Below are 72089 nucleotides of genomic sequence, written 5' to 3'. Positions count from 1 at the left end.
GCACAGCGTGACTGGGCTTCCTGCTCAGATACACATGGGAACATGTGGGTTCCCTCCTGAGAGTGTTAAAGCACGTGAAATTTAAGTGTAAGATATTGAGCCCCAAACGTTGGATGTTCACCATAGTTTGTGTGGGCCACAGAGCTGAAATCAAGATGTCAGTCTGGCTGTGTTAGCGTCCAGAGGCTCTGGGAAAGAATGCCTACAGGCTTCTTCCGGCTTGTTGGCATAATTCAGATTCTGCAGTTGCAGGACAGAGGGCCCCATTTCCTTGCTGGCTGTCAGTCGGGGGAGAGTTTCAGCTCCTAGAGGCCTCTCGCTTGCCTTCCCTGCCGCAGCATTGGACCTCTTCAGAGCCAGCAATGGAGAGTCTCCCTCTTGTCCCTTTTGTACTTCAATTCAGGAAGAGTTCAGGTCCTTTTCATGGGGTGCCTGAGTAGGCCACATCCACCTAAAATAATCTCCCTATCTTAAAAGATCAACTGATGTTGAACCTTAATTCCATGTGCAAAATCCCTTCACTACAGCACCTACATTTAGAGTTTGATTGGATAAGTGGAAGGTTTGTGTACTTCAGTAAGTGGTCATCTTGGGGGCTCTGTCAGAATTCTGCCTATTGCAAGCAGTGTCCCCACTTCCAGGACCGAAGTGTCTTAGTTCCTAAAACTCCTAAGATAGTTTATCAGTGTTCATTTTATTTCAGTGACCTTGGTGAAGGGAAGACTACCACCTCCGTGAGCAGGAATGGCAGCCAGCTTCCTGAGTCCACAGTGTGGCTCTGCTACTTAGTGGTGTGACCTCGGCTGTGCTGCTCTACTTACTCTACTTCTCTGCCTCTGTTTCCCTCATCTGTAAAATAACATGGAGTTAGTGATCGTTCTTTCCTCGTAGGGTTGTTTGTTTTATAAATTTATTTTTGGCCGCATTGGGTCTTCGTTGCTGCTCGCCAGCTTTCTCCAATTGCGTCGAGCGGGGGGCTACTCTTCGTTGCGGTGCGGTGGCTTCTCTTATTGCGGAGCACAGGCTCTAGGCGCGCAGGCTTCAGGAGTTGTGGCACGTGGGTTCTAGAGCGTAGGCTCAGTAGTCGTGACGCACAGGCTTAGTTGCTCTGCGGCATGTGGGTTCTTCCTGGACTAGGGCTCGAACCCGTGTCCCCTGCACTGGCAGGCGGATTCTTAACCACTGTGCCAGTAGGGAAGCCCCCTCTTAGGGTTTTGATGATTCGATTATTTAATACCCAGGGAACTCCAGGAACAGTGCTTGACTGTAAATTGCTTTAAAAGTGGTTACTTTTTTAAAACATGCTTTTGAATCTGCAATTATGCAATTCAGGTATGCTAAGCAGGTTCGTTAATAGGACTTCCTGCTATAAAGAGACCCACAAATAAAAATAGAATTTTTCTTTCTTGGTCGTAACTTCTTATTTCTGACTTACTATGTTATATGCATATGCCTTTTATGGTGGGCTGCCACAAATTTATGTTGGAAAGAGTGGAATTTAAATAAATCTTTGCAAATTTGATAGATTTTGATCATTCATTTCACTGGCATGGTATGATATGACCAGTAGCAGACTAAAATCTGAGTTCACTTCTGGCTCTGCCCCTAAATCCTGATGAGACCAATAGCTGGAAAGGCTTTTGGATATTATACTATGAATTAGTTATAATATTGACTCTGTTTGCTTAGGAAACCCTGGAGCAGTGCCTAAAGCAGTTAAAGGAGGAAAGAGTAATAAGACTGAAGGCTGATAGACGAGTCAGTGAGGTAAACACGTTTCATCTGCTTTTGAGAGTGTTTTGGTTTTATTTCGATTTGATTTTAAGCCATATACACATATTTTGTAAGCTTTAGAACTGTAATATGTTGCAAATTGGTGGTATCATATGGACTTTTGCATGTACTGGTATTTAGTGATCATATGATCTATATTCCAGAAAGCATGTTTTTAAAGATGTGAAAATCTGGTTTTGTGTATGTGTGTGTGTTTGTGTGTGCTTTTATATGACATTAGCTTCTTTCCTGTTCATGATTCTTTGATTCAAGAAGGCACCTTCTGTGCATGTATTGTATATACAGTAACATAAAAGACATGATGAGACTCTCCTGGCAATGAATTAGGAAAGTGAATCATTGAAATAAATTTAAGATATTGGAAAACTTCTAAGAATGCAATGAAAGATAAAAATATATACTATGAGAATTACATTAGGTAATGTGCATGAAAGCAGGGCATAATCTAAAAAGTTCTATCTAAATATCATTTATCACAGGGTGAGTGTAGGGAGGAATTTTTGAAAGTGCATCCATTGGATTGGCAGACACTCATTCAATAAATGTTGAGCACCTGCTCATGTAAGGCAAAAGGGGCATCATGAACATTAACGGCCTTTCTGAGAAATACGAGAGTTGAGCTTACAGGGGGTTTTAAGTGCGTAGATGATGAGCAGAAGGGGAAGAGTGCACGGGGGTGAATATGTTGAAGAAGCCAAAGAAAATATTGGTGATCGTACATTTAATAAATCGGGTTGGGTATGATTTAGGACTTTTAAACGTAAGCATTAGATATTTTACTCACTAAAGTTAATTCTTAACATTCAGCAGAGTTGTAATATGTTTTGTTCAAATCAGATTCTATAACTCACTTTCTAATTTAAGGGAAACTTAAAGCAGGTCATTTTCTAATGTGGAATGAGGCTCCATTATGAATTGAACCAGTTAGAAATGTGATCTTTTGTGAAAGATCATTAATAAAACGGTAGCTTGGGTTTATTTATATACCACCTAAGTGTTATATAGGAAACTTTGTTGGGTGCCTGTGAGTTTTGGTTATTATGTGATAAGGTCTCTGTCTTTACTGGCGGAGGGTTACATTAATTATAAATTAATTACATTTTGAGTGTTTTAGTTTTGTTCCTTGAAACTAGGCAAGACTACTTTTTGTTTGTTTGTTTGTTGTTTTTGGGGGGTTTTTTTTGCGGTATGTGAGCCTCTCACTGTTGTGGCCTCTCCCGTTGCGGAGCACAGACTCCGGATGCACAGGCTCAGCGGCCATGGCTCACGGGCCCAGCCACTACGCAGCATGTGGGATCTTCCCGGACTGGGGCACGAACCCGTGTCCCCTGCATCCGCAGGCGGACTCGCAACCACTGCGCCACCATGGAAGCCCAAGGCAAGACTACTTTTGATGACAATGAGAAAAAATCATGTCAGACGTTTTCAGTCTTCTTGTATAGCTGGAACATGAAAATGCCCAGTTAAGAAACACAACTTTCTCTTTGTCTGAAGCCCTTCATGCCCACTCATTGACAAGCATGATCCTGGATGATGAAGGTGTTTTGGGCAGCACTGAGAATTCTCTTCAGAAGTTCCATGCTTTCCTGGTTCTCCTTAAAGATGCTGGGTTAGTTCATTTCTCTTCCTGGCATTCTTCTCTTTGCGACTCTAATGGTAGTTTGCTGAGGAACTGGAGCAATTTTCATCACTTACGTGGCTATATTTAGCCAAATTTAGTGTAATTATAGGTAATATAGTTGACGTTTTAAAATGAGGAATTAAATTTTTTAAGAAATGCAAATAGGGAAGCCTGCTTTGGTAGAGTGGGGAGCCCATTATAAAAGAGTAACCTGTAGACAGAGTAATTAGTAGGTATAGTTGTTTTGTAAAGACTAAATTAAAGGCAGTTTTCATTGAAAATAGTCGGGAATGCATAAGAATTTTCCTATCTTTCACTTCTTTTGCTTGTTTGATAAGTTTGAATTAAAGTTATCTTTGCCTTAGACATAAAAGTGATTATTAATCTGCAGGGGAGATATAGGTCAGTGGTTCTCAACCGGGAGCAATTTTGCTGAAAGAGGGAAGTGGAGATTGATAGTTGATGGAGCGGTGTTTTGTCAGTGAATGAATTGGTGTTGGTGTTGGGAAGGAAGGAACAAACACATTCTTGGAAACTGGAGGAAAGGTGGTAAAGAAGTGTGGGAATGGAGGTGTGACAGGCAGTGGACAGGGTGCACGGTACATATTGAAGCTGCTAGTGAGACAGTGGGATGTCTCCTAGAGGATGAATCTGGAAAGGGCTGAGGATTTGGGGGAGAGAGAGGCTTGTAGTCTGGAGTAGGATGTTGGCTTTTAAGATTTTAGAAGTAAGGCTTCCCTGGTGGCGGGGTGGTTGAGAGTCCGCCTGCCGATGCAGGGGCTAAGGGTTCGTGCCCCGGTCTGGGAGGATCCCGCATGGCGCGGAGCGGCTGGGCCCGTGAGCCATGGCCGCTGAGCCTGCGCGTCCGGAGGCTGTGCTCCGCAACGGGAGAGGCCACAGGAGTGAGAGGCCCGCGTACCGCAAAAAAAAAAAAAAAAAAAGATTTTAGAAGTATTTCATGATTGTAGGTCTGGGGAAATCTAAACTGCTCTTCTGTGATTATAATAACCTTTGTCTTTTCTCCTTTCCTCCTCTCGTCTAGGCTTGGGCAGTTGGCCAAAATGGCTGGTATAGATCAGTCAGATTTTCATTTACTAGGTCGTCCCCAGGTGAATTCTACTGTTAGTAGTCTACCTAAAGAAGAAAAGAAGGCACTTGAAGAAGGAAAATCAGAATCAAAACAGAGTGCCCCATAACAAATGCAAAATAGCCAAGTAAATGGACAGAACAGCACTTAATGATTCTAAGAGTGATTAGCAAAAAGGAAATGACCAAGTCAGAGAGAAAACAATAATGATCAGTCTCGAATAGTTCACATGCTCGGGAGCTAGAAGACTCTGGAGTCCTTTCCAAATCTGAGATTAGTAAATGTGTGCCCATTTCATGATACTGTACTTTTGTAAATAAGGAGACTGGAAGTTCTTGAGAAAATTTATGAGTTAAAGCAAACTATCCTTAATGAAGAAAGAAGACATTAGAGAAAATATTCCAGATTTTAAATTGTATAAATGTCTGTTCTGTTCATATTTTATCTAGGTTTCTATTTGTATTCAGTCAGCTTACAATGAAGGAACACTAATGAAGGTACACATACTGATATAATTTTTAAAATAAGTAATCCAGACATAGCTAATAGGTAACATATTAGAGTGAATCACCTGGTTATGGGAATGGGAGGGGAAAACCTGTCAGCTTTTCCTCTAGCCTTACTTGGAGCCCCCATCAGCCAATCTCAGAGTGGCCTTGGGAACTGACAGCTTGAGAACACAGTCTGGTCACAAACTATATACGGTTTACATGTGCCTGGAGGATAGCAAAGAAATTAATTATCTTACAGAATAGGGTTTTACTTTTAGTGAGGGAAAGGAAATGGGTAATAACTACCCCAATCACCAAAGTCTGAAAACGTAGCGGACATAGCCTTGGATATAGCTAGGTTAAGCTGAGAATCACTTGGCAAGATATAATTACAAAAAAAACTGGCTCTGAAATCTTCTGATTAATCAATTGACTGTGTTAATAATAAGATTACAGAGTAACATTGAAGTTTTGAACTCTACTTTTTAATGGTTGGCTTTGTTCATCACTGAATTTTTGTCTTGTCTTTTGTCTTCCCCTCCACTTTCCGAAAATTACAGGTGATGCTAGGATTCCTTTGCCTCTCGACTCCTTCCGTGTCCCAGCGTCTACTCAGGAGGCCTTAGAAACTTCCAAAGACAACCTGGGGGTGCCAGTCACAGAGCAGCGGCAGGAGTCTTTTGAAGATTTCATTGCTAGAACATGTTCTCCTTCAGCAGATGTCATTTCTGGAACTGGAAGTCAAAGAAAAGAAGAGGAATTATCTAGAAATAGCAGGTCTTCTTCAGAGAAAATGAGCAAAGCAGGTGAATAGACCAAAAACTACTCTGCTAAGAAACAACCTGGGAAGGACCTGCATTCCTGCTCTGACTCACCTGTAAAGCAGAAAGGCAAAGGAATTGGGCAAAATAATTCTTTGGCTAATAAACCAATTAAAAGTGAGTCTTCGAAAAAACACATTTCTGTTAAGAAAGAGAGTAGAATAGTGACTGTTTCATCAAAGACAACTAAAAGTAAACTCAGTCTACTAGAACAGTCTGAAAGTGATACTCTTGGATCTGATTGTGAATTTCAAGAAAGCATCCATACTCTATCACGCCTAACATAGGTCTAAATCTTTTAAAATTATGTTTTTGCCTTCAAATTTTCATAAATTACTTATGTTTTTATTATAGCATATGGTGTTTTCAGTTACTTGACGAAGCCATTAGAGAAAGATTTTTTTATCTACACTTTTTTATTATAATGAAAGTTTTGGTGTACTTTTCCTTGTAACACTTTGCACCAGTCATTCAGCTAGTGTTTTCTGAGGGCTTCATATGTACAGTACTTTTCTGGGTGCTGTTGCTTTCAGCAGTGAACAAAATAAAGCCTTTACTCTCCTGGAACTAGCACTCTGTGGTGGGAGAAAACATAAACAACAAAGCAGGCTAAGGGTTAAAAAGAGATGGGAATAATAAATGGAATAGTTTTACCATTTGGTTAAACATCAAACTATTATAAATCACACGGCCAGAAGCCATTGACATATTTTAATTCATAATAACCAGAGAGCCTCAAACATTTACCAAGGCACTTAACCGTGTTTATGGATTACAGCAACGCTCTGAGGTAGGGAACTCTTACCATCCCCATTTTATAGATGAACAGTCTGAGGAGACATTATGTGAGTTGCCCAGAATTACACAGCTATAAGTAAGTGGGAAGTTGCAATGTGACCCGAACCCATGCTCTTTTTTTTTTTTTAATGTATGGACTTTATTATCTTTCATTTGTTTCTGATTTATGTGAATTTTTTCTTTAAAGATTTTTTCTGATGTCAACCATTTTTAAAGTGTTTATTGCATTTGTTACAGTATTGCTTCTGTTTTATATTTTGGTTTTTTGGCCTCAAGGCATGTGGGATCTTAGCTCCCCAACCAGGGATTGAACCCTCACCCCCTCCATTGGAAGGCGAAGTCTTAACCACTGGACCACCAGGGAAGTTCCCCTTATGTGACCATTTTTCTGGCATTTTTTTTTAATTTTATTTTTTATTGACATACACTTGAATTACAGTGTTGTGTTAATTACTGCTGTACAGGAAAGTGACTCAGTTACACATTGATGTACATTCTTTATTTTCATATTCTTTTCCATTACGGTTTATCACAGGATATAGAATATAGTTCCCTGTGCTCTACAGTAGGACCTTTTTGGGTTTTTTTTAAATACATGCACTTTTTAAAAATAAATGTATGTATGTATGTATGTATTTATTTATTTTTGGCTGTGTTTGGCCTTTGTTGCTTCACGCGGGCTTCCTCTAGTTGAGGGGCACATGCTTCTCATTGTGGTGGCTTCTCTTGTTGCAGAGCACGGGCTCTAGGTGCCTGGACTTCAGTAGTTGTGACATCTGGCTTAGTTGCTCTCTGGCATGTGGGATCTTCCCGGACCAGGGCTTGAACCCATGTCCCCTGCATTGGCAGGCATATGCTTAACCACTGCGCCACCAGGGAAGTCGCATGTAGGACCTTTTTGTTTATCCATCCTGTATATACACCAGTTTGCATCTGCTGATCCCAAACTCCCAATCCAACCCTCTCCCACCCCCTCCTCCTTGGCAACCGCCAGTCTATTCTCTATGTCCTTGGTTATGTTTCTGTTCACACACAGGCTGTAACCAGGCTCTTAATTACTTTGTTATCCTGTTTCCTTGTTAAGAGAAGAAGGGTTTAAGGAAGGCACTGAGAGAAGCCAGTGACCAGTAGAAGTGCAAAAACAGTGGGGCTGTCAGAAAGCACACCTGTCTCCTTCCCCCATCTGAGCAGAACTTTTAAATGGCAGAGTATGTAAGAGTATGTGATGACACATCTCTGGATTAAATGATGTCTCCCTGGTAAAACATGTACAGATAAGTCTTTAGTTGAATCAGAGTGAAAGGTGAGATCAGAGAAAAGCTGGAGTGTCAGATTTCTTGTAGAAGGTCCTGCCTGATTGTTACTAAGAGGGCTACTACAGTACTAGTTAGTTCCTTAGTCATGGGTTGAGTGTTCGAGGAGTGAAACAACGAGCAAGATGTAGTGTTGGCCCTTTAGCAGTGGAGTGAGAGGGGAAGACGCACAGCAGATGTCTCATCCTGCACGTGACCTGCTGTGACGGGCATATTCAGGGCGTTTAGTCAGTGTTTGTGGAAGAAGAGGGGGAGCCGTGAGGCAAAGAAAAGTCATCAAAAGAGGCAGTCCCTAAGCTAAGTCTTAAAGGACTCGTGAGAAACTGGTGAGTCAGCCGGTGAAAGGCAAGGATACTCAAGGCAGAGTGGACAGCGGAAGTCCAGAGCCGTGAGTGTGCGAGGGGTGTGTCACAGAGCCACAGGCACAGGCTCTGGAGGATCAGTGCAGTGTCCCCAGGCAGCGGCAAGTGCCCCTAAAGGAGGCAGCGAGGAGGAGGAGAGCAGGTCTTAACCATCCATGTGTGGGGAGCTGGTTTCCTCAGAAAATAGCTAAGAATGGAAAGGACAAGTTCAGGTGGCATTTTAGACCACTGACGTCAGTATGGATGAGGACTCTGAAGAAGCCTGGAGATAATTATGCCCCACTCTTCTGAGGAGCAGTGCTTTATATTTTCAAGTGGGATTTTCACGCTGCCACCTCCTCTCCTGTCCCTACTGAAAGGTTTATAGGCCGGCAGAAGGGAGAACCTGGCTTAAGTAAAGTTAATCAGGTTCCTTTACTGTACAGCTTCTCGGGGCTGCTGTAGGCTAATGTTCATTCTGGATCGTCACAGCAGGCGTATGGTACACAGCCATCCTCAAAGCTATTTGACCCTAGAGTCCTTTTTTAATAGAATGTCTAACAACTGGTTCCACCAAACAGCAATTTCGTAACTTCTAGACCAGGTAATAGCAAGAAGAAAGGGGTCTGAAATAAGGTATAGATGAAGGGAGGAAATAAGTTCTAATTGTATTTAGGAAATTACCAGCAAGACTTGACCTTGGGAAGTAAGGAAGAAGTAGGAGGCGGAGGCTGAACCCCCATCTGTGTGACTAAGGTTGGGTGGTGGTATCATTGAGTTTGGAAATAGGGGATAAAGAACTGAAGTGGGGAAAAGACTTTAGTTCTGGACATGTAGAATTTGAAAGCACCTGTAGAATTCCGAAGACAAACTGGTAGATAACTGGACATGCACGTGAAGACATGGAAAGATAAAAATTTGAATGTCACCAGCACATAGCAGTCATTAAAATCATGAAAATGGATGAGATTTCAGAGAATTGTGAGTACTGACAACGTTTAAGTAATAAGCAGAGAAAGAATTCTGGGAAGGAGAGAGGTGATAGAGTTTCAAGAAGGAGGAAGTAGATGACAGTGTCATCCTTCAGAGAATGTGAATGTCCATTGGATTTGGGCAGTTAGGTCCCCAGTGACCTTAGAGCAGTTCAGTGAAGTGGTGGACAAAAAGCCAGATGGCAATAAACTGAGGGTGTAGGGCTGCCTGTCGGGGCCAGGCGGGGCTAGTGAGGACAGTGGGAATAGGCTACTCTCAAGGAGTTTGGATGAAAAGAGAAAATAATTAGCAAAAAAGAATTTTTTAGAATGAGGACTTCTATTTTATATGTTGAAATGAAGGAACCAATAAAGGAGATCCTGAAGATGTAGATAATAATTTAGAGAATTGGGGAAACATGGACATATGAATAAGAAAAAAAACCCTTGCACAGTATATAAAAATCACTTGTATCCTTCGAGCTGGATGGATACTGGTAAGTTTGGGAGGAAATAAAGGTAAGAAGAGATAGAAGTTAAAGAAGTTTATACTGATAGCCTCAGTTTTCTTTGACACAGATTTTTCAGAGACACATATATACACATACATAATTACCGTTTGAAAATTCTTTCACAGTTACATGTTTTATTAATCACGTCTGAGAAAAGTCACTGATTTTCATTTTGTACAGCATTATCTTGTAAGGACAAGATACAGTGACAACTTCCATGCTTTTTGCATATCAGAGCTGACACTGAAAGTATCTGCATAATTGAATTTTCACTTCTTATTTGTAATAAGTTTATCCTTAGGAGGATACTTTCATAGTGTTTGATCACAGATGAGTTTGGGCATTGCTATCACTCAATCATGTTAAGCATCTGTCAGGTTCTCTCCTATACTATATATTAATTTTTTGTCCGTTAAGCAAATATTTATTTGCGGTCTGTGGGAATAAGATACACCTAGGTCCTCTTTCCTTGGTATATTCACAAAAGCCTCTGAAACTAAATTTCCAAGTCAGGCCATACTAAGGCCTGGCATAATAAGTTTTCATTGTTAACAGTTTTTTTGTGTTTGTGGGGGTTTTTTGTTTTTATTTTTTTGAAGCAAGGATAAGACACTGTCTTAACTCAGTAGTTGTCCATTCATTAATAAGTCAAAGAAGACATTGATGAAGCATGGTATTTTGAATATCCTTTCCACAGAATAGGTAATGGGCCATCCTGAAACTCAGGTGAGATGCTTATCATTTTCAGATTTTGGAGTGGCTGAGAAAACCCTATTACACCTTGAATTATCACTAGAAACATGAATTCAGCCAAATAAAAACAGTGCCTCTGCCTACTGAGGTGGTCAATTTCCAGCTCAACAAAAGTGACCATTTCTCCTTTAGATTAAAATCAAGAAAATCCCCTCTGTCCAGGATGCAATAATGGGGTGCACGAAAGAGGAAAACTGAAGCTATTCCCTCTTTACACCTGAACAGTGAATTCATTCTGATATCAAATATTTGTTATGATTCTGTTATGACCAGGTGCTTTATTGTTTAGAGATCAAGTTACTGTTCATTCTTGGTAAGTAAGAAAAATCCATGTTTTAGGACTCTGAATAGTAACTTTATATATATATTATATATATATATATAAAATAAATATGTATATTATATGTAATATATATTCCACCTATTCAACAAAATTGTAACTTTCATCATCTCTTACGAGTGATGAACTGTATTCACTCTTTGGAAAGGGCTTATAGGGAATTAAAGTCTCCATATACTTTTTATATAAGACTGTGGAAACCAAATTCTCAACTGGGAGCAAACTTAGGTTTTGCTCTGAAGGTTTATGCTTGCCTGGCCTTAGAGTGGTAGGCCAGGAACTCAAGTTTTTTTCCTCTAAGTTACTTTCATTGATGCCACCCTGAAAAAATTTGGAGGGAGTATTTTTGAAATAGCTTTATCTCAGTAACCCTTTCAGGGTATGGGGAACATAACTGTCAAAATGTTCAAGCAACTCTTGTTGATGTAAGTGTAATGGATCAGGAGCAATACAGGAAGGAGCTGGGTACAAACGATAAAAGGCGTGAGGCTATTTCATGTATTGTTTTTGGCTTATTGTCCAAAACAGAGAAAGTCTCATACACTGGCGCAGCCAAGGTCCCCTACTGTTCTCTCCTTTTAGTAGAAATAAAAGAGAGCTCGTTTCTCAATAGCAGCATTCTATCCTTAAGTGGGTACACAGTGATATTCTGATGGTCTCTGGAGCAGAGAATAATTCCGTGGCAGCTCTGACCTCCAGTCACCGGGTTCTCTGTAACTTAGTCTTTCATGGCCAAGGACTATAATCACTATTTCGATTTATATTTAGCATCTCAAAATGGAAAGGATTCCATGGACAACAAAACAGGAAGTGATTTCATGAAGTGTTTTAGTATGGATAAAACAATAAACTATAAAAATACAAATCATCAGTGAAGCTTTTTCTTTCCGGAGAACTATATTCAGAAATTAATGTAAGCCTCTAAGGTGCGCATGTGTGTTTTTTCACCCATGATCATGTTTGTATGTGTGTGCATTCCACTGCTACAGGAGACATGCAAAATGATATCAGATTTGTACTGGTTTCTCCCAAGAACTGTGCGCTCGCAGGGTTCGTTCAGGAAGGTGAGTGCCCTACCACCACATCACAGTCATATCTCATCACCTTCGGCGGGAATAGTTGACACTTTAACCTCACATGCAGGCTTATTAAATTAGTATTACTCATCAGAACTTGCTTACTAATAAAACAAGCTGAATTAGCCACTGCAGAATCATATTTGGAAATTCAATGAAAATTTTACCTTTTTAATAAAGGCCCAGAAATATTATTTCAGAGCAGGTGGTACAGAAAACTGTGGTCAAATTTGACATTCATTCATCATTGAAGTGTGGAACGTGACAGGTGAAAATTGATATTGATTTCTTTCCTCTAATATTTGGAAGAGTTCTAACAGGTAAATCAAATGAGATGACAAGACATATCAAGTCTCACTCATTTCTATGATCACATCCTCTCCACATATCACTCCTTCGCCTGCCATGTCTTGAATAATTCAATGCCCATAGTCTTTCCAGTCCAGTGTATTATAAGACACACTCAAGCTGGGTTTCAATCATATTAGACTGAAAGCTGAACATTTTAGGAAGGATTATTTAAAACCAAATGCGTCTTGAGCCCAACAGCCTTTGAAACCAAACAATCCTGGGAGTTCAGTTGGATTCAGAAAATTTAGTAATCCTATTTGATGTATGTTAACTGTATCAATATTAACAACCTTCTGCTGGATTTCAGCACTGATTTGAGAGCTGAGTTACTACTGGTCTTGTATTTTACCTAGTTGTGAAAGCACTAAGAGAGTTGTTCTTGGGTTGAACTTGACCCGCCTCTGGGAATGCTCTCTGTTCTATCCATCTTGAAAAGCTTTATTCAAGTGCATTTCTCTGCCTGCCTTCTCTTCACTTGCACCCCTTGGGAGAACGAAAGATGCTCAAATATAGATGTGAACACGGCAGGTGCTCTGCTTGGCAATGGTGTCTTTCAGCTTCCCAATAAAAAATTATATTGCTGACCACCCATTTGACTGAAAAGTGACTCATTTTACTGACAGATATCTGGATTGAGATGCCAAAAGAAATAGGTCATTTCAAATTTCCTTTTTAAGTCATAGCTTTGTGTTGCCACACTACTTGTTCAAAACTTAGATCATGAAGGTTCCTTCCTATGACCTGCAAATAATTAAAATGTTCTTCAACAGGCTCTATGAAAAGCAAGCAGAGGGGCTTCCCTGGTGGCACAGTGGTTGGGAGTCCGCCTGCCGATGCAGGGGACACGGGTTCGTGCCCCGGTCCGGGAGGATCCCACATGCCGCGGAGCGGCTGGGTCCGTGGGCCATGGCCGCTGGGCCTGCGCGTCCGGAGCCTGTGCTCCGCAACGGGAGAGGCCGCAGCAGTGAGAGGCCCGCGTACCGCAACAACAACAACAACAAAATAAATAAAATAAAGCAAGCAGAATATTCCTAATTATCAATCTTTCTCTAGAGTCATATAGTTCTTGTAATTTCAAGGAAGAGAAACTCAAATGTAAAGTGTTACAATAGCCAAGCATACCAGCACTATTATCTAACCATTCAGCAATTTTCTCTGCCAAGTCACTCTGAACCTTAGACTACTGAGGATGTCTTCTTAATTAATTTTTAAGGTTCTCCTTTTTTGAGTTAAAAAATGGTCACAATTTTATAAGTAAAATTAAAGAAAAATACCAAATAGAACATCTGAGATGTTTCCATTAGGCATTATATATATATACATAAATTTAATAGATATACATATATAAATGCACTGGGATAAATCTCCATCTTCTGTGTCAGTTGGACATAGGTCCGTTTTCTTAGGAATAGGGAACTCCTTTCACAATGGATGTGAGGAAATTGGCAAATGTACACCATATAAGTACTTTTGGATGGTAGTGACCAAGTTCTCAAGACACACACACACACACACACACACACACACACACACACACTGAAGAATATCAGAACACTTAACGTTTCAAAGACACAGGAAGAGAAATGCAAGTTTCCCCTAGAAAGCCTTTTGTTTTTTTGAAGTCAGAATTCTGAAAAGATGTTTTTATCAAGCCAGCTTTTTATAACTTAACTGCATATGCAATAAAAGAGTCCTATCTTAGTCATTTTTAGGGCAAGATTTTCTTTAAGTCCCAAGAAAGTAAGCACTTGTAAATGTAAATTTTGTATGTACATAAACCTGGCCAGGATATCCGTTGGAAGCTGGAAATCTGTTGTTGTTCCTTTTCCTTTTGTATTGAAAGCTAAGTTCCCCATTCTGAGTTCAATTTGTGAAGATCACTTTTATTTTGACAAACTCTATTAATGTAGCCAATTCAAGGAAGACAGGTTAGTCTTCCACCTAATTACCCAGTCCAACTTTTACTCAGTGTCTTTCACCTGAGCACCTTTCACCTCAGAGTCTTTCAACTGAGGATAAACCACGCAGTGTCTAAACTGAGCAAGATCTTCCCAGTGTCTTTTAAGTGAGGCTAACCCACTTGAGCAAAAGTCTTCCCAGTGTTTTTCTACCGAGGTTAAACTCTCAGTGTTTAAACTGAGTAAAAATCTTCCCAGTGTCTTTCACTGAGGATGACCCAGGTACTTCTTCTTGAAACCAAGTTTCAAGGATAACCTACTACTCAAGAGAAGAGTTTAACACCACTGAATAAAACTTAGGATCATCAACCAAAACTGGAGATCCAAGAACCAGGAGATACTCACCCAAATTCGTCTGGACTCTCGGAGAAAGCGGACAGGCCCAAGAAGCCTCTGCTGGTGCCAGGACTCTGGATCCTCATAGAGTTCAGGCAAAGAAGAAAAGTCTGCTCTGGGCCCCTTCATTGGTTGCCAAGACTGCTGACTGAAAAATATGCACAACCCAAAAGGAGAATTATGTTTTATTTGGCAGATTTTCTGAGGACTTAAGCCCAGAACACAGCCTGTCAGATCACTCTGAGGAACTGCTCAGAAGACCTAAGGGAGCAGTCAAGAAAAACCAGGTAGTCAGAACATCAAAAGATTACTATTAATTAAAGAAAACTAGACCTCTCAAGTTAAGGACTTTAGCATTTTTCTATGTATGAGAAGATGAAAGAATCTGGGCTCCGTGAAATCATTCCTTTGATATGCACCTTAACTCTAGAACCAGTACCCTGTTTTTCTCCATCCCGAATCCCCTCAAGGTGCACAGTTGAGGGTTCCCGCTTTGACGTCTGACTTGATGACTGCAACATCCTTTGTCTACTGATATGGCAGGGAACATTTTTCATCCACGGGTAAGAAATTGAGAAAATTAACATAATTCAAGATATAAAACCATTACAATACTAAAAATTCCCAAATGTCAAACAAACATAAGTACCCTTGACCTGTAAAATGGAAGATGCCAAAGAAGGGAAAAAAAGAAACAATAAAGAAAATGTAGAAAATAAAGCATAAAATAAGATGGCAGAAATCAATAACAGTAGAACAATAATTAAATAAATCAAGGTAAATGTTATCATAAGATTTTTAAATTTCAAAAAAAAAAACCCCATCAAACAAAACATATTGAAAATAAAGTAATACAGAAAATTTAGAGAGCAAATATGAATGCAAGGAAGACCTGTTAGGTAGTTAGTCAGACATTAGCAGCAAGGAGGTGACAGTGGTGAGAAAGACAAGAAGAAATTGAGTCACACCCAGCCATCTGGGGACTCTCCCTTGACTCCACCCAGAACGGGAGAAACTATGGTCGGGTGGTGGGCAGCTTATCCTGTTAAAAAGAGGCACAGTAACACAAGGGGACTTCTCCAGGCTGTGCATGCCCAGACCAGACAGGCGTATAACCTACAGTAAATCCAAACTCATTATACCATAATTACAATAAATTACATGTGGTTTTGCCCCTCCCCCCACCCAGTAGGCATTTCTTGGGGATTCAAGGATGAGAGCATGCGCAGCAGAAAACTTGTTCCATAGCTCAGGACTGTCAATCAAATAATGATCCTTGTCACTCACCCCCACCTCTCTGCAAAATGCTCCTTAAAAGCGCTCGTAAGCCTTTATAGGAATGCTGCTTTCAATTTGCAGAAACAGTACACCCATCCCCCCCCACCCCGAGAGTGTACCTTTGCTTCGATATACTTTGCTTTGGGCTTGCTTCACTTCGCTGAAATAGCCTGTTCTCAGAAACAGCCTGCTCTTTCTCTCTCCTTCTCTCTCTCCCTCTCTGAGAGTGTACCTATGCTTAACTAAACTTTGCTTTCTGCTTAAGCTTAACATGGGAGTTTGCGATCCTTTGCTTACTATCATGGAACCAAGATAGCTGGTCCAGGCCTTCCACTGACCTCCTCGGTTGAAGCTATTTTGTTACAAAGCATGTCCACATGGTGACAGACCTAAGTCTAAATTTTGATAAAAGGTGGAATTAAGGTGAGACTATCATATGGGAGGAAAAGACTGTAGGAAAAATAGTAGATGTAGGAGATATGTTTGTGAAAGTGCACATTCATGGCAATATAGCCAAATAAACTCACATGCCCACGTTCCCACTAAAACTGTATAAAATTATGACCAACAAGCAGAGAATACACATTATTTTAAAGCCCTCATGGGGCATTAAGACATATTTACCATGTGAATCCTTCAGTGAATCTTGTGTTACTGCTAAGGGGTAGGAAGTGGTGTCATAAGGGAGTTTTGTGTAAGACTCAAAGCTCCCTTTCTATATGGTTCAGGCTGGACTTGAAGCTTCAGGGGCCTGGGAGGATGGGGCAGGAAAGGCAAGGCACACTCAGAAAAGAGAATACATACATAACACACTAGGGATATCTGAAGAGGCTGCTCAAGACCTGGCTCAGCCCCAAGGGTTTGACCCCTAGTCCTACTCTTCACCCTACAGCCCTTTAGGGTCAGGACCTTGGCTCACCCTAACCCATTCCTAGCTTCCGGGTATAGAATGAGTGCACATATCTGAATGTTAGTGTTCTCTCAAAATTTACATGTTGAAATCCTACCTCTTAAAGATAGGAGGCCGGGCCATGCAAAAGTGCTTATGAGCTTTCATGAATGGGATTAGTGCCTTATAAAAGAGACTCCAGAGATATCTCTAGCCTCCTCCCATCATATGAGGATACAGAGAGAAGGCTCCAGCTGTGAACCAAGAAGAGAGCTCTCACTACGAGGTGGCCATACTGGTGACTTGATCTTGGGCTTCCCAGCCTCCAGAACTGTGATAATAAATGTCTCTTGTCTTTAATCTACCCAGTCTATGGTATATTGTTAGAGCAGCCCTAATGGATTCAAAATTTATCTGGAGAGTGGGGACTGTCTTATCGTTGCAAACTAAGAAGTTGGGTTGAGACAACATATGAAAGATTTTTTTAAGTAGAAAATTATGGATTATTGGATTTGAAAGTACTAGATTGGTTAAGGAAAATGAGTACGTGTGTGTGTGCGTGTTTGCAGTGTGTCCCAAAAGTTTTTGTGCAGTTTAAAGATTTACTAACTCCAGAGTTATAAACACTACAAACTTACAAAAATATCATTTGAAGGTTTAACTGTTACCAGATGCAAGTCTGTGTGCCTGATGCACAGTGAGGCTAAATACTGAAACATCAGAGTTTGGAGCAGAGAAAGGTTTACACAGTGCCATGCAAGAAGACACGTGGCTCATGCCCAGGAAAAACCCCAAACTCCCTGAAGGCTTTCAGCAAAGCCTTTTTAAAGGCAAGGTGAGGGAGGGGCATGGCTAATTGTTGCAAATATCTTGGTGTTGGATCCTTTGTTCTAGCAGCTGGCCAGATGGGTCAGATCCTGGTCAGGTCACGTGTTCCTGTAAACCTCCAACAAAACAATTATTATTTTCTGTTCTGCAACTTTTTATCTCCAGGAATGGGCTCTTAAAAGTCAGAGCCTTAGAAATAGGCTATCCTGTATATTTCAGGCTCTAGGCAACATTGTTTTACAAAAAGTGCAGAGCCAGCCTGGGTCACAGGGATGGACAGAGTTAGCTCAGGCAACAAAGCATAAAGATTAAAGTAAAAAAGATCTGATGTGGAGTCAGATTTGTTCTTCCCTATTATATAACTATTTATAATTCTTTCATACTTATGAATTTTGAAAAATAAATTATTTTAATTTTTGTGTGTAGTTCCCTCTGATAGAAAATGAGGCAAAACATACACTATTCAAAATTCACAAAACTAAATAAGTGTAAAAGAAATTCAAGTTCTATCCCTGGGTGTACACAAGACACAAACATGACGTGGGAAAGTTGGAGCTGAGGACAAAGGAAATCCTGAGTAAAAATGTCTGTGAAACAGCCAGTCTTCCAGGGTCAGCTTAAGATGTTCAAGAGTTATCAAGTTGGTGGGCCTCAAGTAAAGGTCTCTAATGGATGAAGGAACCAGGTTCCAGATGGAATGAACAGAAAATTGACTAAGGTCTCTCTGACAGGATGAGAGTAGTTGGAAGGAGGGATCTGGAAGCCCCAGGAGGGTGCAGGTGTCTGTGGGTCTGGATGGGAAGGAAGGGCAGTGATTCAGCCTCTTTCTCTTATTGCCCCTCCCCCACACTCAGGAGCCCTTTGTGACAAGGCCACAGCTCTGTGATGCAGGCCTGGGGTTCTGCCATCAAGTGAACTCCCAGTGCTCTGTTGCCTGAGGGCAGCAATGCAGTTCAGAAGATGGAGAATCTCTTTTCTTTGAAAAACACGGTTGTTATCTGGCTGAGATCCAGCCCAACTTCCTGGGTGATTGATATCATCCTTGGGTTCCTGTGTGGACTGGGGCTCTTCCTAATGTTACTCCCCTGCTTCCAGAGTAATCCATTCTTAGCACCACCTAGGAAACATAGAAACATCAGGAAGGTAAGAAACCTTTGGCTTAATCCCAGCAGAGATTATCTCTTTTTTTCTTATTCTTATTTCCACTTTTCTAAACCACCTAGAGAGACTCCTGAGATGGGAACTCTCAGAAAAGTAGAGAACATCATCCTTCTAGGGAAAAGCCAGGCCAGAGAGGGGTTAGAGTGGGCATGAGGATTTCTAGCCTAAGATCGTAGACCAGGAGTTCAGGTATGGTAGAGGGCTCCAGGGCAAGTCCCCAATGCAGTGACTAATGGTTAAGGACTGGATTACTAAGAGTTCAATCTCTGCAGGAAGGCTGACCCCTGAGCCCTGGTTCACCAGCCACCTTCCCACAGCGGGTGTCTCAAGGGAGACCTTCCTCTGTGTTGGGGCTGATCTAAGGGCAATGCTGAGCCCCTGAGAGCCTGAGAGAAGAGGCTGGAGTGGAGGTCTGGCCTTGGGAAGCAGAATCCTATCTGACAAAGCTCACGTGGGCATTTAGGTCTGAGAATGTGTGTGTTTCTTGATCAGAGGAACAGTGACAGAAGAAATCTATGGTGATTAAAACTTAAAAAATCCTTCTTGGGCTACCCTGGTGGTGCAGTGGTTGAGAGTCCGCCTGCCAATGCAGGGGACGTGGGTTCGTGCCCCAGTCCGGGAGGATCCCACATGCCGCGGCGCGGCTGGGCCCATGAGCCATGGCCGCTGGGCCTGTGCGTCCGGAGCCTGTGCTCCGCAACGGGAGAGGCCACAACAGTGAGAGGCCCGCGTACCGCAAAAAAAAAAAAAAAAAAAAAAAAAAAAAATCCTTCTTTGCACTCTTCAAAGAAGAAAAACTGAAAATATTTTTATCCACTTTAAAAATAAGTAAAAGGGGAAAAAACCCCACAGAGTTTTAGTTAAATGTAGAAAGTCATGTTGTTCATGAACACAGCTTGCCTAGATAGATGACAGTGAGAGTTGGGTGTTAGCCCCTCATTTCTTCTTCTCTCTCAGCATCAAGTAGAGCTGAAGGGGAGGAGCAGGAGTAGGAAGAAAAGTGGATCTTTGAAAGGTAAGCCTTTGCCATTCAGTCCTGTGTGCCCCCGAGAGTTAGCTTCCATCTCTCCTAATCCTGAGGGCCCAGCTTCACGGTCTCTGAGGATGCCAGTGGCAGAGCTTATTCTTCAGGAAACAGAGCCTTGGGAAGGCTCGTTGGAAGGAGATCAGAGCCCAGATACTTCCCAGAAATTTGTGCTTAGAATGAAGCCATGAGGACCTAGAAATGGGGTGTGTGGACTGTGGTGGACCATTGGTGCCTGGGTTGGGAAGTGGGACCTCCAAGTCCAACTGTGGACAAGTTGTTTAACTTTGCTCAGATTCCTCTGTGTGATGACCACTGACCTTTCTCCCCTACACGGCAGTTGTAAGGGCTACAGGGGTTAATTAACGTGAAGGCACTTTGCAAAGGACAAACCCTTTTCAAGTGAGACTTAGCATCACTGTCAGGGACATGTGGCCTTGGACACTGATACTTGGGCTCCAGAGTCTAATCCTCCAAAGATTTCCCTTAAAGGGCCATTGCACTCAGCCTCCTGAAAGACTCTTAGGCCTCTGCCTTCACCACCATGACCCAGTCTCCTGATTTCCAGCTTGCAGAGATTGCCTGGAAGAACTGGAGGGGACTCACAACCTGGTTTCACTTCTGCAAAGGTAAAGAATCTTTCCCCTTCTCTCCTGGGTCGTCCTTCCTCCCAGAGCCTATAATGTGACCCCAGCCCTGGGAGGGGGAGCCATGGGAGGGCGTGGCTAAAGCCCTAGGGTGAGGGAGAGCAGGAGCATTATGAAGTCAGTGTCGGGGCAGAGGAGGGTTCTTGGGCTGCAGGTGCCCACCCCTGCCTGTCCTGTCCAGCCATCCTGGCCCCATCTGCTCTCCTACAGCTGCCTGGGGAGGCTTCCTGGCAAGGGCAACTTTCATCAGCTCTCATGTCAAGACCCTCCTGGTGAGACGTGCAAAGCAGTGCCTGCTGGAGCCTGTGGAAGATACTGCTTGAAGGGTTGGGAACCCTGCATGAACACCTCCTGTAGGGTTTCCTTCCTTGATCCAGACACTCGAGAGGTGCTGGAAGCACACATTAGAAGGTTTTGGGTAAAGCACAGGTGGACCCTCCCCCTCAAGGTCCTCAAGCCCATAAATCTCTTGAAGCGGAAAAAGCTCCAACCCTCCACCGTTCTGCAGTTTGCCTCTTCCCCTTCAGCCACCTGTGTGTCTGGGTCCCACTCAACAGTCAAGTGTGCTGAGTTCCTGGAGAAACCTCCTCAGGCTCATTCAGGAGAGAAGGTGATAACAGAAGAGTCAGTTCCTACCCTGAAGAGGCCTCTCCTTGTCCCCTCAACTGTGTGTAAGGAAATCCAGAGTGCCCTGGGAGCGATTCCATCTGCTGACTACCATGGGCCCTCAAAGGCTTCTCTGACTGGACAGGAGGGCAGGCCACCTTCTCAGTCCCTCACACTCAGCCTTGTGGGCAGAACCTGGAAGAGTGAGACTGTGGAATGGGTCAAGAGGGACAGCCTAGAGCCAGGTCCAAGTTCAGCAATGGTCAGGAATGAGCCAACGGAGGAGAGTGGTGGTCAGGCCTCAGGAGACCCCTGCCATAGGGTAACAGTGATGGAGGTGAACTTAGGATCCCAATCTTTGAGAGGTGAAGAGGCCAGGGAGGCTGTGGAGGCCAAGGAGTCTCCTGCTCTTCAACCACAGTCTAGTGTTATCTTGGAAACCAAAGTGTTGACAAAATCCCAAACCACAAATGTACATATGAGGAGTTTAGAGGTGCCAGGGGCCAGTAAACGTTTCCTACTACCTAGAATGTCTGTTTTCCAACATCCAGGTGAGCCATGCCTTAACATGGGGGTTGCCAGTGAGTTTAACTCCAAAGTAAAGGTACAGTCAGACAACCAGCTTCAGGACTTTCCCAAACACATGTTCCTTGCTGCAGACAACTTGGCTTCTCAGGTGCCTCAGTGCCATCCCCAGAGAGTCCCCACCAGAGACAGGTTAGCTTCCCAGGAGCCAAGTGGCCTTATGGAAGCCCAAAGGAGCAACCTAGGGCAGCAGGAGCCCAAAACTTCAAAACTCCAAGACTCATGGAAGAGCCAGAGCAAGATGATTGCCCCTACTTACAAAAGAGAGGACTGTAGGAGGCATAAACCAGGAGAGCATGAAGAAAGGTTTAAAGAATTAGGGACCTCTCAAGCTGGAAGTATGAGCCACCCTGCCCAGGTCAGGGGAATAACAGACTCTATTGGGAGCAGATGTCTCCAGCTCATGCCAGAGAAGAAACATAGCCCTCCAGAAAGCCTCTTCAGAAAAAGGATGAGGCTATTTTTAAAGTGGATTTTCCCCAATAAAAAAGTCAATGGTCGAGATGCTCTGCAAAAATTCAAGCCCATATCAGCCACTGCCCAGAGTCACGGATCAGTCAAAAGCAGATCAATCTTGAAGAGTGAGACTGCTGAGGGTCAGGCACTCATGACAGCTGTTGGACAGATCCCAGAAGAAAAAAGAGCAATTCACCATGGACTTCATGCCACAAAGTTAAATGAACACAAACTGGAATTCCAAGTCCCAGTATGTGGGTGTTTCTGCTGCCATAGGCTTACCTCCTACCCAGAGCAACGGAGAATGATGGGTTATACAGCCTGCAGTCATAAAGCCACCTCCAAGGGCCAGAGTTGTTCTATCAGGGAAAGGGAAGTCAGACACCAACATAGTTTGAAAAGTGTAAGGTTCGACGATGAGCAGCTGGGCCTAAGGTGCCTCCCATCCTTGCCCCCCAAGAAGAGTTTGTTTCCAGTTAGTACCTGCCAGTATGGGCCAAGGATTCCAGGTGCCCCAGCCCGCCATCAACACTGTCCAAGGCATTGTCATCTTTGGGGAGGTGTCTTGCCTGGTCGACAGTAAAATCCTTCTTTAGTCTTCCCTTTAGAAGGAAGACATGTCTCCAAGTAAAAATTCAGTCCATGTAGAGAAAATGATTTTCTCCTTAGCACGTCCAAGGTATTTAATGTTCCCCAATACATGTATATATATATATATATTTTTTTTTTTTTTCTAATAAAAGCATAGTGTAATGGCTGCTGTCTGTGCCGTGCACTTTGTCTTCTAGAAGGGAGGGGCATGGAGGGAGGTGGACGGTAGCATCACAAGCTTGCTCCTTGTCTCGTGTCCCTTCATTGCACCTTATGATACTGTCATTACACAGACCAAAATTACTCTAGCAATGAGATGGGAAAAACCTATGAAACCCACACCCAAGGATCTGGTTCAACCAGTCTTTCTCCTCCTTCTATGCTACTTTGAACTTTATGCAACTGTAGTGGATAGGTTTACACGATAGGGCCGGACATTCCAATTCAGGCTCCAGGAAGTGTCAGAGCCAAGTGGATGGAAGTTTGGGGGGAATAGAGTATGGGCTCTGAGTTCAGAAACAGGAGAAATCTTGCCCCTGGATCTCTTGGTAGGGAATATACAACATCTGCTCTTAAGAGTTCCTTCTCTTTCTGATGAAGGTTGGGATTGAGGTATGCCCTATGAACCCCTTTTAGCTTAGCCATAATAAAATGTACAGCATCACCCTCCCCCACCTCTGTTTTTCCTACACTTTAGAGCAGCAGCAAGGATGGCATTTCCAGCTCTGTGTGTGTAGGTGGGGGGAGTATCAGGGAGGCTGCTGAGGGCTGTGTTGAGTCCAGTCCCATATAAATGAATGGCTGCGTTCATGGGTCACCTACCTTCCACTCTATGTTAACCCCAGAGAAGGAGTTTTGGATGAATGGAATAGGGGTGTGACTGTGGGTAGTAACTATCTGATGGTCAAACACTGTGAATTTAGGGTGGGATGTAGGTGTAGAAAAATCCTTGGATCCAAGGAAGGAGGCAAAGTGGTACCAGACTCCCATAAATTGCAGTTCTGAAAGAACAGCCCCCTGACATACAACCACCATCTAAAGGCCTAAAGGGGAGGAAAAGTTAAGGGTCCAGTAGCTCACCATGGCCCCACACCAGGGTCTCTACCCTATTCCAACTCTAAGATCACAGACCTAGAGAAACCACCTTTAGGTCAAAACAGAAGGTCAAACTTAGAGAAGTAAAGCAAATCAGGGAAGGTGAATCTCTTAATACTATATTTAATAAGCTTACACATCATCACCTCTTGACTTTTAGAAAGGATAACTTAACAATAGGTGTAAAAGCCAGGACTAGGGAACTTGGGATGTGACTCCTAGTCTGGTGACCTTCACATAAACACATGGCCCAAGGACTGCTCCAGGGGAGAGGTGGGGACTGGCTTGTGATTGTGTAGTAAGCCTTGCCTGTCTCCCAGTCCTTGATCACCCCAGAGCCTGGCAGGTGAAGAAGCAATCAGACAGGATTCGTGGTGGTGTGGAGGTGACCTGTGCAAAGTGGATGGGGCAGGGTGCAATGCAGGAGTGTTCCACTGATCTGCTTCTGGCACAGCTTTTCTTGTCTCCTGACCCCCATCCATATGGAAAAGCAGGGAGATGAGGAAGAATTTCTCTAGAGTGATTTGGTGTTTTCTGCCATGTGCAGGGCGCATGGTGGACACAGCTCCAGGTGGTGTCTTTCTCATTGTGGAGATTTCGGTTCCAGCTGATGCCCCTGATCCAGATGACAACAGAAATGGACCCCATCCCCCATACCTGTCAGGCCCCTCAACACGTGGAAATGCTGTGACCTGGGGTGGAGGGGGCAGAGTGAGCACAGGACTGCTCACACCCCTGGTTTCTCCCTGGAGCCAGGCCCTACCTCTGGGCCCCGATTCCCAAGGCAGCCTCCAGAATGGGCAGAGCAGTGAGAGTGAAGCCAGGACTTGTGGGAGGGGTCGGTACCCAGAGGAGAGAGTTGACAGGGCTGGGACCTGAGCCTGGCTGCTGCTGGGTCCTCTCAGGGGCACCCAGAAGTGAGTTCTGGGAATATGGGGAAGCTGGACTTGGACCCCCTTGGCTCCTGCTGGGAGAGTGCCACAGACAGGTGATGCTGATGGAACAGCAAGAAAACAGAAAGAAGCAAGTCCCTTTGCCCTTCTCTTGCTGCTCCGTCTTCCATAAGGTACAGTAAGACAAGAAATTGAGAGACCAAAAGAAAAAAAGAAATGGAGAGACCCAGAGACAATACACAAAGACTTCACGGACACACCTCTCGAGAGACTTCTCACGCAAACACCTTTCTCAGAGATCACATACTGAGACCTCACACAGGGACCTCGTGTTGCTTCACAGACCCTCAGACAGAAACCTAGCACAGATTTAACAGATTTCCCAGAGATACCTTCCAAAGGGACCTCATACAGAGACTTCACACAGAGATCTCACCCAGAGACAACACACAGAGACCTCACATCTATTCTTCAGTATCCATTGACAAGTCTTTCTTAGTGAATATGAAACCACTTAGCAAACTGGCAGCATGATAAATATATTATCAGTTGTGCCCCTCTGAGATCCACCAGACACTCACTGTCAGCATTACTCTAAATGGGGAAATGTTGGAGAAGTTTTGTTCTTTTGGAATGTCACTGCCTCTGAACAAAAGAATTATACATTCCAAATGTAGATTTTCAAATTTCATTCTTAGGTGTTCATTAGCTTGAAGATCACATATTACATTATTTTATTTTTATTTATTTTAGAAGAATGAAGAAAATAATGTTTATTTCTTAGAAATGCATGTAGTACTCTATTTTTTTATTTTAAAAGATTTTTATTGGAGTATAGTTGAGTTACAAATTTGTGTTAGTTTCAGGTGTACAGCAAAGGGAGCCAGTTATACATGTACATATGTCCACTGTTTTTAAAGATTCTTTTCCCATAGAGGCCATTACAGAGTATTGAGTAGAGCTCCCCGTGCTATACAGTAGGTTATTATTACCTATTTTGTATATAGTAGTGTGTATATGTCAATCCCAATCTCCCAATTTATCCTTCCCCCTTATCTCCTGGTAACCATAAGTTTTCATTTGTACTCTTTTTTTAGGAGAATCACAAATTTTAAGCACAACTAAAACACTGTCAGTCTCCAGTGAGAGAAAATATTTGTCCAGTTTAGTTATCATCCAGTCAAATGGTATCTGGCACATTTTTTCCTTTATTGAGGACAGAACTTAAACTTGAGATGGCTTACTTGTTTCCTTTGGAAACATAAGAAAAACCTGCAACAAAGGTACTCTAGGAATGAAATAAACCAAGAAAGAAGCATCCGGACTCACATTCACTTCCCAGAGGGCTGTGTAACTAGCACGTTATTTTGCACATAATAGCTTGCATCAGGTTTGTGGGGTTTGCTTTAGTTTTTAACAGGCCAATAATCATGTGAGGATTTTTCACAAGTCAAATTTCTGGTTTTAAATTTTACATTCTGGCAAAAGTATGCTTCTGAATATTATTTTATTTCTTAAAATGTGGTAATGCCCTAAAATGATATTACACAATCATAACGTTCAGCTAACATACTTAAAAAGATGGGCTATTAAGGATTCATTCTTCAATAATTCTATGAAATGCACATTTTCTAAGACATGCAGTTAGGATCCATTTTATATTCATTATAGGGTTAACACATTGCTTTAAAATTTTTTGAAAGATTATAAAATATATGACTTAGCCTATGCTTGACATTATACATGTTATCTCATAAAATTACTGAGGGAAGGATATCTTAATATCTGAATTGAAGGTAGTGTACATTTAATCTACATTTGGCTTATAACAATGAATAATGAAAGGCTTTCATTTATTATATAGCTCACACTTTCCAAAGGGTACACTTCTAAAAGACTACTGATTTCTCACTGCTAATAAGCAACCTATTGTCCTTGCCTTGGTAAAATCTATTTTAATGACAGCTGGTTCTCTCCCAGATTATCCATTGGTATTACAGCGTCACGGTCTTTTAAGAGGAGCAGGGCTGACACGAGGACTCTTTGGGCTTATTTCTACAAGAAATTTAGTTTTTCTATTCTCCTAATTAAAAAATGTATAATTATTAATTTTTCACTTTACTCCCTTATGTCGTTGAATCAGAAAACAATGGACTATGGTCATGTATGTCATCTAATACTCTATCAGATCACTTTTTTTTAAATAGTGCAGCTTACTCAGGTAAGTTTACTGATCAGAACAAAATGGAATCAATTAGGAAAAAGTTCATACAGGAAAATATCCTTTTCAAAGTTGACTATTTTAACACAGTTAAATAAGCGATTATTTTTTAATCCTTTGAGTTAAAATTGTTCAGGGTGGCCAAGAAAGTCTGGAAACATGAAAAATGTCCATAAAAGCACTTTATTACTATAATACATTGAATGTGTTGCTCCTCATTATTAATTCACAGTTCATTAAGCTGGGCAAAATTACAACGAACAATGTGCATTAAAGCAAAATTCCCATCAATCATTTTCCATCTGTCATACATTCTGTCAGATAATTTGTGTGTCTAATTTTCATGGAAAAACTTGTACCTTTACTCCAGAATAAGAAATCAAGGGGGATCAATCTATTAAAAAGATATTAATATTCCCAGACTCTGTGGCCTTCAGTATTTTTTTTTAAGAAGATTCACCTAGTGCAAATCTTATAAATATTTTTACCATTTAATATGCGCAGACAAAATGGATACAAAAATTAGATAAAAGAGAAAACAACAAAAACAGATCCCCTTTGTTTTCAAAACATTTGATGTTTACATCAAAATATTTTGTTGAAAATGAAGTGATTTTTAATCTATAGTTAAAAGACACTATAATGATATTGAGAACATATTACAGATCCGGATTTTTACAAATAGATTTTTATTTAAAACAGGTCTCACACTGATATCAATAAACCAGGCACTCTAGAACAAAATGTGGAGAGATGGCAATTATGAGATGACTTCTTAATACTCCAAGGGAAAAAGATTTTTTCCAAAGTAGTCCATCTACAATATTAACCCTTAAGATCTACTCCCCTTGATAGGTTTCAATATTATTTTCTCTTTTATACACATTGACTTTATAATTAACTCCTACAGGAGGACATTTCTGGAAATGTTCCCAGATATCTACAGCCACACTTTCGGTCATGATCACACCATGGAAAAAGTAGGGAACATCCAGATCCTGATGATCCAGGGGTTTCATAATTACCCCTTTGAGGTCAGTCAGAATCATAATCATTCCCAGAACAGGGTCGGTCTTTACATTTGTGCCCCGAGACATGCAGATTGTAACACTACCCACCCAAAGGCAAGTTGTCTTCCTTACTCAGGTTTGCAGGGGCACCACTCACTGTGGTAGCTAGAAGAGTCCGTTGCCCCCAGCCCGGACCTGCATTCTGTACTCTCCACAGACACATCGTACTACAGATATACCAGTGGTGCTCATGAAACTTCCAGAAAGCTATAAAATAATGCATGCCAGGCACGGTAGATGAGGATTCAGAAAATGCTAACATCTTCTCTAGGAAATAAAGGTGACATACCTATGTGGCTTTAAGCATTTTTGTGCATTAGCTGGCCCCCTGGATCTGGGAAAAAGCATCTGATTTTAACGTTTCTCAGCCTCATTCTCTGCAGTGAAATCTGAAGCTCTTCCTTCCTTCTCTGAGTCCAGAAGCTGGAATTGATACAGTCTGCTCTCTGTGATTTGTCTCTACCATTTGTTTCCAGTGACCACTTCAACTCAGATATCTCTCAATTCAGGGATCACTCCTAAACTTCAGGACGAAGGTCACTGCCCTTTTCATTCCCACCACAATTTTATGCTAGTAACCCTTTACTGTGTCAATAAATTTATTTTGTAGAATGTGCCCCCTGGACTCCACCTGCTAAATCTGTTTTTTGGGCAAATCATTTGTTACTTAGCTAAACAAATTTTATAAAATCATATTTCATAAAATTGTATTTTATAAAATGTTACTTTCTTATTTTATAAAATTGGTAAGTCCAGGGATTTAGGCTTAATTATTATTTTTTAAAATGTTGGTACTCATTTTGCCAATTTTTCTCTTTTTACATATATCAGAAAATATGTTAAGAACTCAACTGTGAAGATACCACTATTTTTATTTTTTCTCACTTTTTGTACACAGGAAACAAGAAAGTTTGTTCCTTGGAAAACATCAGTCCTAAGAACGTACTAAGTTAAAGCTTAGCATGTTAGATCTGCGAGTAGCCTTGTCTTTTTTTTTTTTTTTCGGTACGCAGACCTCTCACTGTTGTGGCCTCTCCTGTTGCAGAGCACAGGCTCCGGACACGCAGGCTCAGCGGTCATGGCTCACGGCTCCAGCCGCTCCGCGGCATGTGGGATCTTCCCGGACCGGGGCACGAACCCGTGTCCCCTGCATCGGCAGGCGGACTCTCAACCACTGCGCCACCAGGGAAGCCCAACCTTGTCTTTTTTTTAATGATGCTTTTTTCTGAATTGGTTAAAAAAAAAAAAAAAAAAAAAAAAAGCCTTAAGGCTTAGGAACAGAAGCAAATTGAGAATTAAAATCCGAATCATTCAAATGAAGTTTGTCAGAACAGTTTGTGTGTGGAGAGGACAGCTTCTAGGCACTTCAGAGAAACCAGCAGGACAGAATTGAGAATAGCCAGCACCTTACAGGGCTTCTCACAGAAATGCTTTAATGCAAAGAGGTGACTGGATTTCACAGGGAGACCAGGGAGAGGATGCAGAGATAATTAAATCACATTCAAGCACCTGTTTACCTGGGCGTTAAGTTCCTTCATATTGTGGTCAGATGCTGTTTAGGGGGACACTGGTGCAGGGGAGGTGTTGGGAGGATGAACTCTTTTCTGAGTGATTTTGCAAGTGTGAAAATTCATCCAACAGAGATGCTAGAAAAATTTGCTCCTAGTAGCGAGCGTCCAACATGATATTTTGGGACAAAAATGTGTATTTGGAAGAATTTTTCACAAAAGAGCAGTGATGGGAGGAAAAGATTCATATGGGCCTGGCTAGTAATATTCTTCCTTCACAATTTTCTTGTGGGTTCCTGAGGCCTGTTGTGACTGCTTGGAGACCTGGTCCCCAAGCAATGGCCCTCTTTGTCATACTCAGGGTAACCCAGGAAGTTGCTTGTCTGAAGCAGAAAAGGTTCTCCCTTCCACTCATGTCCTCTTGCTGATCAGATGAACACATGGCATCATCTACAGCTGAGAGGTATTTGTTAACTACCTTTGTTTCATAGGACACAACTCATATATACTCTACAGTAATGTTTATCACTGTCTTTTATAATCTCAAGGTAAGAAGTAATCAGTGTTAAAATCATTCTACTGGAATAACAAAGCACATGATTTTTTTTCCCTAATAGTGATTGTATTTGTTTGCTAGGGCTGCCATAACAAAAGACCACACTGGCTACTCGGTGGCTTAAACAACAAAAATATATTTTCTCATAGATCTAGAGGCTAGAAGTCCAAGATCAAAGTATCAAGTTTAGTTTCTTTGAGGTCTCTCTCCTTTGATGGCTACCTTCTCGCTGTGTCCTCACATGGTTGCCCCTCAGTCTGTGCATGTCTGTGTTCTAATATTCCCCCCTTATAAAGATACAAGTCATATTGGATTAGAGTCCATCCATATGATCATTTTACCTTAATTTTCTCTTCCAAAGCAGTATTTCCAAGTAGAAGTTAAGCTTACTGGACAAGCAATCAGGTATTTAATAAGAGGCATTGCTATGGAGACAAAAAAAAAAAGGTTAATAATTGAGGCAAATTTCATATCAGTTTTTGAGTTCTGAGGGTAGACAGTTGAGAAGATCTCTAAATGTCAGGGTTAAAGCATCTTTTGTAGTTTGAATGTCCATCAGATGTTCAGGTAAACTTTCTGAGTGGTCCATATAGCAACAGGAACGAAGAAGACTGTCTAAACATGAGCTGCTGTGGAGATTTCTCTGAAGTTTATATTAAGATATCTACCTTCAGTATGCAGGACTTCAGAAAAAAAGGCAGTTTTAGTTTCAATTATTCCAAGTCAAAAGGGTGGGAGAAAATTTGGAAACACTAGTTTGGAGAGTTGTAGTCAGGTAGTGGAGGAAACTAGAAAAATTCAGGATATAGTCCAGTTTTCAGGTAATTAACAAAACTTCAAGGAAAATTAATAGCACTAGAATCTAATATCCACAATATGTATTTTGGTTTCTATCGAAAGATAATTTTTCTCTCTAAAATCACCCTCATTTCTATCAAAGATAGCCAAATTAAGACAAATTTGTTTGCAAAATAAGTCTAGATTCAAAAAACTTGGTCTTATTTATATAAGTATAGCAAGGATTGTGACTGACCATATAGGCTTATTTTTTATTTTTATTTTTTGCTTTTATTAAGAGAATTTATTGCCTCTCTCTCCTCCCAATAGCTCAGACATGAAGAAGCAACATCAGAGGAAGACAGACAGACAAATGGCTCTTTGAGTTTGTCCTGCTTGGCACTGGTGAAGGAAGAGGCAGCTTTCTCAAAGTTTTTATCTGCTTAATTGGATGTAGTAGAGAAAGGGAACAAGGAAAGTCAGAGGGTAAGTGAACAGGCTCTGCACCTACCAAGGATGTGTTATCCTCCTAATCGTCCCAGTAGGAATATTCCATTCATGTTCTTTGATCTGATCCTTGCATTGGAAGACACTTCTTTTTTTAATCTCTTTTTTTAAATTTAATTTTAATTTTATATTGAAGTATAGTTGATTTACAATGTTGAATTAGTTTCAGGTGTACAGCAAAATGATTCAGTTATACATATACATATATCCATTCTTTTTCAGATTCTTTTGCCATATAGGTTATTACAGAATATTGAGTAGAGTTCCCTTTGCTATACAGTAGGGTCTTGTTGATTATCTATTTTATATATAGTAGTGTGTATATGTGAATCCAAACTCCTAATTTATCCCTCCCCATACCTTTTCCCTTTAGTAACCATAAGTTTGTTTTTTAAGTCTGTGAGTCTGTTTCTCTTTTGTAATTAAGTTCATTTGTATCATTTTTTCAGATTCCACAGATAAGTGATATCATATGATATTTGTCTTGCTCTGAATGACTTCACTTAGTATGATAATCTCTATGTCAATTCATGTTACTGCAAATGGCATTATTTCATTCATTTTTATGGCTGAGTAATATTCCATTGTATATATGTACCACATCTTCTTTATCCATTCATCTGTCAATGGACATTTAAATTGCTTTCATATCCTGGTTATTGTGAATAGTGCTGCACTGAACACTGGGGTGCATGTATCTTTTGGAAGTATAATTTTCTCCAGATACATGCCTAAGAGTAGGATTGCTGGATCATATGGTAGTTCTATTTTTAGTTTTTTAAGGAATCCCATAATATTCTCCATAGTGGTTGAACCAATTTACATTCCCACCAACAGTGTAGGAGGACTCCTTTTCTCCACACCCTCTCCAACATTTTTGTAGTCTACAGTTTGTAGACGTTTTGATGATGGTTACTCTGACTGGTGTGAGGTGATACCTCATTGTAGTTTTGATTTGCATTTCTCTAATAATTAGCGAGGTTGAGCAGATTTTCATGTGCTTTTTGCCCATCAGTATGTCTTCTTTGGAGAAATGTCTGTTTAGATCTTCTGTCCATTTTTTGATTGGGTTGTTTACTTTTTTGATATTGAGCTGCATGAGCTATTTGTATACTTTGGAGATTATTCCATTGTCAGTCTCATCATTTGCAAATATTTTCTCCCATTCTGTAGGTTGTCTTTTTGTTTTGTTTATGGTTTCCTTTGCTGTGCAAAAGCTTTTAAGTTTTATTAGGTCCCATTTGTTTATTTTAGTTTTTGTTTTCTTTCCTCTAGGAGGTGGATCCAAAAGGATATTGCTGCTGTGAAAGAGTGTTCTGCCTGGATTTTCCTCTAAGAGTTTTATAATATCCAGTCTTACATTTAGGTCTTTAATGCATTTTGAGTTTATTTTTGTCTGTGGTGTTAGAAAATTGTTCTAATTTCATTTTTTTACATGTAGCTGTCCAGTTTTCCCAGTACCACTTATTGAAGAGACTGTCTTTTCTCCATTGTATAGTCCTGCCTCCTTTGTCATAGATTAATTGACCATAGTTGTGTGGGTTTATTTCTGGGCTTTCTATTCTGTTCCATTGATCTATATTTCTGTTTTTGTGCAAGTACCATACTGATTACTGTAGCTTTGTAATATAGTCTGAAGACAGTGAGCCTGATTCCTCCAACTCCATTTTTGCTTTCATAGTATGCTTTGGCTATTTGGGGGTTTGTGTTTCTGTACAAATTTTAAAATTTTCTGGGGCTTCCCTGGTGGCGCAGTGGTTGAGAGTCCACCTGCCGATGCAGGGGACACGGGTTCGTGCCCCTATCCTGGAAGATCCCACATGCCGCGCAGCGGCTGGGCCCGCGAGCCATGGCCGCGGAGCCTGTGTGTCCGGAGCCTGTGCTCCGCAACGGGAGAGGCCACAGCAGTGAGAGGCCCGCGTACAGCAAAAAAAAAAAAAAAAAAAAAAAAAAAAAAAAAAAAAATTTTCTGTTCCAGTTCTGTGAAAAATGCCATTGGTGGGGGCTTCCCTGGCGGTCCGGTGGTTGGGACTTCACCTTCCAATGAGGAGGATGCAGGTTCGATCCCTGGTCAGGGAGTTGGGATCCCACATGCAATGCAACCAAAAAAAAAAAAAAAAAAAAACCAAAATAACAAAAACAAAAACATAAAACAGAAGCAATATTGTAACAAATTCAATAAAGACTTTAAAAATGGTCCACATGAAAAAAATCTTAAAATAAAAATTCCACTGGTAATTTAATAGGGATTGCATTGAATCTGTAGATTGCCTTAAGTAGTATAGTCATTTTGACAGTATTGATTCTTCCAATCCAAGCACATGGTATATCTCTCCATCTGTTTGTGTCACTTTCGATTTCTTTCATCAGCATCTTAGAGTTTTCAGAGTACAGGTCTTTTGTCTCCTTAGATAGATTTATTCATAGGTATTTTTTCTTTTTGATGTGATGGTAAATGGGATTCCTTCCATAATTTCTCTTTCTGATCTTTTGTTTTTAGTGTATAGGAATGAAGGAGATTTCTGTGTATTAATTTTTTTTTTTTTTTTCTTTTTGCGGTATGCGGGCCTCTCACTGTTGTGGCCTCTCCCGTTGCGGAGCACAGGCTCCGGACGCGCAGGCGCAGCGGCCATGGCTCACAGGCTCATATCAATCAGTGTGATACACCACATCAATGAATTCAGTAAAGTCACAGAATACAAATTAATACACAGAAATCTCTTTCGTTCCTATACACTAAAAACAAAAGATCAGAAAGAGAAATTATGGAAGGAATCCCATTTACCATCACATCAAAAAGAAAAAATACCTATGAATAAATCTACCTAAGGAGACAAAAGACCTGTACTCTGAAAACTCTAAGATGCTGATGAAAGAAATCGAAAGTGACACAAACAGATGGAGAGATAGACCATGTGCTTGGATTGGAAGAATCAATACTGTCAAAATGACTATACTACTTAAGGCAATCTACAGATTCAATGCAATCCCTATTAAATTACCAGTGGAATTTTTTTTTTAAGATTTTTTTCATGTGGACCATTTTTAAAGTCTTTATTGAATTTGTTACAATATTGCTTCTGTTTTATGTTTTTGTTTTTGTTTTTTTTGTTTTTTTTTTTTTTTTTGGTTGCATTGCATGTGGGATCCCAACTCCCTGACCAGGGATCGAACCTGCATCCTCCTCATTGGAAGGTGAAGTCCCAGCCACCGGACCACCAGGGAAGCCCCCACCAATGGCATTTTTCACAGAACTGGAACAGAAAAATTTAAAATTTGTATAGAAACACAAACCCCCAAATAGCCAAAGCATACTATGAAAGCAAAAATGGAGTTGGAGGAATCAGGCTCACTGTCTTCAGACTATATTACAAAGCTACAGTAATCAGTATGGTACTTGCACAAAAACAGAAATATAGATCAATGGAACAGAATAGAAAGCCCAGAAATAAACCCACACAACTATGGTCAATTAATCTATGACAAAGGAGGCAGGACTGTACAATGGAGAAAAGACAGTCTCTCCAATAAGTGGTACTGGGAAAACTGGACAGCTACATGTAAAAAAATGAAATTAGAACAATTTTCTAACACCACAGACAAAAATAAACTCAAAATGCATTAAAGACCTAAATGTAAGACTGGATATTATAAAACTCTTAGAGGAAAATCCAGGCAGAACACTCTTTCACAGCAGCAATATCTTTTTGGATCCACCTCCTAGAGGAAAGAAAACAAAAACTAAAATAAACAAATGGGACCTAATAAAACTTAAAAGCTTTTGCACAGCAAAGAAAACCATAAACAAAACAAAAAGACAACCTACAGAATGGGAGAAAATATTTGCAAATGATGAGACTGACAATGGAATAATCTCCAAAGTATACAAATAGCTCATGCAGCTCAATATCAAAAAAGCAAACAACCCAATCAAAAAATGGACAGAAGATCTAAACAGACATTTCTCCAAAGAAGACATACTGATGGGCAAAAAGCACATGAAAATCTGCTCAACCTCGCTAATTATTAGAGAAATGCAAATCAAAACTACAATGAGGTATCACCTCACACCAGTCAGAGTAACCATCATCAAAACGTCTACAAACTGTAGACTACAAAAATGTTGGAGAGGGTGTGGAGAAAAGGAGTCCTCCTACACTGTTGGTGGGAATGTAAATTGGTTCAACCACTATGGAGAATATTATGGGATTCCTTAAAAAACTAAAAATAGAACTACCATATGATCCAGCAGTCCTACTCTTAGGCATGTATCTGGAGAAAATTATACTTCCAAAAGATACATGCACCCCAGTGTTCAGTGCAGCACTATTCACAATAACCAGGATATGAAAGCAATTTAAATGTCCATTGACAGATGAATGGATAAAGAAGATGTGGTACATATATACAATGGAATATTACTCAGCCATAAAAATGAATGAAATAATGCCATTTGCAGTAACATGAATTGACATAGAGATTATCATACTAAGTGAAGTCATTCAGAGAAAGACAAATATCATATGATATCACTTATCTGTGGAATCTGAAAAAATGATACAAATGAACTTAATTACAAAAGAGAAACAGACTCACAGACTTAAAAAACAAACTTATGGGGCCTCCCTGGTGGCGCAGTGGTTGAGAGTCCGCCTGCCGATGCAGGGGATACGGGTTCGTGCCCCGGTCTGAGAGGATCCCGTATGCCGCGGAGCGGCTGGGCCCGTGAGCCATGGCCGCTGGGCCTGCGCGTCCGGAGCCTGTGCTCCGCAACGGGAGAGGCCACAACAGTGAGAGGCCCGCATACCGCGAAAAAAAAAAAAAAAAAAAAAACAAACTTATGGTTACTAAAGGGAAAAGGTATGGGGAGGGATAAATTAGGAGTTTGGATTCACATATACACACTACTATATATAAAATAGATAATCAACAAGACCCTACTGTATAGCAAAGGGAACTCTACTCAATATTCTGTAATAACCTATATGGCAAAAGAATCTGAAAAAGAATGGATATGTGTATATATATAACTGAATCATTTTGCTGTACACCTGAAACTAATTCAACATTGTAAATCAACTATACTTCAATATAAAATTTAAATTTAAATTTAAAAAAAAAGAGATTAAAAAAGAAGTGTCTTCCAATGCAAGGATCAGATCAAAGAACATGAATGGAATATTCCTACTGGGATGATTAGGAGGATAACACATCCTTGGTAGGTGCAGAGCCTGTTCACTTATCCTCTGACTTTCCTTGTTCCCTTTCTCTACTACATCCAATTAAGCAGATAAAAACTTTGAGAAAGCTGCCTCTTCCTTCACCAATGCCAAGCAGGACAAACTCAAAGAGTCATTTATCTGTCTTCCTCTGATGTTGCTTCTTCATGTTTGAGCTATTGGGAGGAGAGAGAGGCAATAAATTCTCTTAATAAAAGCAAAAAATAAAAATAAAAAATAAGCCTATATGGTCAGTCACAATCCTTGCTATACTTATATAAATAAGACCAAGTTTATTGAATCTAGACTTATTTTGCAAACAAATTTGTCTTAATTTGGCTATCTTTGATAGAAATGAGGGTGATTTTAGAGAGAAAAATTATCTTTCGATAGAAACCAAAATACATATTGTGGATATTAGATTCTAGTGCTATTAATTTTCCTTGAAGTTTTGTTAATTACCTGAAAACTGGACTATATCCTGAATTTTTCTAGTTTCCTCCACTACCTGACTACAACTCTCCAAACTAATGTTTCCAAATTTTCTCCCACCCTTTTGACTTGGAATAATTGAAACTAAAACTGCCTTTTTTTCTGAAGTCCTGCATACTGAAGGTAGATATCTTAATATAAACTTCAGAGAAATCTCCACAGCAGCTCATGTTTAGACAGTCTTCTTCGTTCCTGTTGCTATATGGACCACTCAGAAAGTTTACCTGAACATCTGATGGACATTCAAACTACAAAAGATGCTTTAACCCTGACATTTAGAGATCTTCTCAACTGTCTACCCTCAGAACTCAAAAACTGATATGAAATTTGCCTCAATTATTAACCTTTTTTTTTTTGTCTCCATAGCAATGCCTCTTATTAAATACCTGATTGCTTGTCCAGTAAGCTTAACTTCTACTTGGAAATACTGCTTTGGAAGAGAAAATTAAGGTAAAATGATCATATGGATGGACTCTAATCCAATATGACTTGTATCTTTATAAGGGGGGAATATTAGAACACAGACATGCACAGACTGAGGGGCAACCATGTGAGGACACAGCGAGAAGGTAGCCATCAAAGGACAGAGACCTCAAAGAAACTAAACTTGATACTTTGATCTTGGACTTCTAGCCTCTAGATCTATGAGAAAATATATTTTTGTTGTTTAAGCCACCGAGTAGCCAGTGTGGTCTTTTGTTATGGCAGCCCTAGCAAACAAATACAATCACTATTAGGGAAAAAAAATCATGTGCTTTGTTATTCCAGTAGAATGATTTTAACACTGATTACTTCTTACCTTGAGATTATAAAAGACAGTGATAAACATTACTGTAGAGTATATATGAGTTGTGTCCTATGAAACAAAGGTAGTTAACAAACACCTCTCAGCTGTAGATGATGCCATGTGTTCATCTGATCAGCAAGAGGACATGAGTGGAAGGGAGAACCTTTTCTGCTTCAGACAAGCAACTTCCTGGGTTACCCTGAGTATGACAAAGAGGGCCATTGCTTGGGGACCAGGTCTCCAAGCAGTCACAACAGGCCTCAGGAACCCACAAGAAAATTGTGAAGGAAGAATATTACTAGGCAGGCCCATATGAATCTTTTCCTCCCATCACTGCTCTTTTGTGAAAAATTCTTCCAAATACACATTTTTGTCCCAAAATATCATGTTGGACGTTCGCTACTAGGAGCAAATTTTTCTAGCATCTCTGTTGGATGAATTTTCACACTTGCAAAATCACTCAGAAAAGAGTTCATCCTCCCAACACCTCCCCTGCACCAGTGTCCCCCTAAACAGCATCTGACCACAATATGAAGGAACTTAACGCCCAGGTAAACAGGTGCTTGAATGTGATTTAATTATCTCTGCATCCTCTCCCTGGTCTCCCTGTGAAATCCAGTCACCTCTTTGCATTAAAGCATTTCTGTGAGAAGCCCTGTAAGGTGCTGGCTATTCTCAATTCTGTCCTGCTGGTTTCTCTGAAGTGCCTAGAAGCTGTCCTCTCCACACACAAACTGTTCTGACAAACTTCATTTGAATGATTTGGATTTTAATTCTCAATTTGCTTCTGTTCCTAAGCCTTAAGGCTTTTTTTTTTTTTTTTTAACCAATTCAGAAAAAAGCATCATTAAAAAAAAGACAAGGTTGGGTGTCCCTGGTGACGCAGTGGTTGAGAGTCCGCCTGCCGATGCAGGGGACACGGGTTCGTGCCCTGGTCCGGGAAGATCCCACATGCCGCGGAGCGGCTGGAGCCGTGAGCCATGACCGCTGAGCCTGCGTGTCCGGAGCCTGTGTTCTGCAACGGGAGAGGCCACAACAGTGAGAGGTCTGCGTACCGAAAAAAAAAAAAAAAAAAAAAAAGACAAGGCTACTCGCAGATCTAACATGCTAAGCTTTAACTTAGTACGTTCTTAGGACTGATGTTTTCCAGGGAACAAACTTTCTTGTTTCCTGTGTACAAAAAGTGAGAAAAAATAAAAATAGTGGTATCTTCACAGTTGAGTTCTTAACATATTTTCTGATATATGTAAAAAGAGAAAAATTGGCAAAATGAGTACCAACATTTTAAAAAATAATAATTAAGCCTAAATCCCTGGACTTACCAATTTTATAAAATAAGAAAGTAACATTTTATAAAATACAATTTTATGAAATATGATTTTATAAAATTTGTTTAGCTAAGTAACAAATGATTTGCCCACAAAACAGATTTAGCAGGTGGAGTCCAGGGGGCACATTCTACAAAATAAGTTTATTGACACGGTAAAGGGTTACTAGCATAAAATTGTGGTGGGAATGAAAAGGGCAGTGACCTTCGTCCTGAAGTTTAGGAGTGATCCCTGAATTGAGAGATATCTGAGTTGAAGTGGTCACTGGAAACAAATGGTAGAGACAAATCACAGAGAGCAGACTGTATCAGTTCCAGCTTCTGGACTCAGAGAAGGAAGGAAGAGCTTCAGATTTCATTGCAGAGAATGAGGCTGAGAAACTTTAAAATCAGATGCTTTTTCCCAGATCCAGGGGGCCAGCTCATGCACAAAGATGCTTAAAGCCACATAGGTATGTCACCTTTATTTCCTAGAGAAGATGTTAGCATTTTCTGAATCCTCATGTACCGTGCCTGGCATGCATTATTTTATAGCTTTCTGGAAGTTTCATCAGCACCACTGGTATATCTGTGGTACGATGTGTGTGTGGAGAGTACAGAATGCAGGTCCGGGCTGGGGGCAACGGACTCTTCTAGCTACCACAGTGAGTGGTGCCCCTGCAAACCTGAGTAAGGAAGACAACTTGCCTTTGGGTGGGTAGTGTTACAATCTGCATGTCTCGGGGCACAAATGTAAAGACCGACCCTGTTCTGGGAATGATTATGATTCTGACTGACCTCAAAGGGGTAATTATGAAACCCCTGGATCATCAGGATCTGGATGTTCCCTACTTTTTCCATGGTGTGATCATGACCGAAAGTGTGGCTGTAGATATCTGGGAACATTTCCAGAAATGTCCTCCTGTAGGAGTTAATTATAAAGTCAATGTGTATAAAAGAGAAAATAATATTGAAACCTATCAAGGGGAGTAGATCTTAAGGGTTAATATTGTAGATGGACTACTTTGGAAAAAATCTTTTTCCCTTGGAGTATTAAGAAGTCATCGCATAATTGCCATCTCTCCACATTTTGTTCTAGAGTGCCTGGTTTATTGATATCAGTGTGAGACCTGTTTTAAGTAAAAATCTATTTGTAAAAATCCGGATCTGTAATATGTTCTAAATATCATTATAGTGTCTTTTAACTATAGATTAAAAATCACTTCATTTTCAACAAAATATTTTGATGTAAACATCAAATGTTTTGAAAACAAAGGGGATCTGTTTTTGTTGTTTTCTCTTTTATCTAATTTTTGTATCCATTTTGTCTGCGCATATTAAATGGTAAAAATATTTATAAGATTTGCACTAGGTGAATCTTCTTAAAAAAAAAATACTGAAGGCCACAGAGTCTGGGAATATTAATATCTTTTTAATAGATTGATCCCCCTTGATTTCTTATTCTGGAGTAAAGGTACAAGTTTTTCCATGAAAATTAGACACACAAATCATCTGACAGAATGTATGACAGATGGAAAATGATTGATGGGAATTTTGCTTTAATGCACATTGTTCGTTGTAATTTTGCCCAGCTTAATGAACTGTGAATTAATAATGAGGAGCAACACATTCAATGTATTATAGTAATAAAGTGCTTTTATGGACATTTTTCATGTTTCCAGACTTTCTTGGCCACCCTGAACAATTTTAACTCAAAGGATTAAAAAATAATCGCTTATTTAACTGTGTTAAAATAGTCAACTTTGAAAAGGATATTTTCCTGTATGAACTTTTTCCTAATTGATTCCATTTTGTTCTGATCAGTAAACTTACCTGAGTAAGCTGCACTATTTTAAAAAAAGTGATCTGATAGAGTATTAGATGACATATATGACCATAGTCCATTGTTTTCTGATTCAACGACATAAGAAAGTGAAAAATTAATAATTATCCATTTTTTAATTAGGAGAATAGAAAAACTAAATTTCTTGTAGAAATAAGCCCAAAGAGTCCTCGTGTCAGCCCTGCTCCTCTTAAAAGACCGTGGCGCTGTAATACCAATGGATAATCTGGGAGAGAACCAGCTGTCATTAAAATAGATTTTACCAAGGCAAGGACAATAGGTTGCTTATTAGCAATGAGAAATCAGTAGTCTTTTAGAAGTGTACCCTTTGGAAAATGTGAGCTATATAATAAATGAAAGCCTTTCATTATTCATTGTTATAAGCCAAATGTAGATTAAATGTACACTACCTTCAATTCAGATATTAAGATATCCTTCCCTCAGTAATTTTATGAGGTAACATGTATAATGTCAAGCATAGGCTAAGTCATATATTTTATAATCTTTCAAAACTTTTTAAAGCAATGTGTTAACCCTATAATGAATATAAAATGGATCCTAACTGCATGTCTTAGAAAATGTGCATTTCATAGAATTATTGAAGAATGAATCCTTAATAGCCCATCTTTTTAAGTATGTTAGCTGAACGTTATGATTGTGTAATATCATTTTAGGGCATTACCACATTTTAAGAAATAAAATAATATTCAGAAGCATAATTTTGCCAGAATGTAAAATTTAAAACCAGAAATTTGACTTGTGAAAAATCCTCACATGATTATTGGCCTGTTAAAAACTAAAGCAAACCCCACAAACCTGATGCAAGCTATTATGTGCAAAATAACGTGCTAGTTACACAGCCCTCTGGGAAGTGAATGTGAGTCCGGATGCTTCTTTCTTGGTTTATTTCATTCCTAGAGTACCTTTGTTGCAGGTTTTTCTTATGTTTCCAAAGGAAACAAGTAAGCCATCTCAAGTTTAAGTTCTGTCCTCAATAAAGTAAAAAATGTGCCAGATACCATTTGACTGGATGATAACTAAACTGGACAAATATTTTCTCTCACTGGAGACTGACAGTGTTTTAGCTGTGCTTAAAATTTGTGATTCTCCTAAAAAAAGAGTACAAATGAAAACTTATGGTTACCAGGAGATGATAAGGGGGGAAGGATAAATTGGGAGATTGGGATTGACATATACACACTACTATATACAAAATAGGTAATAATAACCTACTGTATAGCACGGGGAACTCTACTCAATACTCTGTAATGGCCTCTGTGGGAAAAGAATCTTTAAAAAAAGTGGACATATGTATATGTATAACTGGCTCCCTTTGCTGTACACCTGAAACTAACACAAATTTGTAACTCAACTATACTCCAATAAAAATCTTTTAAAATAAAAAAATAGAGTACTACATGCATTTCTAAGAAATAAACATTATTTTCTTCATTCCTCTAAAATAAATAAAAATAAAATAATGTAATATGTGATCTTCAAGCTAATGAACACCTAAGAATGAAATTTGAAAATCTACATTTGGAATGTATAATTCTTTTGTTCAGAGGCAGTGACATTCCAAAAGAACAAAACTTCTCCAACATTTCCCCATTTAGAGTAATGCTGACAGTGAGTGTCTGGTGGATCTCAGAGGGGCACAACTGATAATATATTTATCATGCTGCCAGTTTGCTAAGTGGTTTCATATTCACTAAGAAAGACTTGTCAATGGATACTGAAGAATAGATGTGAGGTCTCTGTGTGTTGTCTCTGGGTGAGATCTCTGTGTGAAGTCTCTGTATGAGGTCCCTTTGGAAGGTATCTCTGGGAAATCTGTTAAATCTGTGCTAGGTTTCTGTCTGAGGGTCTGTGAAGCAACATGAGGTCCCTGTGTGAGGCCTCAGTATGTGATCTCTGAGAAAGGCGTTTGTGTGAGAAGTCTCTCTTGAGAGGTGTGTCCGTGAAGTCTTTGTGTATTGTCTCTGGGTCTCTCCATTTCTTTTTTTCTTTTGGTCTCTCAATTTCTTGTCTTACTGTACCTTATGGAAGACGGAGCAGCAAGAGAAGGGCAAAGGGACTTGCTTCTTTCTGTTTTCTTGCTGTTCCAACAGCATCACCTGTCTGTGGCACTCTCCCAGCAGGAGCCAGGGGGGTCCAAGTCCAGCTTCCCCATATTCCCAGAACTCACTTCTGGGTGCCCCTGAGAGGACCCAGCAGCAGCCAGGCTCAGGTCCCAGCCCTGTCAACTCTTTCCTCTGGGTACTGACCCCTCCCACAAGTCCTGGCTCCACTCTCACTGTTCTGCCCATTCTGGAGGCTGCCTTGGGAATCGGGGCCCAGAGGTAGGGCCTGGCTCCAGGGAGAAACCAGGGGCGTGAGCAGTCCTGTGCTCACTCTGCCCCCTCCACCCCAGGTCACAGCATTTCCACGTGTTGAGGGGCCTGACAGGGATGGGGGATGGGGTCCATTTCTGTTGTCATCTGGATCAGGGGCATCAGCTGGAACAGAAATCTCCACAATGAGAAAGACACCACCTGGAGCTGTGTCCACCATGCGCCCTGCACATGGCAGAAAGCACCAAATCACTCTAGAGAAATTCTTCCTCATCTCCCTGCTTTTCCATATGGATGGGGGTCAGGAGACAAGAAAAGCTGTGCCAGAAGCAGATCAGTGGAACACTCCTGGATTGCACCCTGCCCCATCCACTTTGCACAGGTCACCTCCACACCACCACGAATCCTGTCTGATTGCTTCTTCACCTGCCAGGCTCTGGGGTGATCAAGGACTGGGAGACAGGCAAGGCTTACTACACAATCACAAGCCAGTCCCCACCTCTCCCCTGGAGCAGTCCTTGGGCCATGTGTTTATGTGAAGGTCACCAGACTAGGAGTCACATCCCAAGTTCCCTAGTCCTGGCTTTTACACCTATTGTTAGGTTATCCTTTCTAAAAGTCAAGAGGTGATGATGTGTAAGCTTATTAAATATAGTATTAAGAGATTCACCTTCCCTGATTTGCTTTACTTCTATAAGTTTGACCTTCTGTTTTGACCTAAAGGTGGTTTCTCTAGGTCTGTGATCTTAGAGTTGGAATAGGGTAGAGACCCTGGCGTGGGGCCATGGTGAGCTACTGGACCCTTAACTTTTCCTCCCCTTTAGGCCTTTAGATGGTGGTTGTATGTCAGGGGGCTGTTCTTTCAGAACTGCAATTTATGGGAATCTGGTACCACTTTGCCTCCTTCCTTGGATCCAATGATTTTTCTACACCTACATCCCACCCTAAATTCACAGTGTTTGACCATCAGATAGTTACTATCCACAGTCACACCCCTATTCCATTCATCCAAAACTCCTTCTCTAGGGTTAACATAGAGTGGAAGGTAGGTGACCCATGAACGCAGCCGTTCATTTATATGGGACTGGACTCAACACAGCCCTCAGCAGCCTCCCTGATACTCCCCCCACCTACACACACAGAACTGGAAATGCCATCCTTGCTGCTGCTCTAAAGTGTAGGAAAAACAGAGGTGGGGGAGGGTGATGCTGTACATTTTATTATGGCTAAGCTAAAAGGGGTTCATAGGGCATACCTCAATCCCAACCTTCATCAGAGAGAGAAGGAACTCTTAAGAGCAGATGTTGTATATTCCCTACCAAGAGATCCAGGGGCAAGATTTCTCCTGTTTCTGAACTCAGAGCCCATACTCTATTCCCCCCAAACTTCCATCCACTTGGCTCTGACACTTCCTGGAGCCTGAATTGGAATGTCCGGCCCTATCGTGTAAACCTATCCACTACAGTTGCATAAAGTTCAAAGTAGCATAGAAGGAGGAGAAAGACTGGTTGAACCAGATCCTTGGGTGTGGGTTTCATAGGTTTTTCCCATCTCATTGCTAGAGTAATTTTGGTCTGTGTAATGACAGTATCATAAGGTGCAATGAAGGGACACGAGACAAGGAGCAAGCTTGTGATGCTACTGTCCACCTCCCTCCATGCCCCTCCCTTCTAGAAGACAAAGTGCACGGCACAGACAGCAGCCATTACACTATGCTTTTATTAGGAAAAAAAAAAAAATATATATATATATATATACATGTATTGGGGAACATTAAATACCTTGGACGTGCTAAGGAGAAAATCATTCTCTCTACATGGACTGAATGTTTACTTGGAGACATGTCTTCCTACTAAAGGGAAGACTAAAGAAGGATTTTACTGTCGACCAGGCAAGACACCTCCCCAAAGATGACAATGCCTTGGACAGTGTTGATGGCGGGCTGGGGCACCTGGAATCCTTGGCCCATACTGGCAGGTACTAACTGGAAACAAACTCTTCTTGGGGGGCAAGGATGGGAGGCACCTTAGGCCCAGCTGCTCATCGTCGAACCTTACACTTTTCAAACTATGTTGGTGTCTGACTTCCCTTTCCCTGATAGAACAACTCTGGCCCTTGGAGGTGGCTTTATGACTGCAGGCTGTATAACCCATCATTCTCCGTTGCTCTGGGTAGGAGGTAAGCCTATGGCAGCAGAAACACCCACATACTGGGACTTGGAATTCCAGTTTGTGTTCATTTAACTTTGTGGCATGAAGTCCATGGTGAATTGCTCTTTTTTCTTCTGGGATCTGTCCAACAGCTGTCATGAGTGCCTGACCCTCAGCAGTCTCACTCTTCAAGATTGATCTGCTTTTGACTGATCCGTGACTCTGGGCAGTGGCTGATATGGGCTTGAATTTTTGCAGAGCATCTCGACCATTGACTTTTTTATTGGGGAAAATCCACTTTAAAAATAGCCTCATCCTTTTTCTGAAGAGGCTTTCTGGAGGGCTATGTTTCTTCTCTGGCATGAGCTGGAGACATCTGCTCCCAATAGAGTCTGTTATTCCCCTGACCTGGGCAGGGTGGCTCATACTTCCAGCTTGAGAGGTCCCTAATTCTTTAAACCTTTCTTCATGCTCTCCTGGTTTATGCCTCCTACAGTCCTCTCTTTTGTAAGTAGGGGCAATCATCTTGCTCTGGCTCTTCCATGAGTCTTGGAGTTTTGAAGTTTTGGGCTCCTGCTGCCCTAGGTTGCTCCTTTGGGCTTCCATAAGGCCACTTGGCTCCTGGGAAGCTAACCTGTCTCTGGTGGGGACTCTCTGGGGATGGCACTGAGGCACCTGAGAAGCCAAGTTGTCTGCAGCAAGGAACATGTGTTTGGGAAAGTCCTGAAGCTGGTTGTCTGACTGTACCTTTACTTTGGAGTTAAACTCACTGGCAACCCCCATGTTAAGGCATGGCTCACCTGGATGTTGGAAAACAGACATTCTAGGTAGTAGGAAACGTTTACTGGCCCCTGGCACCTCTAAACTCCTCATATGTACATTTGTGGTTTGGGATTTTGTCAACACTTTGGTTTCCAAGATAACACTAGACTGTGGTTGAAGAGCAGGAGACTCCTTGGCCTCCACAGCCTCCCTGGCCTCTTCACCTCTCAAAGATTGGGATCCTAAGTTCACCTCCATCACTGTTACCCTATGGCAGGGGTCTCCTGAGGCCTGACCACCACTCTCCTCCGTTGGCTCATTCCTGACCATTGCTGAACTTGGACCTGGCTCTAGGCTGTCCCTCTTGACCCATTCCACAGTCTCACTCTTCCAGGTTCTGCCCACAAGGCTGAGTGTGAGGGACTGAGAAGGTGGCCTGCCCTCCTGTCCAGTCAGAGAAGCCTTTGAGGGCCCATGGTAGTCAGCAGATGGAATCGCTCCCAGGGCACTCTGGATTTCCTTACACACAGTTGAGGGGACAAGGAGAGGCCTCTTCAGGGTAGGAACTGACTCTTCTGTTATCACCTTCTCTCCTGAATGAGCCTGAGGAGGTTTCTCCAGGAACTCAGCACACTTGACTGTTGAGTGGGACCCAGACACACAGGTGGCTGAAGGGGAAGAGGCAAACTGCAGAACGGTGGAGGGTTGGAGCTTTTTCCGCTTCAAGAGATTTATGGGCTTGAGGACCTTGAGGGGGAGGGTCCACCTGTGCTTTACCCAAAACCTTCTAATGTGTGCTTCCAGCACCTCTCGAGTGTCTGGATCAAGGAAGGAAACCCTACAGGAGGTGTTCATGCAGGGTTCCCAACCCTTCAAGCAGTATCTTCCACAGGCTCCAGCAGGCACTGCTTTGCACGTCTCACTAGGAGGGTCTTGACATGAGAGCTGATGAAAGTTGCCCTTGCCAGGAAGCCTCCCCAGGCAGCTATAGGAGAGCAGATGGGGCCAGGATGGCTGGACAGGACAGGCAGGGGTGGGCACCTGCAGCCCAAGAACCCTCCTCTGCCCCCACACTGACTTCATAATGCTCCTGCTCTCCCTCACCCTAGGGCTTTAGCCACGCCCTCCCATGGCTCCCCCTCCCAGGGCTGGGGTCACATTATAGGCTCTGGGAGGAAGGACGACCCAGGAGAGAAGGGGAAAGATTCTTTACCTTTGCAGAAGTGAAACCAGGTTGTGAGTCCCCTCCAGTTCTTCCAGGCAATCTCTGCAAGCTGGAAATCAGGAGACTGGGTCATGGTGGTGAAGGCAGAGGCCTAAGAGTCTTTCAGGAGGCTGAGTGCAATGGCCCTTTAGGGAAATCTTTGGAGGATTAGACTCTGGAGCCCAAGTATCAGTGTCCAAGGCCACATGTCCCTGACAGTGATGGTAAGTCTCACTTGAAAAGGGTTTGTCCTTTGCAAAGTGCCTTCACGTTAATTAACCCCTGTAGCCCTTACAACTGCCGTGTAGGGGAGAAAGGTCAGTGGTCATCACACAGAGGAATCTGAGCAAAGTTAAACAACTTGTCCACAGTTGGACTTGGAGGTCCCACTTCCCAACCCAGGCACCAATGGTCCACCACAGTCCACACACCCCATTTCTAGGTCCTCATGGCTTCATTCTAAGCACAAATTTCTGGGAAGTATCTGGGCTCTGATCTCCTTCCAACGAGCCTTCCCAAGGCTCTGTTTCCTGAAGAATAAGCTCTGCCACTGGCATCCTCAGAGACCGTGAAGCTGGGCCCTCAGGATTAGGAGAGATGGAAGCTAACTCTCGGGGGCACGCAGGACTGAATGGCAAAGGCTTACCTTTCAAAGATCCACTTTTCTTCCTACTCCTGCTCCTCCCCTTCAGCTCTACTTGATGCTGAGAGAGAAGAAGAAATGAGGGGCTAACACCCAACTCTCACTGTCATCTATCTAGGCAAGCTGTGTTCATGAACAACATGACTTTCTACATTTAACTAAAACTCTGTGGGGTTTTTTCCCCTTTTACTTATTTTTAAAGTGGATAAAAATATTTTCAGTTTTTCTTCTTTGAAGAGTGCAAAGAAGGATTTTTTTTTTTTTTTTTTTTTTTTTTTTTGCGGTACGCGGGCCTCTCACTGTTGTGGCCTCTCCCGTTGCGGAGCACAGGCTCCGGACGCACAGGCCCAGCGGCCATGGCTCATGGGCCCAGCCGCGCCGCGGCATGTGGGATCCTCCCGGACCGGGGCACGAACCCACGTCCCCTGCATTGGCAGGTGGACTCTCAACCACTGCACCACCAGGGTAGCCCAAGAAGGATTTTTTAAGTTTTAATCACCATAGATTTCTTCTGTCACTGTTCCTCTGATCAAGAAACACACACATTCTCAGACCTAAATGCCCACGTGAGCTTTGTCAGATAGGATTCTGCTTCCCAAGGCCAGACCTCCACTCCAGCCTCTTCTCTCAGGCTCTCAGGGGCTCAGCATTGCCCTTAGATCAGCCCCAACACAGAGGAAGGTCTCACTTGAGACACCCGCTGTGGGAAGGTGGCTGGTGAACCAGGGCTCAGGGGTCAGCCTTCCTGCAGAGATTGAACTCTTAGTAATCCAGTCCTTAACCATTAGTCACTGCATTGGGGACTTGCCCTGGAGCCCTCTACCATACCTGAACTCCTGGTCTACGATCTTAGGCTAGAAATCCTCATGCCCACTCTAACCCCTCTCTGGCCTGGCTTTTCCCTAGAAGGATGATGTTCTCTACTTTTCTGAGAGTTCCCATCTCAGGAGTCTCTCTAGGTGGTTTAGAAAAGTGGAAATAAGAATAAGAAAAAAAGAGATAATCTCTGCTGGGATTAAGCCAAAGGTTTCTTACCTTCCTGATGTTTCTATGTTTCCTAGGTGGTGCTAAGAATGGATTACTCTGGAAGCAGGGGAGTAACATTAGGAAGAGCCCCAGTCCACACAGGAACCCAAGGATGATATCAATCACCCAGGAAGTTGGGCTGGATCTCAGCCAGATAGCAACCGTGTTTTTCAAAGAAAAGAGATTCTCCATCTTCTGAACTGCATTGCTGCCCTCAGGCAACAGAGCACTGGGAGTTCACTTGATGGCAGAACCCCAGGCCTGCATCACAGAGCTGTGGCCTTGTCACAAAGGGCTCCTGAGTGTGGGGGAGGGGCAATAAGAGAAAGAGGCTGAATCACTGCCCTTCCTTCCCATCCAGACCCACAGACACCTGCACCCTCCTGGGGCTTCCAGATCCCTCCTTCCAACTACTCTCATCCTGTCAGAGAGACCTTAGTCAATTTTCTGTTCATTCCATCTGGAACCTGGTTCCTTCATCCATTAGAGACCTTTACTTGAGGCCCACCAACTTGATAACTCTTGAACATCTTAAGCTGACCCTGGAAGACTGGCTGTTTCACAGACATTTTTACTCAGGATTTCCTTTGTCCTCAGCTCCAACTTTCCCACGTCATGTTTGTGTCTTGTGTACACCCAGGGATAGAACTTGAATTTCTTTTACACTTATTTAGTTTTGTGAATTTTGAATAGTGTATGTTTTGCCTCATTTTCTATCAGAGGGAACTACACACAAAAATTAAAATAATTTATTTTTCAAAATTCATAAGTATGAAAGAATTATAAATAGTTATGTAATAGGGAAGAACAAATCTGACTCCACATCAGATCTTTTTTACTTTAATCTTTATGCTTTGTTGCCTGAGCTAACTCTGTCCATCCCTGTGACCCAGGCTGGCTCTGCACTTTTTGTAAAACAATGTTGCCTAGAGCCTGAAATATACAGGATAGCCTATTTCTAAGGCTCTGACTTTTAAGAGCCCATTCATGGAGATAAAAAGTTGCAGAACAGAGAAGAATAATTGTTTTGTTGGCGGTTTACAGGAACACGTGACCTGACCAGGATCTGACCCATCTGGCCAGCTGCTAGAGCCAAGGATCCAACACCAAGATATTTGCAACAATTAGCCATGCCCCTCCCTCACCTTGCCTTTAAAAAGGCTTTGCTGAAAGCCTTCAGGGAGTTTGGGGTTTTTCCTGGGCATGAGCCACGTGTCTTCTTGCATGGCACTGTGTAAACCTTTCTCTGCTCCAAACTCTGATGTTTCAGTATTTAGCCTCACTGTGCATCAGGCACACAGACTTGCATCTGGTAACAGTTAAACCTTCAAATGATATTTTTGTAAGTTTGTAGTGTTTATAATTCTGGAGTTAGTAAACCTTTAAACTGCACAAAAACTTTTGGGACACACTGCAAACACGCACACACACACGTACTCATTTTCCTTAACCAATCTAGTACTTTCAAATCCAATAATCCATAATTTTCTACTTAAAAAAAAATCGTTCATATGTTGTCTCAACCCAACTTCTTAGTTTGCAACGATAAGACAGTCCCCACTCTCCAGATAAATTTTGAATCCATTAGGGCTGCTATAACAATATACCATAGACTGGGTAGATTAAAGACAAGAGACATTTATTATCACAGTTCTGGAGGCTGGGAAGCCCAAGATCAAGTCACCAGTATGGCCACCTCGTAGTGAGAGCTCTCTTCTTGGTTCACAGCTGGAGCCTTCTCTCTGTATCCTCATATGATGGGAGGAGGCTAGAGATATCTCTGGAGTCTCTTTTATAAGGCACTAATCCCATTCATGAAAGCTCATAAGCACTTTTGCATGGCCCGGCCTCCTATCTTTAAGAGGTAGGATTTCAACATGTAAATTTTGAGAGAACATTAACATTCAGACATGTGCACGCATTCTATACCCGGAAGCTAGGAATGGGTTAGGGTGAGCCAAGGTCCTGACCCTAAAGGGCTGTAGGGTGAAGAGTAGGACTAGGGGTCAAACCCTTGGGGCTGAGCCAGGTCTTGAGCAGCCTCTTCAGCTATCCCTAGTGTGTTATGTATGTATTCTCTTTTCTGAGTGTGCCTTGCCTTTCCTGCCCCATCCTCCCAGGCCCCTGAAGCTTCAAGTCCAGCCTGAACCATATAGAAAGGGAGCTTTGAGTCTTACACAAAATTCCCTTATGACACCACTTCCTATCCCTTAGCAGTAACACAAGATTCACTGAAGGATTCACATGGTAAATATGTCTTAATGCCCCATGAGGGCTTTAAAATAATGTGTATTCTCTGCTTGTTGGTCATAATTTTATACAGTTTTAGTGGGAACGTGGGCATGTGAGTTTATTTGGCTATATTGCCATGAATGTGCACTTTCACAAACATATCTCCTACATCTACTATTGTTCCTACAGTCTTTTCCTCCCATGTGATATTCTCACCTTAATTCAACCTTTTATCAAAATTTAGACTTAGGTCTGTCACCATGTGGACATGCTTTGTAACAAAATAGCTTCAACCGAGGAGGTCAGTGGAAGGCCTGGACCAGCTATCTTGGTTCCATGATAGTAAGCAAAGGATCGCAAACTCCCATGTTAAGCTTAAGCAGAAAGCAAAGTTTAGTTAAGCATAGGTACACTCTCAGAGAGGGAGAGAGAGAAGGAGAGAGAAAGAGCAGGCTGTTTCTGAGAACAGGCTATTTCAGCGAAGTGAAGCAAGCCCAAAGCAAAGTATATCGAAGCAAAGGTACACTCTCGGGGTGGGGGGGGATGGGTGTACTGTTTCTGCAAATTGAAAGCAGCATTCCTATAAAGGCTTACGAGCGCTTTTAAGGAGCATTTTGCAGAGAGGTGGGGGTGAGTGACAAGGATCATTATTTGATTGACAGTCCTGAGCTATGGAACAAGTTTTCTGCTGCGCATGCTCTCATCCTTGAATCCCCAAGAAATGCCTACTGGGTGGGGGGAGGGGCAAAACCACATGTAGTTTATTGTAATTATGGTATAATGAGTTTGGATTTACTATAGGTTATACGCCTGTCTGGTCTGGGCATGCACAGCCTGGAGAAGTCCCCTTGTGTTACTGTGCCTCTCTTTAACAGGATAAGCTGCCCACCACCCGACCATAGTTTCTCCCGTTCTGGGTGGAGTCAAGGGAGAGTCCCCAGATGGCTGGGTGTGACTCAATTTCTTCTTCTTGTCTTTCTCACCACTGTCACCTCCTTGCTGCTAATGTCTGACTAACTACCTAACAGGTCTTCCTTGCATTCATATTTGCTCTCTAAATTTTCTCTATTACTTTATTTTCAATATGTTTTGTTTGATGGGGGTTTTTTTTGAAATTTAAAAATCTTATGATAACATTTACCTTGATTTATTTAATTATTGTTCTACTGTTATTGATTTCTGCCATCTTATTTTATGCTTTATTTTCTACATTTTCTTTATTGTTTCTTTTTTTCCCTTCTTTGGCATCTTCCATTTTACAGGTCAAGGGTACTTATGTTTGTTTGACATTTGGGAATTTTTAGTATTGTAATGGTTTTATATCTTGAATTATGTTAATTTTCTCCTCAATTTCTTACCCGTGGATGAAAAATGTTCCCTGCCATATCAGTAGACAAAGGATGTTGCAGTCATCAAGTCAGATGTCAAAGCAGGAACCCTCAACTGTGCACCTTGAGGGGATTCGGGATGGAGAAAAACAGGGTACTGGTTCTAGAGTTAAGGTGCATATCAAAGGAATGATTTCACGGAGCCCAGATTCTTTCATCTTCTCATACATAGAAAAGTGCTAAAGTCCTTAACTTGAGAGGTCTAGTTTTCTTTAATTAATAGTAATCTTTTGATGTTCTGACTACCTGGTTTTTGTTGACTCCTCCCTTAGGTCTTCTGAGCAGTTCCTCAGAGTGATCTGACAGGCTGTGTTCTGGGCTTAAGTCCTCAGAAAATCTGCCAAATAAAACATAATTCTCCTTTTGGGTTGTGCATATTTTTCAGTCAGCAGTCTTGGCAACCAATGAAGGGGCCCAGAGCAGACTTTTCTTCTTTGCCTGAACTCTATGAGGATCCAGAGTCCTGGCACCAGCAGAGGCTTCTTGGGCCTGTCCGCTTTCTCAGAGAGTCCAGACGAATTTGGGTGAGTATCTCCTGGTTCTTGGATCTCCAGTTTTGGTTGATGATCCTAAGTTTTATTCAGTGGTGTTAAACTCTTCTCTTGAGTAGTAGGTTATCCTTGAAACTTGGTTTCAAGAAGAAGTACCTGGGTCATCCTCAGTGAAAGACACTGGGAAGATTTTTACTCAGTTTAAACACTGAGAGCTTAACCTCGGTAGAAAAACACTGGGAAGACTTTTGCTCAAGTGGGTTAGCCTCACTTAAAAGACACTGGGAAGATCTTGCTCAGTTTAGACACTGCGTGGTTTATCCTCAGTTGAAAGACTGGGGAGACTTTGCTCAGGTGAAAGACACTGAGTAAAAGTTGGACTGGGTAATTAGGTGGAAGACTAACCTGTCTTCCTTGAATTGGCTACTTTAATAGAGTTTGTCAAAATAAAAGTGATCTTCACAAATTGAACTCAGAATGGGGAACTTAGCTTTCAATACAAAAGGAAAAGGAACAACAACAGATTTCCAGCCTCCAACGGATATCCTGGCCAGGTTTATGTACATACAAAATTTACATTTACAAGTGCTTATTTTCTTGGGACTTAAAGAAAATCTTGCCCTAAAAATGACTAAGATAGGACTCTTTTATTGCATATGCAGTTAAGTTAGAAAAAGCTGGCTTGATAAAAACATCTTTTCAGAATTCTGACTTCAAAAAAACAAAAGGCTTTCTAGGGGAAACTTGCATTTCTCTTCCTGTGTCTTTGAAACGTTAAGTGTTCTGATATTCTTCAGTGTGTGTGTGTGTGTGTGTGTGTGTGTGTCTTGAGAACTTGGTCACTACCATCCAAAAGTACTTATATGGTGTACATTTGCCAATTTCCTCACGTCCATTGTGAAAGGAGTTCCCTATTCCTAAGAAAACGGACCTATGTCCGACTGACACAGAAGATGGAGATTTATCCCAGTGCATTTATATATGTATATCTATTAAATTTATGTATATATATATAATGCCTAATGGAAACATCTCAGATGTTCTATTTGGTATTTTTCTTTAATTTTACTTATAAAATTGTGACCATTTTTAACTCAAAAGAGGAGAATTTTAAAAATTAATTAAGGGCTTCCCTGGTGGCACAGTGGTTGGGAGTCCGCCTGCCGATGCAGGGGACACGGGTTCGTGCCCCGGTCTGGGAAGAGCCCACATGCCGCGGAGCGGCTAGGCCCGTGAGCCATGGCCACTGAGCCTGCGCGTCAGGAGCCTGTGCTCTGCAACAGGAGAGGCCACAACAGTGGGAGGCCCGCGTACCGCAAAAAAACAAAACAAAACAAAACAAAAAAAATTAATTAAGAAGACATCCTCAGTAGTCTAAGGTTCAGAGTGACTTGGCAGAGAAAATTGCTGAATGGTTAGATAATAGTGCTGGTGTGCTTGGCTATTGTAACACTTTACATTTGAGTTTCTCTTCCTTGAAATTACAAGAACTATATGACTCAAGACAAAGATTGATAATTAGGAATATTCTGCTTGCTTTATTTTATTTATTTTTTTTGTTGTTGCGGTACGCGGGCCTCTCACTGTTGCGGCCTCTCCCGTTGCGGAGCACAGGCTCCGAACGCGCGGGCCCAGCGGCCATGGCCCACGGGCCCAGCCGCTCCGCGGCATGTGGGATCCTCCCGGACCGGGGCACGAACCCGTGTCCCCTGCATCGGCAGGCGGACTCCCAACCACTGTGCCACCAGGGAAGCCCCTCTGCTTGCTTTTCATAGAGCCTGTTGAAGAACATTTTCATTATTTGCAGGTCATAGGAAGGAACCTTCATGATCTAAGTTTTGAACAAGTAGTGTGGCAACACAAAGCTATGACTTAAAAAGGAAATGTGAAATGACCTATTTCTTTTGGCCTCTCAATCCAGATATCTGTCAGTAAAATGAGTCACTTTTCAGTCAAATGGGTGGTCAGCAATATAATTTTTTATTGGGAAGCTGAAAGACACCATTGCCAAGCAGAGCACCTGCCGTGTTCACATCTATATTTGAGCATCTTTCGTTTTCCCAAGGGGTGCAAGTGAAGAGAAGGCAGGCAGAGAAATGCACTTGAATAAAGCTTTTCAAGATGGATAGAACAGAGAGCATTCCCAGAGGCGGGTCAAGTTCAACCCAAGAACAACTCTCTCAGTGCTTTCACAACTAGGTAAAATACAAGACCAGTAGTAACTCAGCTCTCGAATCAGTGCTGAAATCCAGCAGAAGGTTGTTAATATTGATACGGTAAACATACATCAAATAGGATTACTGAATTTTTCTGAATCCAACTGAACTCCCAGGATTGTTTGGTTTCAAAGGCTGTTGGGCTCAAGATGCATTTGGTTTTAAATAATCCTTCCTAAAATGTTCAGCTTTCAGTCTAATATGATTGAAACCCAGCTTGAGTGTGTCTTATAATACACTGGACTGGAAAGACTATGGGCATTGAATTATTCAAAACATGGCAGGCGAAGGAGTGATATGTGGGGAGGATGTGATCATAGAAATGAGTGAGACTTGATATGTCTTGTTATCTCATTTGATTTACCTGTTAGAACTCTTCCAAATATTAGAGGAAAGAATTCAATATCAATTTTCACCCGTCACGTTCCACACTTCCATGATGAATGAATGTCAAATTTGACCACAGTTTTCTGTACCACCTGCTCTGAAATAATATTTCTGGGCCTTTATTAAAAAGGTAAAATTTTCATTGAATTTCCAAATATGATTCTGCAGTGGCTAATTCAGCTTGTTTTATTAGTAAGCAAGTTCTGATGAGTAATACTAATTTAATAAGCCTGCATGTGAGGTTAAAGTGTCAACTATTCCCGCCGAAGGTGATGAGATATGACTGTGATGTGGTGGTAGGGCACTCACCTTCCTGAACGAACCCTGCGAGCACACAGTTCTTGGGAGAAACCAGTACAAATCTGATATCATTGTGCATGTCTCCTGTAGCAGTGGAATGCACACACATACAAACATGATCATGGGTGAAAAAACACACATGCGCACCTTAGAGGCTTACATTAATTTCTGAATATAGTTCTCCGGAAAGAAAAAGCTTCACTGATGATTTGTATTTTTATAGTTTATTGTTTTATCCATACTAAAACACTTCATGAAATCACTTCCTGCTTTGTTGTCCATGGAATCCTTTCCATTTTGAGATGCTAAATATAAATCGAAATAATGATTATAGTCCTTGGCCATGAAAGACTAAGTTACAGAGAACCCGGTGACTGGAGGTCAGAGCTGCCACGGAATTATTCTCTGCTCCAGAGACCATCAGAATATCACTGTGTACCCACTTAAGGATAGAATGCTGCTATTGAGAAACGAGCTCTCTTTTATTTCTACTAAAAGGAGAGAACAGTAGGGGACCTTGGCTGCGCGAGTGTATGAGACGTTCTCTGTTTTGTACAATAAGCCAAAAACAATACATGAAATAGCCTTACGCCTTTTGTCTTTTGTACCCAGCTCCTTCCTGTATTGCTCCTGATCAATTACACTTACATCAACAAGAGTTGCTTGAACATTTTGACAGTTATGTTCCCCATACCCTGAAGCATTTTTAAAGGGTTACTGAGATAAAGCTATTTCAAAAATACTCCCTCCAAATTTTTTCAGGGTGGCATCAATGAAAGTAACTTAGAGGAAAAAAACTTGAGTTCCTGGCCTACCACTCTAAGGCCAGGCAAGCATAAACCTTCAGAGCAAAACCTAAGTTTGCTCCCAGTTGAGAATTTGGTTTCCATGGTCTTATATAAAAAGTATATGGAGACTTTAATTCCCTATAAGCCCTTTCCAAAGAGTGAATACAGTTCATCATTCGTAAGAGATGATGAAAGTTACAATTTTGTTGAATAGGTGGAATATATATTACATATAATATACATATTTATTTTTAATATATATATATATAATATATATATAAAGTTACTATTCAGAGTCCTAAAACGTGGATTTTTCTTACTTACCAAGAATGAACAGTAACTTGATCTCTAAACAATAAAGCACCTGGTCATAACAGAATCATAACAAATATTTGATATCAGAATGAATTCACTGTTCAGGTGTAAAGAGGGAATAGCTTCAGTTTTCCTCTTTCGTGCACCCCATTATTGCATCCTGGACAGAGGGGATTTTCTTGATTTTAATCTAAAGGAGAAATGGTCACTTTTGTTGAGATGGAAATTGACCACCTCAGTAGGCAGAGGCACTGTTTTTATTTGGCTGAATTCATGTTTCTAGTGATAATTCAAGGTGTAATAGGGTTTTCTCAGCCACTCCAAAATCTGAAAATGATAAGCATCTCACCAGAGTTTCAGGATGGCCCATTACCTATGCTGTGGAAAGGATATTCAAAATACCATGCTTCATCAATGTCTTCTTTGACTTATTAATGAATGGACAACTACTGAGTTAAGACAGTGTCTTATCCTTGCTTCAAAAAATAAAAACAAAAAACCCCCACAAACACAAAAAAAACTGTTAACAATGAAAACTTATTATGCCAGGCCTTAGTATGGCCTGACTTGGAAATTTAGTTTCAGAGGCTTTTGTGAATATACCAAGGAAAGAGGGCCTAGGTGTATCTTATTCCCACAGGCCGCCAATAAATATTTGCTTAACGGACAAAAAATTAATATATAGTATAGGAGAGAACCTGACAGATGCTTAACATTATTGAGTGATAGCAACGCCCAAACTCATCTGTGATCAAACACTATGAAAGTATCCTCCTAAGGATAAACTTATTACAAATAAGAAGTGAAAATTCAATTATGCAGATACTTTCAATGTCAGCTCTGATATGCAAAAAGCATGGAAGTTGTCACTGTATCTTGTCCTTACAAGATAATGCTGTACAAAATGAAAATCAGTGACTTTTCTCAGACGTGATTAATAAAACATGTAACTATGAAAGAATTTTCAAACGGTAATTATGTATGTGTATATATGTGTCTCTGAAAAATCTGTGTCAAAGAAAACTGAGGCTATCAGTATAAACTTACTTAACTTCTATCTCTTCTTACCTTTATTTCCTCCCAAACTTACCAGTATCCATCCAGCTCGAAGGATACAAGTGATTTTTATATACTGTGCAAGGTTTTTTTTCTTATTCATATGTCCATGTTTCCCCAATTCTCTAAATTGTTATCTACATCTTCAGGATCTCCTTTATTGGTTCCTTCATTTCAACATATAAAATATGTCCTTCTCATTCTAAAAAAATTCTTTTTTGCTAATTATTTTCTCTTTTCATCCAAACTCCTTGAGAGTAGCCTATTCCCACTGTCCTCACTAGCCCCGCCTGGCCCCGACAGGCAGCCCTACACCCTCAGTTTATTGCCATCTGGCTTTTTGTCCACCACTTCACTGAACTGCTCTAAGGTCACTGGGGACCTAACTGCCCAAATCCAATGGACACTCACATTCTCTGAAGGATGACACTGTCATCTACTTCCTCCTTCTTGAAACTCTATCACCTCTCTCTTTCCCAGAATTCTTTCTCTGCTTATTACTTAAACGTTGTCAGTACTCACAATTCTCTGAAATCTCATCCATTTTCATGATTTTAATGACTGCTGATATGTGCTGATGACATTCAAATTTTTATCTTTCCATGTCTTCACGTGCATGTCCAGTTATCTACCAGTTTGTCTTCGGAATTCTACAGGTGCTTTCAAATTCTACATGTCCAGAACTAAAGTCTTTTCCCCACTTCAGTTCTTTATCCCCTATATCCAAACTCAATGATACCACCACCCAACCTTAGTCACACAGATGGGGGCTCAGCCTCCGCCTCCTACTTCTTCCTTACTTCCCAAGGTCAAGTCTTGCTGGTAATTTCCTAAATACAATTAGAACTTACTTCCTCCCTTCATCTATACCTTATTTCAGACCCCTTTCTTCTTGCCATAACCTGGTCTAGAAGTTACGAAATTGCTGTTTGGTGGAACCAGTTGTTAAGACATTCTATTAAAAAAGGACTCTAGGGTCAAATAGCTTTGAGGATGGCTGTGTACCATACGCCTGCTGTGACGATCCAGAATGAACATTAGCCTACAGCAGCCCCGAGAAGCTGTACAGTAAAGGAACCTGATTAACTTTCCTTAAGCCAGGTTCTCCCTTCTGCCGGTCTATAAACCTTTCAGTAGGGACAGGAGAGGAGGTGGCAGCGTGAAAATCCCACTTGAAAATATAAAGCACTGCTCCTCAGAAGAGTGGGGCATAATTATCTCCAGGCTTCTTCAGATTCCTCATCCATACTGACGTCAGTGGTCTAAAATGCCACCTGAACTTGTCCTTTCCATTCTTAGCTATTTTCTGAGGAAACCAGCTCCACGCACATGGATGGTTAAGACCCGCTCTCCTCCTCCTCGCTGCCTCCTTTAGGGGCACTTGCCGCTGCCTGGGGACACTGCACTGATCCTCCAGAGCCTGTGCCTGTGGCTCTGTGACACACCCCTCGCACACTCACGGCTCTGGACTTCCGCTGTCCACTCTGCCTTGAGTATCCTTGCCTTTCACCGGCTGACTCACCAGTTTCTCACGAGTCCTTTAAGACTTAGCTTAGGGACTGCCTCTTTTGATGACTTTTCTTTGCCTCATGGCTCCCCCTCTTCTTCCACAAACACTGACTAAACGCCCTGAATATGCCCGTCACGGCAGGTCACGTGCAGGATGAGACATCTGTGCGTCTTCCCCTCTCACTCCACTGCTAAAGGGCCAACACTACATCTTGCTCGTTGTTTCACTCCTCTAACACTCAACCCATGACTAAGGAACTAACTAGTACTGTAGTAGCCCTCTTAGTAACAATCAGGCAGGACCTTCTACCAGAAATCTGACACTCCAGCTTTTCTCTGATCTCACCTTTCACTCTGATTGAACTAAAGACTTATCTGTACATGTTTTACCAGGGAGACATCATTTAATCCAGAGATGTGTCATCACATACTCTTACATACTCTGCCATTTAAAAGTTCTGCTCAGATGGGGGAAGGAGACAGGTGTGCTTTCTGACAGCCCCACTGTTTTTGCACTTTTACTGGTCACTGGCTTCTCTCAGTGCCTTCCTTAAACCCTTCTTCTCTTAACAAGGAAACAGGATAACAAAGTAATTAAGAGCCTGGTTACAGCCTATGTGTGAACAGAAACATAACCGAGGACATAGAGAATAGACTGGCGGTTGCCAAGGAGGAGGGGGTGGGAGAGGGTTGGATTGGGAGTTTGGGATTAGCAGATGCAAACTGGTGTATATACAGGATGGATAAACAAAAAGGTCCTACATGCGACTTCCCTGGTGGCGCAGTGGTTAAGCATATGCCTGCCAATGCAGGGGACATGGGTTCAAGCCCTGGTCCGGGAAGATCCCACATGCCAGAGAGCAACTAAGCCGGATGTCACAACTACTGAAGTCCAGGCACCTAGAGCCCGTGCTCTGCAACAAGAGAAGCCACCACAATGAGAAGCATGTGCCCCTCAACTAGAGGAAGCCCGCGTGAAGCAACAAAGGCCAAACACAGCCAAAAATAAATACATACATACATTTATTTTTAAAAAGTGCATGTATTTAAAAAAAACCCAAAAAGGTCCTACTGTAGAGCACAGGGAACTATATTCTATATCCTGTGATAAACCGTAATGGAAAAGAATATGAAAAAGAATGTACATAAATGTGTAACTGAGTCACTTTCCTGTACAGCAGTAATTAACACAACACTGTAATTCAAGTGTATGTCAATAAAAAATAAAATTTAAAAAAAATGCCAGAAAAATGGTCACATAAGGGGAACTTCCCTGGTGGTCCAGTGGTTAAGACTTCGCCTTCCAATGGAGGGGGTGAGGGTTCAATCCCTGGTCGGGGAGCTAAGATCCCACATGCCTTGAGGCCAAAAAACCAAAATATAAAACAGAAGCAATACTGTAACAAATGCAATAAACACTTTAAAAATGGTTGACATCAGAAAAAATCTTTAAAGAAAAAATTCACATAAATCAGAAACAAATGAAAGATAATAAAGTCCATACATTAAAAAAAAAAAAGAGCATGGGTTCGGGTCACATTGCAACTTCCCACTTACTTATAGCTGTGTAATTCTGGGCAACTCACATAATGTCTCCTCAGACTGTTCATCTATAAAATGGGGATGGTAAGAGTTCCCTACCTCAGAGCGTTGCTGTAATCCATAAACACGGTTAAGTGCCTTGGTAAATGTTTGAGGCTCTCTGGTTATTATGAATTAAAATATGTCAATGGCTTCTGGCCGTGTGATTTATATAATAGTTTGATGTTTAACCAAATGGTAAAACTATTCCATTTATTATTCCCATCTCTTTTTAACCCTTAGCCTGCTTTGTTGTTTATGTTTTCTCCCACCACAGAGTGCTAGTTCCAGGAGAGTAAAGGCTTTATTTTGTTCACTGCTGAAAGCAACAGCACCCAGAAAAGTACTGTACATATGAAGCCCTCAGTAAACACTAGCTGAATGAATGGTGCAAAGTGTTACAAGGAAAAGTACACCAAAACTTTCATTATAATAAAAAAGTATAGATAAAAAAATCTTTCTCTAATGGCTTCCAGTCAAGTAACTGAAAACACCATATGCTATAATAAAAACATAAGTAATTTATGAAAATTTGAAGGCAAAAACATAATTTTAAAAGATTTAGACCTATGTTAGGCGTGATAGAGTATGGATGCTTTCTTGAAATTCACAATCAGATCCAAGAGTATCACTTTCAGACTGTTCTAGTAGACTGAGTTTACTTTTAGTTGTCTTTGATGAAACAGTCACTATTCTACTCTCTTTCTTAACAGAAATGTGTTTTTTCGAAGACTCACTTTTAATTGGTTTATTAACCAAAGAATTATTTTGCCCAATTCCTTTGCTTTTCTGCTTTACAGGTGAGTCAGAGCAGGAATGCAGGTCCTTCCCAGGTTGTTTCTTAGCAGAGTAGTTTTTGGTCTATTCACCTGCTTTGCTCATTTTCTCTGAAGAAGACCTGCTATTTCTAGATAATTCCTCTTCTTTTCTTTGACTTCCAGTTCCAGAAATGACATCTGCTGAAGGAGAACATGTTCTAGCAATGAAATCTTCAAAAGACTCCTGCCGCTGCTCTGTGACTGGCACCCCCAGGTTGTCTTTGGAAGTTTCTAAGGCCTCCTGAGTAGACGCTGGGACACGGAAGGAGTCGAGAGGCAAAGGAATCCTAGCATCACCTGTAATTTTCGGAAAGTGGAGGGGAAGACAAAAGACAAGACAAAAATTCAGTGATGAACAAAGCCAACCATTAAAAAGTAGAGTTCAAAACTTCAATGTTACTCTGTAATCTTATTATTAACACAGTCAATTGATTAATCAGAAGATTTCAGAGCCAGTTTTTTTTGTAATTATATCTTGCCAAGTGATTCTCAGCTTAACCTAGCTACATCCAAGGCTATGTCCGCTACGTTTTCAGACTTTGGTGATTGGGGTAGTTATTACCCATTTCCTTTCCCTCACTAAAAATAAAACCCTATTCTGTAAGATAATTAATTTCTTTGCTATCCTCCAGGCACATGTAAACCGTATATAGTTTGTGACCAGACTGTGTTCTCAAGCTGTCAGTTCCCAAGGCCACTCTGAGATTGGCTGATGGGGGCTCCAAGTAAGGCTAGAGGAAAAGCTGACAGGTTTTCCCCTCCCATTCCCATAACCAGGTGATTCACTCTAATATGTTACCTATTAGCTATGTCTGGATTACTTATTTTAAAAATTATATCAGTATGTGTACCTTCATTAGTGTTCCTTCATTGTAAGCTGACTGAATACAAATAGAAACCTAGATAAAATATGAACAGAACAGACATTTATACAATTTAAAATCTGGAATATTTTCTCTAATGTCTTCTTTCTTCATTAAGGATAGTTTGCTTTAACTCATAAATTTTCTAAAGAACTTCCAGTCTCCTTATTTACAAAAGTACAGTATCATGAAATGGGCACACATTTACTAATCTCAGATTTGGAAAGGACTCCAGAGTCTTCTAGCTCCCGAGCATGTGAACTATTCGAGACTGATCATTATTGTTTTCTCCCTGACTTGGTCATTTCCTTTTTGCTAATCACTCTTAGAATCATTAAGTGCTGTTCTGTCCATTTACTTGGCTATTTTGCATTTGTTATGGGGCACTCTGTTTTGATTCTGATTTTCCTTCTTCAAGTGCCTTCTTTTCTTCTTTAGGTGGACTACTAACAGTAGAATTCACCTGGGGACGACCTAGTAAATGAAAATCTGACTGATCTATACCAGCCATTTTGGCCAACTGCCCAAGCCTAGACGAGAGGAGGAAAGGAGAAAAGACAAAGGTTATTATAATCACAGAAGAGCAGTTTAGATTTCCCCAGACCTACAATCATGAAATACTTCTAAAATCTTTTTTTTTTTTTTTTTTGCGGTACGCGGGCCTCTCACTCCTGTGGCCTCTCCCGTTGCAGAGCACAGGCTCCGGACGCGCAGGCTCAGCGGCCATGGCTCACGGGCCCAGCCGCTCCGCGCCATGCGGGATCCTCCCAGACCGGGGCACGAACCCTTAGCCCCTGCATCGGCAGGCGGACTCTCAACCACCCCGCCACCAGGGAAGCCTTACTTCTAAAATCTTAAAAGCCAACATCCTACTCCAGACTACAAGCCTCTCTCTCCCCCAAATCCTCAGCCCTTTCCAGATTCATCCTCTAGGAGACATCCCACTGTCTCACTAGCAGCTTCAATATGTACCGTGCACCCTGTCCACTGCCTGTCACACCTCCATTCCCACACTTCTTTACCACCTTTCCTCCAGTTTCCAAGAATGTGTTTGTTCCTTCCTTCCCAACACCAACACCAATTCATTCACTGACAAAACACCGCTCCATCAACTATCAATCTCCACTTCCCTCTTTCAGCAAAATTGCTCCCGGTTGAGAACCACTGACCTATATCTCCCCTGCAGATTAATAATCATTTTTATGTCTAAGGCAAAGATAACTTTAATTCAAACTTATCAAACAAGCAAAAGAAGTGAAAGATAGGAAAATTCTTATGCATTCCCGACTATTTTCAATGAAAACTGCCTTTAATTTAGTCTTTACAAAACAACTATACCTACTAATTACTCTGTCTACAGGTTACTCTTTTATAATGGGCTCCCCACTCTACCAAAGCAGGCTTCCCTATTTGCATTTCTTAAAAAATTTAATTCCTCATTTTAAAACGTCAACTATATTACCTATAATTACACTAAATTTGGCTAAATATAGCCACGTAAGTGATGAAAATTGCTCCAGTTCCTCAGCAAACTACCATTAGAGTCGCAAAGAGAAGAATGCCAGGAAGAGAAATGAACTAACCCAGCATCTTTAAGGAGAACCAGGAAAGCATGGAACTTCTGAAGAGAATTCTCAGTGCTGCCCAAAACACCTTCATCATCCAGGATCATGCTTGTCAATGAGTGGGCATGAAGGGCTTCAGACAAAGAGAAAGTTGTGTTTCTTAACTGGGCATTTTCATGTTCCAGCTATACAAGAAGACTGAAAACGTCTGACATGATTTTTTCTCATTGTCATCAAAAGTAGTCTTGCCTTGGGCTTCCCTGGTGGCGCAGTGGTTGCGAGTCCGCCTGCCGATGCAGGGGACACGGGTTCGTGCCCCAGTCCGGGAAGATCCCACATGCTGCGTAGCGGCTGGGCCCGTGAGCCATGGCCGCTGAGCCTGTGCGTCCGGAGTCTGTGCTCCGCAACGGGAGAGGCCACAACAGTGAGAGGCTCACATACCGCAAAAAAAAACCCAAAAAAACAACAAACAAACAAACAAAAAGTAGTCTTGCCTAGTTTCAAGGAACAAAACTAAAACACTCAAAATGTAATTAATTTATAATTAATGTAACCCTCCGCCAGTAAAGACAGAGACCTTATCACATAATAACCAAAACTCACAGGCACCCAACAAAGTTTCCTATATAACACTTAGGTGGTATATAAATAAACCCAAGCTACCGTTTTATTAATGATCTTTCACAAAAGATCACATTTCTAACTGGTTCAATTCATAATGGAGCCTCATTCCACATTAGAAAATGACCTGCTTTAAGTTTCCCTTAAATTAGAAAGTGAGTTATAGAATCTGATTTGAACAAAACATATTACAACTCTGCTGAATGTTAAGAATTAACTTTAGTGAGTAAAATATCTAATGCTTACGTTTAAAAGTCCTAAATCATACCCAACCCAATTTATTAAATGTACGATCACCAATATTTTCTTTGGCTTCTTCAACATATTCACCCCCGTGCACTCCTCCCCTTCTGCTCATCATCTACGCACTTAAAACCCCCTGTAAGCTCAACTCTCGTATTTCTCAGAAAGGCCGTTAATGTTCATGATGCCCCTTTTGCCTTACATGAGCAGGTGCTCAACATTTATTGAATGAGTGTCTGCCAATCCAATGGATGCACTTTCAAAAATTCCTCCATACACTCACCCTGTGATAAATTATATTTAGATAGAACTTTTTAGATTATGCCCTGCTTTCATGCACATTACCTAATGTAATTCTCATAGTATATATTTTTATCTTTCATTGCATTCTTAGAAGTTTTCCAATATCTTAAATTTATTTCAATGATTCACTTTCCTAATTCATTGCCAGGAGAGTCTCATCATGTCTTTTATGTTACTGTATATACAATACATGCACAGAAGGTGCCTTCTTGAATCAAAGAATCATGAACAGGAAATAAGCTAATGTCATATAAAAGCACACACACATACACAAAACCAGATTTTCACATCTTTAAAAACATGCTTTCTGGAATATAGATCATATGATCACTAAATACCAGTACATGCAAAAGTCCATATGATACCACCAATTTGCAACATATTACAGTTCTAAAGCTTACAAAATATGTGTATATGGCTTAAAATCAAATCAAAATAAAACCAAAACACTCTCAAAAGCAGATGAAACGTGTTTACCTCACTGACTCGTCTATCAGCCTTCAGTCTTATTACTCTTTCCTCCTTTAACTGCTTTAGGCACTCCTCCAGGGTTTCCTAAGCAAACAGAGTCAATATTATAACTAATTCATAGTATAATATCCAAAAGCCTTTCCAGCTATTGGTCTCATCAGGATTTAGGGGCAGAGGCAGAAGTGAACTCAGATTTTAGTCTGCTACTGGTCATATCATACCATGCCAGTGAAATGAATGATCAAAATCTATCAAATTTGCAAAGATTTATTTAAATTCCACTCTTTCCAACATAAATTTGTGGCAGCCCACCATAAAAGGCATATGCATATAACATAGTAAGTCAGAAATAAGAAGTTACGACCAAGAAAGAAAAATTCTATTTTTATTTGTGGGTCTCTTTATAGCAGGAAGTCCTATTAACGAACCTGCTTAGCATACCTGAATTGCATAATTGCAGATTCAAAAGCATGTTTTAAAAAAGTGATCACTTTTAAAGCAATTTACAGTTCCTGGAGTTCCCTGGGTATTAAATAATCGAATCATCAAAACCCTAAGAGGGGGCTTCCCTACTGGCACAGTGGTTAAGAATCCGCCTGCCAGTGCAGGGGACACGGGTTCGAGCCCTAGTCCAGGAAGAACCCACATGCCGCAGAGCAACTAAGCCTGTGCGTCACGACTACTGAGCCTACGCTCTAGAACCCACGTGCCACAACTCCTGAAGCCTGCGCGCCTAGAGCCTGTGCTCCGCAATAAGAGAAGCCACCGCACCGCAACGAAGAGTAGCCCCCCGCTCGACGCAACTGGAGAAAGCTGGCGAGCAGCAACGAAGACCCAATGCGGCCAAAAATAAATTTATAAAACAAAAAACCCTACGAGGAAAGAACGATCACTAACTCCATGTTATTTTACAGATGAGGGAAACAGAGGCAGAGAAGTAGAGTAAGTAGAGCAGCACAGCCGAGGTCACACCACTAAGTAGCAGAGCCACACTGTGGACTCAGGAAGCTGGCTGCCATTCCTGCTCACGGAGGTGGTAGTCCTCCCTTCACCAAGGTCACTGAAATAAAATGAACACTGATAAACTATCTTAGGAGTTTTAGGAACTAAGACACTTCGGTCCTTGAAGTGGGGACACTGCTTGCAATAGGCAGAATTCTGACAGAGCCCCCAAGATGACCACTTACTGAAGTACACAAACCTTCCACTTATCCAATCAAACTCTAAATGTAGGTGCTGTAGTGAAGGGATTTTGCACATGGAATTAAGGTTCAACATCAGTTGATCTTTTAAGATAGGGAGATTATTTTAGGTGGATGTGGCCTACTCAGGCACCCCATGAAAAGGACCTGAACTCTTCCTGAATTGAAGTACAAAAGGGACAAGAGGGAGACTCTCCATTGCTGGCTCTGAAGAGGTCCAATGCTGCGGCAGGGAAGGCAAGCGAGAGGCCTCTAGGAGCTGAAACTCTCCCCCGACTGACAGCCAGCAAGGAAATGGGGCCCTCTGTCCTGCAACTGCAGAATCTGAATTATGCCAACAAGCCGGAAGAAGCCTGTAGGCATTCTTTCCCAGAGCCTCTGGACGCTAACACAGCCAGACTGACATCTTGATTTCAGCTCTGTGGCCCACACAAACTATGGTGAACATCCAACGTTTGGGGCTCAATATCTTACACTTAAATTTCACGTGCTTTAACACTCTCAGGAGGGAACCCACATGTTCCCATGTGTATCTGAGCAGGAAGACCAGTCACGCTGTGCCTGGACTTCTGACCTACAGAACTCTGAGCTAGTCATATAGGTATTGTTTTCAGTCAGTAAGAGTGTAGTAAAAGAATTAATATTCTACTCAACCTCCAGGTTCGTGAGCAAAATAAATGATTGTCATTGTTTTAGGCCACTGTTTAGGGGTGGTTTCTTATGCAGTGATAAACAATCATAATACCTATACTTATGAAAACAGTAAGGTATATTTATACATGTTAACTGCTTTGAACAATCACTTAAAGAATGAGGAACTCTATTACCTGCCATCATTGGGAGAGGAGCTGGTATCACTGTCTGGACAGTAGCTTTTGGTACCTAACAACAATCCTACATCAGGAGTTTACCCTAAGGAAATCAAAGATGTGGGCAAAGATTTATCTACCAACATGATGTCATAAGACTGTTGATAACCAAACCCTAGAAGAAAGCTAAGAGCCTCCGAATTGGGACTGGTTTAAATAAAAACAGCTCATCGTCTGAAGGAATGCGCTATGAAGCCACTAAGAATGACAAGAGGTCTCAACCAGAGTTCATGAATGGGCTTCAGGAGTGCTACATTCAAAATATATCTGTGCGTTTTTCCTGGGAGATGATGCATAAGCTTAATCAAATTCTCTGATGTAGAAGAGTAGTTAGTGACATGGCAAAATATTTCGGATACTTTTTTAAGACAAAAGAGCAGATTAGGTGTGTGTACATGCAGAGGTGGCTTTTATTTCCTTCAAGAAGTTCATTGTTTTCAAACATTTGCTCAATGAACATATATTTTTATATTCAGAACATGTTTAAAAAATTGAGAGTCTAAGAACTTCAAATTCTTTAATGGTTCATTACTAAAGCCAGTCAAGTTTTCAATGGGGAAAAAGGGAAAAAATTGCAAAATTCCTCTACTTTTAATATAATGGTTTAATCAATCTTCTAAAACTGATTTCAAAGAAATTCTAAACAAATAAACAAAAAAACAAAAAACCCTCAGCACGGTCAGAGGAAGGTAGATTAAAATTCCTGACTGGTTCTAAATAGCACATCAAAGTGCAATTACATGCAACAGTTTCTCCCTCTAATGGAGGGAATTAGAACACAGTGTTCAATTTTTGTGAAAAAGTGTACCCTCCTCCTACAAAGTATTCAGAATTCATGTCCCTTACATGGAAATATGGAACCAAAAAAGTTAGAAAGTAAAATTGCTTGATATTCTATTACTTAAGTAAGACTAATGATAAGGCTTTGGAATAATTTTCCTTCCTGCCATCTGCTCTCCATTCCACCCTTCTGTACACTGGCTAGGGTGATTTTTCTGGGACAAAGCTCCCATCATATTGGATATCAAATTTTATGTTCAACTTTTCTCCATTTAACATTGAAATCAAGCATTTCTCATATAATCAGGGGATTCATAACCTTGATTTTTTTGTGTGGGCTACAAAATATTCCACTGAGTGGGTTTACTGGTTAACCATTTTACACATTTAAATTCTTTCCAACTTTTCAGTATTATCAGACAAAATAACCGTTTTTATGCATGAAGGCCTTTTTCCATATTGAGAATAACATTCTTAAAATAAATCCATAAAAATGAGTTTGAGATCAAAGCAAATGAACATTTTTAAGGCTCTGAGGTACCTACCTCCAGACTTCTTTCCAAAAGATTTCTGAGATTTACACTGCCATCAGCGATGTATCACTTGGTATATAACCTCTACTATAACTGTTGGCTTACTTCCTCACTTAGAGTGCAAGTTATTTGAAGATAGGGGGTGTATTTTATTAAGTGTTTATCCCCAGCACCTGTGCCTAGCACAACGTAGACGGTCAATAAATAATTGCTTAATAAGGAAAATCCCTGCCACACACGTACATATAAGATGTACGAGTGTGAAAGACAGACTGTGTGTTTTTCTCTAACTGGATAGATGAAAACTTGTCATCTTCTTTAGTGTGCAATTTTTTTGCTTATAATTAGTCATTAAATTTCTCTTTTAGATTATATTGTAAATATTCAGATTCTCTGAGGCAAATGGGCCTGGCACTACCCATTAGCTACATAACCTTGGACAAGTTCTGTAACTCTAGGCCTCAACTTCCTCATCTATAAAATGGAGATAAGCTCCCATATTACAGAGCTCTTGTGAGAATTACATGAGTTAAAACACATATAAAATTAGAAGAGTGCTTGGTACATAGAATATGTGCAATTAATGCTGAATGAATGAACATGCGAATGCAAACAGTAGTGAAGGGCTTAAAATGAAACGGTCTCATCCCACTCCCACATCCAGCACTCAAGAAGCGATCGATTCTTTACGCAGTTTTTAATTGTAAAATACGATATGTGCACTGAGAAGTGCACAGAACAAAACTCTCAATGTGACAAATAAAAAGAGAATACTTACATAAGCACTACTCGAATCTGAAAGTATTGATACTTGTCAGCATCGCAAAAACCCCCCATATCCTTTTCTCATCACAAGCTCCTTCCCTCTTCCCGGTTAAACACCAACCTCACTTCTTGACAGTCATTTCCTTTAACCTGCATGCATCCCTAACAAAAGAGTTTAGTTGTGTCAACATCTAACTTTATGTACAGGATCATAGTATATGAAGTCTTTTCTATCTTATTTCTTTCTCTCAACGTTGGTTTAAAAAATTCATCCACATTGCTGCCTGTAGCTCTAGTTCATTCAATTTTATTGCTGGATAGTTTTCCCACTGTACAAATACACATCATTTATTTTTGACTGTTAATGGACATTTGGTTTGTTTTCAGTTTGTGCTAATGCAAATCATGGACAGGAATCCTGCTGTGCCCGTTATTCTGGTGCATTTACACAGGGCGGGGGTGAGGGCTGCTGGCTCACAGGCTATTTATATACCTTCAGTTGATGGAGAGGGCTAAATGCTTTCCAAAGTAGTTGTGTCGATTTATACTCCAGTATAAACAGGGTAGATGATTCCCATAGTACTTCAGGCCTACAATACCTGATACTACCAGACTTTTTATTTATGTATTTGTCAATCTGATTGACATGTAGTTTCCTTGGTTTTGACTCACTTTTCACTTATTACTTAATGAAGTTGTACACTTTTCTCTGTTTACTGGCTGTATGGATTTCCTTTTTTATGAGGTTTACGTCAAATATTGTTATTTTTTATTATTTTATTATTATTATTTACTTTTGGCTGTATTGGGTCTTCGTTGCTGCGTGCAGGTTTTCTCTAGTTGCGGCGAGTGGGGGCTACTCTTCATTGCGGTGGCTTCTCTTGTTATGAAGCACAGGATCTAGGTGCGCAGGCTTCAGTAGTTGTGGCACATGGGCTCAGTAGTTGTGGCTCACGGGCTCTAGAGCACAGGCTCCGTAGTTCTGGTGCACGGGCTTCGCTGCTCCGTGGCATGTGGGATCTTCCCAGACCAGGGCTCGAACCCATGTCCCCTGCCTTGGCAGGCAGTTTCTTTTTTTTTTTTTTTTTTTTTTTCCGTACGCGGGCCTCTCACTGTTGTGGCCTCTCCCGTTGCGGAGCACAGGCTCCGGATGCGCAGGCTCAGCGGCCATGGCTCACGGGCCCAGCCGCTCCGCGGCATATGGGATCCTCCCAGACCGGGGCACGAACCCGTATCCCCTGCATCGGCAGGCGGACCCTCAACCACTGCGCCACCAGGGAGGCCCTGGCAGGCAGTTTCTTAACCACTGCGCCACCTGGGAGATCCAACTATTGTCATTTTGAATTCTTCTGCATTTCCAAGTAATACTCTCACATGACTATTTTCTCACTAAATTGGAGGCATTATCTGTTCACTTTCTGAATTACTAACAAGTAAGGGTTTAGTTCCTCTACATTCTTTCCTATGTCCACACTGCTCAGTAAAGTTATGTCATCATGAGTTATTCCACTGCTCATGATCTCTTTGACATGTAGTGATATACTTAAAAACCTACATTGTTGATCAACTAGAAACTCTCTCAACGTCACGCTTTGTAAAATAAGGACATTCATACCATCTTCCCTTTTTTCAACCTCCTGTCTACCTTCCAAACCTAGCTCTTACATTGTCAAAGTTGAAATTTATATTCTATTCTATGTGCAGTTAATTCTTCTGTTATTTGAGAGTCAGTACGGAGTAAGGTTTAAGAGAACAGGCAGAGAGCCTAAACTC

At 41.2% G+C, this 72089-nt stretch overlaps 2 protein-coding genes and 1 pseudogene across 3 annotated transcripts; 1 reads left to right on the top strand and 2 right to left on the bottom strand.

The window, feature by feature from the left end:
• The first annotated feature begins 20660 nt into the window (after positions 1-20660).
• LOC309808291 (spermatogenesis-associated protein 31A6-like) lies at positions 20661-22775 on the top strand. The gene has a single exon (XM_082628401.1). It carries the CDS (start codon positions 20731-20733, stop codon positions 22618-22620), a length of 1890 nt encoding a protein of 629 aa, XP_082484527.1. The 5' UTR covers positions 20661-20730; the 3' UTR covers positions 22621-22775.
• Positions 22776-44439: 21664 nt separating this feature from the next.
• Positions 44440-47415, bottom strand: LOC309808232 (spermatogenesis-associated protein 31A6-like). Its single transcript, XM_082628301.1, has one exon. The coding sequence runs from the start codon at positions 47228-47230 to the stop codon at positions 45113-45115; it is 2118 nt and encodes a 705-aa protein (XP_082484427.1). The 5' UTR covers positions 47231-47415; the 3' UTR covers positions 44440-45112.
• Positions 47416-60423: 13008 nt separating this feature from the next.
• On the bottom strand, positions 60424-62471 carry LOC309808877 (centrosomal protein of 78 kDa-like; annotated as a pseudogene). The gene has a single exon. The product of its transcript is annotated as a centrosomal protein of 78 kDa-like (transcript).
• Positions 62472-72089: the final 9618 nt, after the last annotated feature.

The sequence above is a fragment of the Mesoplodon mirus genome (assembly GCF_964341445.2).
Source record: "Mesoplodon mirus genome assembly, chromosome: 7".
Lineage (NCBI taxonomy): Eukaryota > Metazoa > Chordata > Mammalia > Artiodactyla > Ziphiidae > Mesoplodon > Mesoplodon mirus.
Note: the sequence above shows the minus strand (reverse complement) of the source record. Positions and strands in the feature narration are given on the sequence as shown.

What these genes read in the sequence shown, in the direction of transcription:
- LOC309808291 (XM_082628401.1), top strand. Translation starts at nt 20,731, where the DNA reads ATGAACACCTCCTGTAGGGTTTCCTTCCTTGATCCAGACACTCGAGAG.
- LOC309808232 (XM_082628301.1), bottom strand. Translation starts at nt 47,230, where the DNA reads ATGAAGTCAGTGTGGGGGCAGAGGAGGGTTCTTGGGCTGCAGGTGCCC.